The sequence below is a fragment of the Clytia hemisphaerica genome, unplaced genomic scaffold (assembly GCF_902728285.1).
Source record: "Clytia hemisphaerica strain Z4C2 unplaced genomic scaffold, Clytia hemisphaerica genome assembly, whole genome shotgun sequence".
Classification (NCBI taxonomy): Eukaryota; Metazoa; Cnidaria; class Hydrozoa; order Leptothecata; family Clytiidae; genus Clytia; species Clytia hemisphaerica.
This window is the reverse complement of record NW_027103622.1, coordinates 366,103-436,401: the sequence shown is the minus strand read 5'-3', so window position 1 is coordinate 436,401 and position 70,299 is coordinate 366,103. Positions and strand designations below refer to the sequence as shown.

The 70,299-nt window shown below is 35.2% G+C and overlaps 7 protein-coding genes and 1 long non-coding RNA gene across 10 annotated transcripts; 4 read left to right on the top strand and 4 right to left on the bottom strand.

The window, feature by feature from the left end:
* Positions 1-10,514: 10,514 nt before the first annotated feature.
* Positions 10,515-13,225, top strand: LOC136802449 (zinc finger protein 862-like). The gene is made up of 2 exons (XM_067059182.1): positions 10,515-10,888; positions 11,116-13,225. The coding sequence occupies exons 1-2, from the start codon at positions 10,544-10,546 to the stop codon at positions 13,156-13,158; spliced, it is 2,388 nt and encodes a 795-aa protein (XP_066915283.1). The 5' UTR covers positions 10,515-10,543; the 3' UTR covers positions 13,159-13,225.
* Positions 13,226-13,842: 617 nt separating this feature from the next.
* LOC136802448 (uncharacterized) lies at positions 13,843-14,754 on the bottom strand. The gene is made up of 3 exons (XR_010846003.1): positions 14,607-14,754; positions 14,320-14,417; positions 13,843-13,963 (listed from the first exon to the last, which is right to left on the bottom strand). It is a non-coding gene; the product is annotated as an uncharacterized lncRNA (long non-coding RNA).
* Positions 14,755-21,082: 6,328 nt separating this feature from the next.
* On the bottom strand, positions 21,083-21,445 carry LOC136802424 (uncharacterized). The gene has a single exon (XM_067059156.1). It carries the CDS (start codon positions 21,443-21,445, stop codon positions 21,083-21,085), a length of 363 nt encoding a protein of 120 aa, XP_066915257.1.
* Positions 21,446-24,225: 2,780 nt separating this feature from the next.
* Positions 24,226-30,446, top strand: LOC136802447 (platelet-activating factor acetylhydrolase IB subunit alpha1-like). The gene is made up of 5 exons (XM_067059181.1): positions 24,226-24,334; positions 25,191-25,280; positions 28,070-28,186; positions 28,501-28,623; positions 29,395-30,446. The coding sequence occupies exons 1-5, from the start codon at positions 24,272-24,274 to the stop codon at positions 29,692-29,694; spliced, it is 693 nt and encodes a 230-aa protein (XP_066915282.1). The 5' UTR covers positions 24,226-24,271; the 3' UTR covers positions 29,695-30,446.
* Positions 30,447-30,767: 321 nt separating this feature from the next.
* On the top strand, positions 30,768-31,692 carry LOC136802443 (serine/threonine-protein kinase fray2-like). The gene has a single exon (XM_067059174.1). It carries the CDS (start codon positions 30,831-30,833, stop codon positions 31,587-31,589), a length of 759 nt encoding a protein of 252 aa, XP_066915275.1. The 5' UTR covers positions 30,768-30,830; the 3' UTR covers positions 31,590-31,692.
* A 2,354-nt stretch (positions 31,693-34,046) lies between these two features.
* Positions 34,047-38,270, bottom strand: LOC136802446 (uncharacterized). Its single transcript, XM_067059180.1, has 6 exons — positions 38,165-38,270; positions 37,140-37,211; positions 35,538-35,674; positions 35,094-35,140; positions 34,663-34,816; positions 34,047-34,413 (listed from the first exon to the last, which is right to left on the bottom strand). Exons 2-6 carry the CDS (start codon positions 37,186-37,188, stop codon positions 34,219-34,221), a joined length of 582 nt encoding a protein of 193 aa, XP_066915281.1. The 5' UTR covers positions 37,189-37,211; positions 38,165-38,270; the 3' UTR covers positions 34,047-34,218.
* Positions 38,271-38,474: 204 nt separating this feature from the next.
* Positions 38,475-42,493, top strand: LOC136802445 (uncharacterized). Of its 3 annotated transcripts, none has more exons than XM_067059179.1 (4): positions 38,475-38,586; positions 40,545-40,828; positions 41,125-41,248; positions 41,842-42,312. In XM_067059179.1, exons 2-4 carry the CDS (start codon positions 40,576-40,578, stop codon positions 42,155-42,157), a joined length of 693 nt encoding a protein of 230 aa, XP_066915280.1. In that variant the 5' UTR covers positions 38,475-38,586; positions 40,545-40,575; the 3' UTR covers positions 42,158-42,312. The 3 variants fall into 3 exon arrangements, with proteins under 3 accessions (XP_066915280.1, XP_066915278.1, XP_066915279.1); XM_067059177.1 differs by having other exon boundaries at positions 38,481-38,586; positions 41,119-41,248; positions 41,842-42,309; XM_067059178.1 differs by lacking the exon at positions 38,475-38,586 and adding an exon at positions 39,987-40,096 and having other exon boundaries at positions 41,119-41,248; positions 41,842-42,493.
* A 7,393-nt stretch (positions 42,494-49,886) lies between these two features.
* Positions 49,887-62,873, bottom strand: LOC136802421 (serine/threonine-protein kinase MARK2-like). The gene is made up of 13 exons (XM_067059153.1): positions 62,689-62,873; positions 61,595-61,890; positions 60,177-60,235; positions 59,276-59,405; positions 58,564-58,608; positions 57,353-57,447; positions 57,015-57,169; positions 56,380-56,569; positions 55,422-55,686; positions 52,874-53,248; positions 51,760-51,911; positions 50,747-51,086; positions 49,887-50,124 (listed from the first exon to the last, which is right to left on the bottom strand). Exons 1-13 carry the CDS (start codon positions 62,803-62,805, stop codon positions 49,944-49,946), a joined length of 2,400 nt encoding a protein of 799 aa, XP_066915254.1. The 5' UTR covers positions 62,806-62,873; the 3' UTR covers positions 49,887-49,943.
* Positions 62,874-70,299: the final 7,426 nt, after the last annotated feature.

The following is a 70,299-nucleotide window of genomic DNA, read 5'->3' as shown; positions in this document are numbered from 1 at the left end:
AAAGCACGTGTTCTTATTTTCTTGTAGCCAGCCGACTTGCTTAGGTGAAAAGCCTTTGCGAAACATTTTTTCACATCCTTCTCTTTCAATACTACACGTCCTTCATATAGTAGTCTGCCGTTTTCGTCTAAGGTCAATTTATCTTTGTGACGCCAATATTTTATGTAGGCACTTTTTTGTTCCCGTGTCCTTTCAGTAACTGGGATATCACATCTACCTAGTCTCACGATATCACTTATAAATTGTTACTCCTCTTCTTTCATAGTACGTAAAAGCCCCGAAACAGAGACAATGATCAACAAGAAAATAGTGGCAATCATCATCGTGGAATTAACTTAAATTAATTAACCCAAAAAGCTCAGTTCAACAACACTCATAAATTAAATAAATCGGTTAAAAAGCGATAAATTCCGGTAAGTAGTTAATCCAAAACAGTCAGGTCCAGCAACAGTCAAAAATCGGTTAATGAAGCGATAAATTCCAGTAAGTAGTTAATCCAAAACAGTCAGGTCCAGCAACAGTTAAAAATCAGTTAATGAAGCGATAAATTCTGGTGAGTAGTTAATCCAAAAACACAGTCAGGTCCAGCAACAGTGAAAAATCGGTTTCAATTACAAAATAATTTTAACAAGAGATGCGATGCGAATGAAGGAAATAAATAAAATGATGAATAATCAAAATATTTTACAAACCACGTTGAAAAACTAGATAAGTGTAAAATGCAGAACGAAAAATGAAACAAAACAATTATGCTTCACAATTTTTCCGTAAATTATACAGCTTAACTCAAATTAGATGGTGTAAAAAAGAGGACAAAGTCGAAACAGAAAAATGCAGCTGTATCATTTCCAATCGATTTGCAGGTGTATATGTATCATTGAAATTATTGAAAATATTGGTCAGCGGTCAAACGATTCGATCCACACTCTCATTTTCCACTTTTTTTCAACACTCTTTGCGAAATCGAACTCGCTATCAAATCATAAATATAGAAAATCGCAATACCCAAACAAAATAGATTTAACTCGGTGACTTTAATAATTTTAAAAATAATTATTATTGTTTTCTTATCATTAACCAACCGCTGACAGGTAAAAGTTTACAGATATTATGAGATTACATATATGTGTGAAAAACAATGTTGTTATTGAAATTTAGCACAATATGTAATTACTTACAATAATTAACTTTGTTAAACATCGTGTTGTCTACAGTCATGTGTCTTTGTGGACACAAATAATTGGTCTTTTTCTAATTTTAATCCTATTATTCTCAGGTAAGTTATGACATGTCCTAAAATTACGCTAATCTTTAGATCGCATTAGCCGACAGAAAACGACCAAATAAATGACTGAACATGAAGGGTACTATGACTCAGTTTCTAACCTGATGTGTAACCTAATTGTTTTTTCGCTAATTTTCGCGAAAAACCGCAAAAACTGATAATGACGTCATAATCGATGACGTCATAAAAACTAAAAATTGAATTTCTCAAGAATGGTTTATTCAATTGTCTTCAAACTTTAACCAAAAATGTATGTCACTAAAGTCGATCATTTGAAAAAATAATGTTTTCAAAATTTTAATTACGTCAGCAAAAAATAGAATTTTTCGTTCTTTACGAATTTCCGCTGACGTCATCATCATTTCGAAAAAAATAGTTTTTAAAATGAAAGACTTTAGTGGGATACATCTTTGGCGAAAGTTTGAAGACGATTGCATTAACCATTCTTGAGATATTCAATGTTTAGTTTTTATGACGTCATTATCAGTTTTTGCGGTTTTTCGCGAAAATCAGCGAAAAAACAATTAGGTTACACATCAGGTTAGAAACTACATCATAGTACCTTTCATTTTCAGTCATTTGTTTGGTCATTTTCTGGCGACTAATGCGATCTAAAAATTATGGTAATTTTCAGTTTTGGAGACATGCCATAACTTACCCGAGTTATCAGGATTTTTTATGCTTCTTATTCTCAGGAGAGGGAATTCTACCATTCTTGATTATTTTTGATCTAGTAAAGCTTATGAAATTTAGCAGATATATTTCCTAACATGATACGAACTTGCTGAAAAATTTTCAATGTGGTGCAAAACACCCCCTCCTGATATTAGGGTTAAATCTCGTGGCCACCAAAAAATATAAATTCCTTCCCTAAAATGAAGTTGCAGATAAGAAATCATAGGCTTCTGAGGGGCTTCTGAAACGCTTATTGTTAAAAATAAGTGCAATTATGCTAAAAAATACTTATGTACACATCCTTTACAAATCTTTTGAAAGGTTACTAAAATCCTTTGATTATTATTTTGGCATAGCACGCTCCTTTTCGCAGACCCGGTGAGAACCCTGCCTTCCAACTGGAAAAATTACTGCGAAGTTTCTGCCTGCTTTAAGTATGATAGGGCCAGTATTTTTAATCAAATAAAAAGTATAAGAACATATAAGGCTTCGGGTGTAGAAAACCAGGAACTATTAGAGATTTAAAACGCAAATGTTCTTAGAAATTACAATAACCAGCGAAATTGGACCTATTTTTAGCCTTTTTTGGTCTAAATTTGAATTTAAAGCGCTTATTTCCAATAACTTAATAAGAATACCAAAAAACTTCCAAAAAGGTTTGTATTCTTACTAAGAACGTGTAATTGAGTCGTTTTTAAACACTTCTCGAATTCTGTCATCTTCTGCCTATTTCCTAGCTTGAAGAATAATTTAAAACCAGAAAAAGTAGTTAAAAGTTATGAGTCATTATAAAAAATATTTTACGTCATTTATTGTTCACTTTGTAAGAACCATTTACCGACAATCAATTTGCCCTAAAACGAGAGTTAAAGATTTGTTTCTTATAAAAAAATTCTTATTAGAAAAATAAATTTGCCCATTTTTTGCATCGTTACTTGTTTACTTTGTAAGAACCATATACCGACAGTAAATTTGCCCTAAAACGAGAGTTATAGATTTGTTTCTTATAAAATAAATTCTTATAAGAAAAATAAATTTGCCCATTTTTTGCATCATTACTTGTTTACTTTGTAAGAACCATATACCGACAGTAAATTTGCCCTAAAACGAGAGTTATAGATTTGTTTCCTATAAAAAAAATTCTTATAAGAAAAACAAATTTGCCAATCTTTTGCATCGTTACTTGTTTACTTTGTAAGAACCATAAACCGACAGCCAATTCACCCTAAAACGAGAGTTATAGATTTAATTCTTATAAAGAAATTCAAAGTCTTTTTGTTGAAGTTAATTTCTTCGAAGAATAGAATATGATATTTGAAAGGATAACGAATTCCAAATTACATTTTTGCGCAGACAAGTATTACATTTCTGCGCAGCTCGAGTATTACAAATTTGCGCAGGAAGTATTACATTTCTGCGCACAACAACCCCTTCTATTCAATAAATGGTTCCAAACATAACCAATGTGTGATAGTCTGTGAAGCACCCGATAGACAACATTCAAACAGACTCAGATCATCCAACCAATCCAATCAAATCCAACTCAACCAATTGTATATATCAACCAATCAACTAAACCGATAGAATCAAACTTCTGTATCACGCTGATCACAACTTCATCACAAATGTCAACAAGGAGATATCGTATAGACAACTCGAAAAAGATTTGCACTACAACAAAGAACACCTGAACATCAAACTCGACCAATTCCATGGGTATGATTCTTCAGTTGACTTCTATACATTCAAGGATAATTTTGAAAAACTCTACCTACAATCTACGCCAGCCAAGTTTCTGCCTGATCTTCTGAAGAACAACTTCTTAGCAGAGCCAGCACTAACGTTAGTGAGAACCTTCACCGACATCGATGAGATCTGGAGGAGATTGAAAGTTGCATATGGCGACACCAAGATCATGCTAATGAAGAAGATTCAAGTGTTGACGAAATCCGATCTATCAAAGATCAGGGATCCTGAGAAGTTATTTGTCGCAACCAACATGCTACAAGAAGTTATGTCGTCACAAGATCGAACCCAACCTCTACTACAGCGAGACACTTACAACAATATATGCTCACCTTGGAGATGCACGCCTCACACGTTTCCTGTCAAGTATCAATGACGATCAACCAGATGAAAAGGGAACTTGGGAACGTCTGCTCAAATTCCTTGAAAGAGAAGAAAATCTTCAACAGCAAAAATCAACCGTCAATAACTTCAAAGCTGATCGCAAAGATGCACCTCCACAACCAAAGACAAAACGACAGCCAAGAGATTCCTACTTTGGCGGGCCAACACGCTCACCCATCTGTCAAATCTGTGGCGAATCTGACCATGTTGCAACCTATGGACCTGACAACACAAAGGTGGTGCAGTATTTCGCATGCCAGAAATGTGTTGAGAAGACACCAGACGCAAGACTGAAGATCATTCGCGACAAGGGTTTGTGTCATCAATGCCTTCTTCCTGGAGCAAAGGCAAGTGAAGGCAAACATCGAGAAGGACGATGTCAGCGCAAGTACATATGTCCATATCCAAGCCATCAAAGATATCCTGTGAAGAATCATGTTCTCGTTTGTGAGATGCACAAAGATGATGATGCCAATCAAGAAGTTCTTGACAACTTCAAGGAGAGATGTATGAAGTCATCCAACCTACCAACATTCTCCAGAGAAACCCAGCTCTCCTTCCATGTTCAATCATCCCACGTGGCAACACCTTCTCCACGAGACTCCATCCAGAACATAGTTATCTATCTTTTACAATCAATTCAAGTCAATGGAAACCAACTCAATATCTTCTTCGACTCCGGATGTCGTTATCTCACCAAAAAGACCGTTGAAGCAGCAATGGGTCCAATCCCTCAATGCAGCATCACCATTGCACCGCCATTCTATGGCACGCAAGTTGATCTTTCAGGTCCTTACCTTGCCTACTCACCATTACATAAACGCACCACTGTAAAAATTTGGCTAGCTGTATTCTGCTGCTGCACAACATCAGCCACTTCTATCAAAACCATGGATGACTACTCAACTGAAGCATTCATTTTGTCATTTATCAGATTCTCCAACAATCATGGCTTCCCAAAGCGACTATTTTGCGACAGTAGCAGCCAAATTATCAAAGGATGTGACCAGATGCGCCTTGATTTTAACGATATTCAACACCAACTTCACAAGCGTGTATCCGTTGACTTCACTGTCCGCCCAGTTGGCGGACACAACATGAATGGCCAAAGAAATAGAAGTAGAGAGAAGGAAAAACAACAATCTTTTATCCTATTCATTTTGAGCCGTAGAGGGCTTTTTATAACAGCAGGTACCATAATTCAAAACGATTTGATTGACACGCGCTTGTCTTAAAAGTAATTGTTTAAAACAACAGCCGGATCTCTTTCTTCTTTTTGAAACTTTTTATTTGTGAGTTGTTTCGATATATATCTTTCAATAAATAAATTTCATAATTAGCATAATTAAAGTTGATTTTAATATTATGTTAACGATCTTGAACTCTCTTTCGAATAATTAAGAAAAAAGAGAAGCCGAGAGAAGACAAATGTGCAAATTCTTAATACGTTTTTACAAAATGTTTACAACCGAATAAGTCTGAACTGAATCCTGAATGCAAAACAAGATTCAAGATGGCGAGTAAAGAGTTGTGTGATATTTTATATGATTTTGACATTGATGAATCAATACCTATCGTTTTTGAAAACTATATCGGTGAGAACCAAAATGAGACTGAAGAAATCTTAATCCCAGACGACATCATTTCTGCTGACTTGGATAGCATTGATTTTGATAGCATCATAATGGAAAACACTCCTCCTCCTGTCGTTGTTGAAGAGGAAAACACACCAGAAAGTGTCACTTCTCCAGAAACTATATCTCCTGAAAGTCAGCCTTCTCCTCAAAATCCATCTCCCAAAAATCATTCTTCAGAAGATCAGTCTGACAACCCATCAAACATTGATACTCAAAACACAAGTGCAAGTGGAGTCGTCCAATACGCCTGCTCCTCATGTGGAAAGTTATATGTCAGAAGGTGGTATTGGCTCAAACATGAAGCTGAATGTACAGGGAATACGATTCCAGGAATTCCGAACAAGAGGAAGAAAGTAAACTCAACAGGAGGTAAAAGCTATTATATTCTCTGTGTTCTCTCATTTCTATTCAAATATACTTTTCCTTTGAGTTCAAAATTGAAACGTACTAAGACTTGGGTTTCGACCCTCTCATAGTCATGATTATAGAAAATTTGATCTGCTAGTCTTTAAATTAATAGACTTGAGTAGTGTCTCAGAAAACTTCTTCTACTGTTCTTCAAAATGCACACAGTCACTTATATAAGTTTACAAACCTCTGTACAGACACAAAATTGGATTTTCAACCTCAGGGTTGTTTTCAGCAGCATTGAAAGCAGCTTCTTTCTCCTCTTCTAAGGAAACCCAGATTTTCGATAAAGGTCCGAGGATGTTTCGAACTTTTTCCTGGATTTGGTAAAGACTGTCATCATTCTTGACCGAATACTTCTTTTTGCTTTCTTCTAAAAGGAGTCCAGTTTCTTAGATTTCGTAACGTTATTAGGGACTGGATTTTCTTCTAATACTTTATCTTTTGAAGTTTTTTCGGGAATGTATTCCGTAAGGGCTTCCCTCACATAATCAGCCAGTTCTTGTGGCATGTCCCATTTGCTATTGGCATCTTTTGATGCTTGAAATCTTGCCCTCTTTCTTGGGGGTTCTACAGGTGCGTCTCCACCTTGATCGCCTTCGTCCTCGACTGCCGGCAAACCATCCTCAATGGGATCTTCAACGTTATTTTCCATTTTGAAAGATCTAGAAAAATGTTTTGCAAACATTTTATATAAGAAAAATAGTAACCCACAGTAACAATCTACCACATAGTATCAACTTTTTGTTAAATAGTAATCATAATCAAGATTGATTGGTAAGATTTTAATGAGATCAAATTACTTACTTCGAAATTAGAAATTTTTGTTTTTGAGACGTCTTTCACTTCGCGAGAATGAACAAAAGAGGTAGATCTTGAACTGTGGACTTTAGATAAGCGAGATGGGCGGAACGCCAGTATTAGATCGGGCGGAGATTTTATGATATGAAATGTGCTACAGGCAACGGTGGTGATAAGCCAAATGGATGCCTGACGCAAAAACTGTAAAGTGACATTTTCTTGGTGTCTTTAAGGGGTAAAGTAAGATTACCAGTTGCATCGAGATAAATTATGTAGGTTTGATTCTTGAGATGATAGTAGTTAACAAGACCTTCTGTTGTTATGGTAATTCTAACTTCTTCGTCAACCATTACGTCATGTACGTAATCAAACATTTTTCTTTGATGTCGTAACTCTTTGACTCTTGCCTCGTCGGAAAGTTTAATTTTTTTCTCCAACGTCCCTTATCTGTCCATACAGGTATTGCTTCTTTGTGAGAGGGCTTCGCACCTCTGATTTGATTTTTTGCATAACTTTCACGGATCTGCCAGCCGATTCTCTGTTTCCAGAAGCAAAAACATCAGATACTATTCTTTTTAACTTCTCTCCGTAAACCTTGCTTGGGGGCAAATTGATGTTTTCTTTAAATCTCAGACGCTCATCTCCCTATATATTCCCTGTAAGTTGTTAGCAGTTGTTTTTCTGATATCATGGTTAATCTTTCCGAAGAATTCACCCTCCATTCGTTCACATGACTGTGTTGGAATTTTCACTTTGGTCTCAACAGAGCATTCATTTCTTTTGCACTTAAGTTTACAGGTCCAGAAAGAAGCAGCAGATTTCCTTGTTCCAAGTTTCTTTCCTCTTTGTGTCTTAACAATAAAGTTACAGTATGGATTGTGTTTTTTTAGTATCGGAAAAAGGTATTCTTTATAGGTACTTTCGAATATCTTGTATTCTCATTTGTCAAGCAGCTCAATTCTCGACCAATCATTCTCTAGAGTTTTATAAAAAGATCTGATTTTCATCTCCGACTTAAAAATCCCATTTGAAGGTATTTGTGACGAAGTAAGACGGTTTGTTATTTTCTGGTCAATGCCAGCTCGCGCCGGCGAGTTAGCTTTCGGCGAGGCAGCGAGTTAGCGAGTTGGTTCGAGTTTAGCGCGCGCAGGTTGTTCTGGCTTGTTATGGGTTGTTCTGGGTTGTTCCGACTTGTTATGGGTTGTTCTAGGTTGTTCTGGCGTATTCCGCGTTATACAAACGTCGCCTTGTGAGGCCTACCCCAGTGTAACTTTCAATCCAGCAACTACTTTTTTTCAAGATTTTCAAGCTCAACACCATTATTGTGTGTTTACATAATCGGGGAATCTCCCCTGTTTTTCGAATTCTACATACCATTTCGTGTATGTGTGTACCAAGCCCTAGTTTAGGCCCATTTCTATCCAGCCTGGTTTAGTGGTGGTCTCTGTTAGGAGTTTTTCTTTTTACTATTGTTGAAATATTATTATGCTAGAATATCGTTTTTTTTTTTTTTTTTTTTTTTTTTGTCAGGTTGATACGACATCAGTTGCTTGACATCTCTACGTACTTAGAATCTTACACTTCGAACTACGAACTGTGCGGTTTTTGTCTTGTTTTGTTTTGTTCTCTTTTAGTCCCTTTTCTAATATTCTCGGTTGTCAAGCGCTTTTTGGAGCAATTCCCCGAGCGTCTCAAATCAACGGGGATTCCTTTAGTGTGCTTCCTCTAGATTTTTTTTTATATATATATATTTTTTTTTTTTTTTTTTTTAGGCCGTTCGGCCTCATGGGGGCCACGTGGTAGTCCTGAAGGCAAGATTGCTGCAGTACCTTCCGGTAGGCCACGTTTGACGGCGCAATCTCTCCTTTAGACACCCGGTAATCCCACATGAGTGCCTTTTTAACATTTTTCTTTTCTATGAAAAACGAAAACTTATAGATAATCTATATGATATATCTAGAGAACAAATTTTTAACGCATATATTTATACCAATTCTTGGTGATAAAAGAGATTGAAATAAAAAAAATAAAAAACTACCGCGTACTGCAGGTTCTACGAATGCACTGGGATTGCTGTCGAATTTGATCACGTCATTTACTGTGCTGACAAGCGTGTTGGGTCAATCAAAATGTTGACAACCTTAAAACAAACTGCACAGTGCAACTGCATTTTCCGTTCTTGAGAAGCATCAAACTTACTCCTTAAAGTCACTAGAACAGGCAATATCATTGGTTACGAGCTGTGATGAAATGATTTCTACAAACATCGAATCTATTCGGTCTGTAGTCAACCATAAAAATAGCCTTAATGGTCCAGAAGGAAGTATTTCAGCAGCAACAACAGAGTCTATTAAGATCTTGCTGTGGGGATTGAAGAAATTGAAGGATAATGTTGAAACACACCAGTATCAAAGAACCAATCTATTAAGTTGTATGACATTGGCTGTTGAAAATTTGCATTCCACCGTCAACAAGAAACAAGGAACACAAACCATGGTACAATATGCACAATCATTTTCTTCGTCTATCAAAGAATCTATCAAGGCTATTTCAAACTGGAGCACTCACTATTTTACAAGCAGGGAAAGATGGTATCCTGTTTCCGAAACAGCAGTGAAATTGGAAGATTACATTTCCAAAACGAGGAAATAATACCAAAACAAAATTATCTCGAGATCAAAAGCAAGAAATGAGAGAGTGGGCATCAATTAATGGTGCAGTCGTAAGACAACGGAGTGGAAGGCAAGAAACAACGATGGCTCGAGCAGGCACTCTACCCGAGAATGCATATTACGAAGAACTCACTCCCAATTCTGAAACAGTTAAAAGAACTACTAAAAATACAAGAGATGATACAAACGAACAAGTACAACCCAGCCGGCAAAAAAACGTTTAAAAAACGTTTAAAAAACGTTTTTCACAACGTTGGAAACGTTTTTTTCAGGTTGTATTTGTCGCACTTTACAACGTTTTTTCACAACGTCAAAAAAACGTTTTTCAAACGTTTATAGATTACGTTTTTGCGAGGCGTTTAAAAAACGTTGTTTCTACGTTTTCTCCTAGCCACTTGAAAGACGTCTTTTTGGAACGAATTATGGACGTCTCTAGGACGTTTCTGAGACGTCTTACAGTGCTGCAAATAACGGCCGGTGACCGGTAATTACCGGTCATTTCGTAGTTTCTACCGGTCATTATGAAGCTTACTTTTTCACTTTGTCCGGTTAAAATTTATAGGCTTCTTTCGTAATTTTTAATCATTTTAATTACATTTCTTTAGTTCCTCATACTTACCAAACTATAATTATAAGAACTGCTCTAAAAAGTTGGTTCCTTCGTATTTACAACCTTGGCTATTTTCATAACAAAAAAGTTCTTTCTTATAAAAAGTTCTTAATACTCGATTGCGTCTGATATTTATGACGTCAATAAACACACTTTTTTGCACATCACTTTTGTATGAATCTGTTGTTAGTCTTTGACGCCTCTCGAAGAGATTTTCTTTTTATTTGTTTTCCCTCTCTTTCTCCCTCCTACATGCTCTTTAAATTCTTTTATATATATTTTTTTATATACGGTGGAGCGTTGTTAATGAGAATTTTTTACTCCTATGAACTCAAACAAACCTCTTGCGAAAGAAAGAGCCAAAATAGAAAGGAACATGGCATCTCAAAATTTTCCAAAAATAAAAACTCTTCAAAAATGGAAAAACGATTTTTCATGGTTAAATGTAAACCATTCTCAGGGAATGACATGTAAACTCTGTGTCAAATGGGAAAAGACAATAGAATCGAGCAAAAATTATTCGGAAGCATTTGTGAAAGGATCTAAGAATTACAGAAAATCTGCTGTAGCTGAACATGAAAAGACAACACAGCATGACAAGAGTAAAGAACTTGAAGAAGAGGAAAGATGCAAAGCATCAGGAGCAGTTTACAGAAAAACTGTAACTCAGGTAAAAATAGTTTTGTATCAATTACATTACCTTGGTAAAGTTCTACTATACTGAAATTCGACCTATCATTATTTTGGATTTTAACAGCCATTATAGCCCTGGTAAGAAATCAACCATTACCCCCAGTATCCAGCTGAGTGAGTTTTAAGATTTGCCCTGGTGAACTTGTCACCAACTAAGTGTTTCTTTTTCACGAGGTAGTCATGAATGGCCTTTTTTCTTTTTAGAACACTCCAGTGGGTGCACCAATTGTCAAAGGGTTAAAAAAGATGTCCAACACTGAAAAAGAAGGACTTTTAAAACTATTCCAAATCGCATATTTGAATGCATACAAAGGCAGACCTTACGTTGATTTTACAGATTGGGTAGAATGGGCTGAGTTAAATGGTATTAAATTCAACGTTACTGCCTATAAAAACCGTACACAATGCACAGAATTCGTAAATGTCATTAGTGAGACAATATTCGAGGAAGATGTCAAGAAAAAACTGAAAAATTCAAACTTCATTTCTGTATTTTGCGATGGAAGTACTGATTCTGCTGTCATTGAAAAGGAATGTGTGTACCTGATGTTTGTTGACCTCACTGAATTCGAGCCTACTCTTTCATTCATTGCTTTGAAAGATGTTCCCAGTCAGGACGCAGCAGGAATCAAAAGTGCTCTCACAAAGGCTTTTGATGACGTGGGAATGCCAGAACTAAAGGATAAAATCGTTTTTTTAGCCAGCGATGGTGCCAGTGTAAATAGTGGTATTAAAACAGGACTTGCAGCTAAATTTCGAGAGGATGGTCTTGAATGGCTTGTTTTTGTATGGTGTCTGTCACATAGACTTGAATTAGCATTAAAGGATAGTCTTGATGATGTTCTAGCTCCTGTTAAAAAAAGCTTGACAAATCTTTTCTACCTTTATCAGAAATCATCGAAAAAGTTAAGAGAATTACGTAAGCTACATAAAGTATTGAAAGAAATGTACGAGTTTGCTGATAATTGTGTCAAGCCAGCAAAGGCAACTGGAACACGTTGGATTGCCCATGTACTACGCAGCATGTCTGGATTGGTTGACAAATTCGGACTTTATTTGCAGCACTTTGAAAATGTAATTGCTGACACCTCAAAACAGACGGATAAAGCAACTTTAGAAGGAAAGAGGAGACTGTTAACTGAGGCAAATGTTTTACTCCGATGTGGTCTATTTATTGATCTGTTAAATCCAGCATTGAAATTTAGTCTTCAATCTCAAAAGGAAAATTTTGGAATCATTGAATTAGTTGATGAGTTAGATGACATGTTCCTGGCGTATTTCCTTATGAAAAGGCGATTCGAGAAAAATCCTGAAACTATTTTCAATCTACCAAACCTACAAAAAGTTTTTGCCAACATAAAGGAAGACCAAGATGAAAAAGGAAAAACAGTTTATAAATATCAAGACATCACTATTCAGTATTACAAAAGAGAGATCGACAGTATCAAACATAATACAACAAAGTATATCGACCTAATACTCGAAGCATTGAAAGAAAGGTTTGCAGCTTTATCTGACGAAAATGATGGTGACGATGTAACTGGTACTCCCATTGCTGGCGATGCTATTTTGTACGATGTTTGTCGCGTTGTAGATTCTCGCAAATGGATTTTGCCTGAAAAAATGACTATTACGATCGAATCAGTCGACTTCATGCTTAAGAACAATATCGAGAGCTTATCGAATATCTTTGGTCACTTCGAAAAGATACTTAAAAAGACATCACCCAACATCTCACTCGAAAAAGTTACTGACGAGTACATCAGCTTAGTCATGTACACAATGAAACATTTCAATCACCAAATACACACTCCCATCAAGGTATGGCAGTTCCTCAATCCTTACAAAGACGACCGTGGATGGAGCAATATTTTTTTGATTGCAGAGCTGTGTTTTTGCGCGCCATCTTCAAATGCCTCACTTGAAAGGTTTTTTAGTCAAATGAGAATTGTTAAAACTGATTGGCGAAATTCTTTGACAGAAAGTAATTTAACATCCCTGCTTCGGATTAAAGTGTCTGGGCCAACACTAAAAGTCTTTATTGATCGGTATTGTGAAAAAGCAGTGAGTAAATGGTACAATGACAAAGATCGTCGATTGAATCAAAAGCCTCGAAAAAAATACCGAAAACGTAAGTCCAATAAACCACCAAGGCAGGAGTTCCAGTTGCCATCCTTATTCGAAACAAGTAGTGAAAGCGAGGGAGAACAGGAAGAAGAAAATGATGAGGAAGTAACAATCTTGTGATTTATGAAATTAATTTTTTTTTAAAGAAAAATTATCAGGTGAAAATAGAATATTAACGAGTGCATCATTCATTTTATCTTTCCATATCTTCCTCTCTTCAAACTGAACATTTTTATTATACTATAGTATATGTATACTATATGATAGCTGACCTATCTAAATTTCTTCGTTACAAACACTTGTGTGCAGTAGCAGCATAAAAAAGTGCTTTACAACCCAACTAGATGCTTTAATACCGCTATAAAAGAGGAACAGATTTTAAACTAAAATAGGTGTTTAGCCAATGTAAGGGTCATTTCGGACTCCAAAATTTTCTAAGGGGCTCCGCCCCCTAGAACCCCCGCTGGGGGCTTAGAGCGCCCCCCAGACCCCCTGCTCAAAATTTACTCGCTACGCTCGTAAAAATTACCGGCCAACTTAGATTTCCTTATTTGCAGCACTGTCTTAATTTTATTAATTTCGGTATGGTACATTTCTGAGACGACTTAAAAACGTCTTTAAAAGTTATTTTAGATTAGTTTTAACACGTCTCTAAGACGTTCTTTGCCAAAATAATTCCTATTCATTGCACTATTATGAGAAAGACCGTACACACATTTTATTTTTCTTTGAATGCTCTTTTCTATATAATTTTCTGTGTATGAAAATCTACAATCAGTATATATTAAACGTAATGAAATCGTCCTTCCTTTCTGGCATCTTTGTGATAATCATTCCAAACGTTTCCAGTATGATTGCTATTCGAAGTGTTAAAAAACGATATCTTGATTGCGATTTCTTTGGTCTCCTTCACACATTTGCGATCCTGAAAAAATAAAAGACGAATAGTAAATTTGATGTTTAACAAGAGTTTTTAGCTGCGGTTGAGACGTTGAAAACTATCTTTTCTTTCCACGGGAAAAAGAATGCTCCAGAAGGATAAAGAAAAAACTTCTTAAATTTCATGGCCAAACTTTATGTTTCACGAAATGTATTCTACCAAGATACATTTATTCTACCAAGGACTTTGCTAAATTATTGTCGTTGAGACAGGGGTGTTTCCAAGTCAAATTTCAGTAGTTTAAAGTACTAAGCTCACTCAGTGATGCAGGCAGGGGTATTAACAAGAAATTAGCATAGTTTGGGAAAGATATTATTAAAGTCTTGTTACATTTCACCTACCTTTACTAGCATATTTTCGGTACTTTCTGCTGGCGACCACACAAAGTCAGCTGAGGATAGTCGCAATAAGGAAACCAATAATACACTCCAGCTTGAATCTGAGGGAAAAGAAGTTAAAATAAAAAGTTTTAACATGAAGTTTACTGAAGATTATGTAATCTTTCCAAGGTTTGCTCTCAAAAATAAATATCATCAGAAATTGAAACCTGAAATAAGCTACACCGATAAAGCCTCTAAGAATTAACTTGAATATCAAAAGCATTTTCAGTTTAATGTAAACTACTTACATTATCTAGTTGATTTTTGTAAAAGAACCAGCTTCTTCCAGTCTTCGTGCATGAAACATCCAACTTTTACAGAACCTTTACTTTATTTGATTTTTGTTTTGAACTACAAGTGATTTCGAATTCGAACGTTTGAACGTTCGAACGTTCGAAAGCTGTCCAAAAAAGAAGCCATTACATTGTTAATTTGGAGGACGATGGGGGGGGGTGCGTGGTTTGTAATTTGGAAAGGGCGTGACGGAGAGAATTTCACAATTTCTATTCTNAAGCCATTCCATTGTTAATTCGGCGTACGATGCATGGGGGCGGCGAGTGGGACGGGGAGCGGATGCGGGGGGGGGTTGTAATTTGGAAAGGGCGTGACGGAGAGAATCTACGGGTGGGCGATCTTACGAGGTATTCAAACAGAGAGTGGGCGTTTTATTAAAATATATTTATCACTTAAAGAGAAGTCAATAAAGTAAATGAGAAAAAGTTATATAGAATATCTCTCCTATATTTCAGAGCAGGTAGGTAAAGTCTCAGAAATTTATAGACGTTTAAAAAACGTTGATCAAAATCACGTTTAAATCAAGTTTAGAAAAAACGTTTATTAAACGTTGTTAGCAAAACCTTTAAAAAACGTTTGGATTATAACGTTTCAACAACGTTTTATAAACGTTATGAAATAACGCGTTTTATCTACAACGTTGAAAAAACGTTGAAAAAACGTTTTTTGGCAACGCGTTTTTTCACAACGTAATTTAAACCTAAAAAAAACGTTTTGAAAACGTTGTGTGCCGGCTGGGTTATCAAGCCACCCAAAATGAACTTTCATTCGTCCGCGTCATCAAATTGTTGTATACGTCACGATCTATTGTCAACCATTGTCCAATCCCGTAAGCGATTGAAGTGCCGTCAGTAATAATCTGAGAAGAGAACAATAACATTATGACATCACACAAATAATTACGCGGGAAACCCGCGAGGAAACATGCGGTCTAACATTTTCCCTCGCAGTTGGGGGGAAACGAAAGTACTCTATATTACGTAGGGGATGTAAGAAAGATTACAAAATAGAAAAGTTTCGTTTTGGGGTAAAGAATCAGTATTGTGAATTTAAGCGAGTTTCTATTTTGCAATTTTTCTACAGAGCCAAATAAAGATTTTTTCTATTGTTCTTGCTCAATTGTCTCTAACGATAAGTTCCGTAGTTATGAGGTTATCGAGACAAAATGTGATTAATTTGCGCAGAAACGAAATTTAACATTAGTCTAGGCTGAGAAAGAGAGATTTCTAGCCATATGTTCTTTTTATTTGAATCTTTATTTGATTTCTATTTACGTCATCAAATAACTCAAACAATACACATCGAGTTTTTTGAAAAATACAAGTCGCCAAAATTCTGCAAAATACATAGAGCTATTCAGTAATTTTCTCGGAAGCGATATCAGAGCCCGATTCGCATCCCCTATATAACAGGGGGGGGGGGGGTCAGTACTAAAATGTAAGACATACATGAGTACTAAAAGGATTTTCGCTAATTTTTGACATACCCCCACCTATTTTTCGAAAATGTTATTTTAGTACACATGTACTAAAAATTTTGAGCAATTTAACATAGATACCACCATTTTTTGCCCTTTTCGGCTTTAAATTTACCAAAATGGGTCATTGTTACAATCATCGAATTTAGTGCATCAATCTGGCAAATAATATAATTTATTATAAACTGTGCGAACTGTACATAAAAATATTTTTTAAAAAATATTTTAAAAAATTTGAAAAATTCTGAAATTTTTAAGATTTTTGGAAAATTCTGAAAAAAAAATCAAATTTTTTCCAAATTTTAAAAAAATGCTCCATTTTGGCTGATTAGAACAAATACTAAGATTTTTCAAAAATTTCTTTAAGGGACCACCCTTTTTGGTATTTTAGTACACATGGTACTAAAATTATTTTTGAGCTTTTTTGCAGTACCACCACGTCACTAAATGTCATGATGTCTGAGATTTTAGTACCGACCCCCCCCCCTGATATCAAAACTAATTTGGGGATGCATGCAGCCTACAATTATTGCCGAAAACAGCAATTTTTTCAATGACGAAATGCTGATTCAGCAAAATGCGTTGTCCTTTTAAGGGCAAAGATGTCAGAGGTGTTTGAAAATAGTAAAATTGCATCAAGAAAAAGGTTTTTCGGATTTTTAAAAGTGATTTTTTCAATTTTTCGTTGCACAGTAACATGAAAAGTTCTAAAATAATATGCTAAAAGATCCTGCATCGATGCCGAAACACAGCCAGAAAGAGATAACAAAACCCCCGTTGGAAATTTGTTTACATATGACTCGATTTTGCTATCTGCATTTCCAACAAAAACCAGTTTTCGGCAATAATTGTCGAAAAGAGCAATAATTGCAGTTTATATCTTAAACACCCGACTGATGAGCCAAGATTTATTCTTGTTATTTTTTTGATGATATCATACCGTGAGATCGGGTAACTTGCATCAGTGGAGGCAAACATGCATAGCCCTCAAATGAATGACCTGTCTGCTTGGGTAAATTAATGCGTGTCCAAATTTTTTTCAATTTCTCGGAGGCAATTCCACCCCTCCTAGCATAATAAATTATACCTTTAAAGAAGCGCATTACGATGTAGAACATGAAAATCGGTGTTATTTAAATTTAGGTTTTGCCAATTTTGCAAAAAATCACAAAAACCAAAAAATGCTGACGTCAGCAAAATTTGTTTTTTAAAATAACTCCAGCTTGGCTAATGGTATAAACATGAAATTTGGACCAAAGTTGTATATAAAGATTGAGGCTTCTCCTGAAAATATAGGCCCTGGAATGGTAGGAAAGGCCAGATGTCAGTCTCGCATTTTTTTACATATTATTTTACATTTATATTATTAAAAAATAAAGAAACAGTCATAAAATGTCATCTGTTGATGGAAATGACCTGAAATCTTTTACAGTTGTTCCCTTAATGCCAATGATTAGTTGGCTAGAGAAGATCAACCAATATTTTGACAAAAATTAACCTTTAGAGCCCTTAAGTGGGCCTGATTTAGCATTTAAGAGGGAAAAAACAACAAAGTTAAGCAAAATTTTCAATCGACATATCTTTAAGAGACTTAAAAACCCCGGAGATTTTTTTGAGGCTATAACTAGACCTACTAAGGAAGCCTTGCTGAAAGTTTCAAAAAATTGTTGTTGCCGCAAAAAAGAATGCCATCTTGAATTTTGCTCCAGATCTGCCAAATAGCAATTTTCGGGCCATTTTTGACAGTTTACGCAAATGGAAATCCTGAAAATGTTGTTTTTGTGCCAAAACCTACCAGTAAAACCACTCCAGGTCAAAGTTTGCTTAAAAAAGTCTCAAGGACTATCAAGCCAGCTAAACGTGCTCCAAACCCAGATTACGCCAGTCTGAAGCCCTCTACAGGAGGTGCTAAAGATTCCGGGGAAAATTTTGGAGATCAATTTGATTTTTCTGATACCCTAAAAAGTTCTTGAAATCCCGTATATAAATCAGCTTTCTAATGTCTTGAATAAAAATTCATTGGCTTCAAAATCTGCTCCTCACCAAGTTCATGAAATTTAGGTGTCAATTTTCGCTTAGTGCCTATCTTGAGACGCGTATCTTCAAAACTAAGTGAGATATCAGGTGAAATTTTGGGTCTTATTTTCTTTGTGTGATAGTTCATTTGGTCAAAATTTCATCACAATCCAAGAGGATGAGGTACCACACCCTGAAACTCTTAAAAAATGCCTCTTAATATCATCGCAGGCAGTGAAAATTATGAATTTCTTTTGCATATAGAGGACTATCCTCTAATGTTTTGATCAGTCTATGACACACTGTCCAGAATGGACTGTCAATCATTAAACCAGTTTTGAGCCTTCCAGTACATGGAGTCCTGTTAAAGCCTTGTTGTAGGCGTTGAGGGAATTTTTCGGAAAATATAGGTCATCTTGAAATTGATTTATTGAGCCAAAATATTCTCCACGACAGATTTTTGATATGGTAGTTAAAGGATTGATCTTTCAGGATCTGAAAAAGAAATTCAATTTGGAATCTTGGGCCGGGAATAACTGAGAATCAAATCCAACCGGTATTTTCAAGCAGTTCAAAACTTTGGCTTCAAATATCCGCCATTTTGGAAAAAAAATTTTAATCTTTGTTTTTGTTTTTAGAAAATGTTTATGGTCTTGTGTATCTGTGCAAAATTTCATGTCATTTGGACTTACCAATAAGGAGTTATAGCAATTTGGAATTCTGGTCTGTAAATTACCAGTCCGTATTTTAGACATTTTTGAAACTTCAAAATGCAATATCTCGGGAACGGCTTGAGCTCTGAGGCTCAAATTTTAGAATTTTGTTCCACCCATGAACCCCCACAACATATCTAAAAAAGAAAAAAATCCAAGACATCAATGATCCCACTTTAGATGATTCAGGGATTTTCTTAGGTGCAATTGCTCTTAAAAGAGTGTCTTTTCATCCAGCCAGGACTTCCTTGGTCTTTTTTATATAAGTTTGCATAGAATAAAAACCTACCTGATTAACACAGCTGCATAGTTTGCATGCCCCCTTTTTAATATGTAGATGGAAAATTTGTAGGAGAACTTTGTATAGGGGGTAGAGATTTGGTAAACTTTATCATATACAAATGGTCACAGTCTGTTTTATCCCGAGGATATCCATACCCCTCTGCAAACTATGCAGCTAAACTCTCTGTCAACAACATTGGCTATACTCGTAGGTTTTAAAACATAAATGTTTTACAAATAATGAACCTCTTATGACTTCTCTCAAATAAATCAATCAAAAGCCTTCTGTTAGGTTTCATTCCATATATTTTTATCCACATGGTGTACTGATGGTTTCCCTAATTTCCTCAATAATTAAAAATTGGAACTTTCCTGTGGGTGGGTGCGATTGGGCGTAACACCAATGCAGTTTGATATTGATATTGACATATTTAATGATGTCATATTCAATGCTGTTTATATTTTTGTCAGCGCCGTGCATTAAAGTTTTTGGATATTCAAAACCCCCCGCAAACATTTTGTTCCATAAGTACTCTCTCTCAGAGAGAGTAGAGTAGTGAATGCTCTCTAAGTACTGAATAGAGAAGTCCTTCTTTTCATTCCCAATGCTGTATGATTCAGAATGCTCTGAAATCACAGATGTCCTAGGTTTTTGGAATACACAAGATAAGGAAACATAAATCTATTGCCTGCGACTACTGCTTAGATAAATGCACCTTTCTTATTATCTTGCACGTGGGTAAAGGCCACATTTTTGGTACACTGTCCTTTCCGTTACGTTTTTAAACTTATTCCGGTCATAACTAAGAAATCAAGCCAAAGTACTAAAAACTTTTAACTTTTTTTTGTTCTATGATAAGATACCCCTTTAAAAAATATAATGTGACTATCTATAAATAATTTCTGCACCTTTGAGGTCCCTTTGAAGTCCAAATATCTCAATTTTTCTTTAAAAAATAATAAAAAATTGAACTTGATCTTAATTTTTTTTTCTCTAGGGCATAAAACCTACTCAAAAAGTTAACTTCATTCGCATTCACAAAAGAGGAGACTTTTGCATCAGATTTAATCATGATATCGTGTATCTATTGCCCAGCAAGCAAATTTTTCTAAAATGTACAGTTTGGTACCCTGATTTTGTCCCTTCCGTTACGCTAGTTACTTTTAGTCAAAATTACCTAGTCAAGTTTACTTTTTGGGCCTCTTCTTGTCAGTTTATCATTGGGATGTTCCCAGATTCCATTTTCATGCTCTCATCTAATTTCTAAGCTCAGTTTTTTCAAAAATTGTTCCTGACATGGGAGATGGTCACCAAATTTGTCCCTTCCGTTACGCATGTGTGATTTGGAATATTTAGTCAACTGATTCGCAAGAATCATTTTCCTTTGGTGTAGTTTCTATACCCATTGGACTACTTATTTTCATAAAAGTATTTCTGATTTAGAATTTGTCTCATGGAGATGCTGTGAAGTGAATCTTGTTGTCCCTTCCGTAACGAATGTCCCTTCCGTTACGGAAATTTTTTATAAATGCTAATATGATAAAAATTCTGAGACTTTTTTGTTTTTTCTGTTCAAAACTAAGGTATTTGAAGACATTGCAATGTGTTTCAAGCTGAAAAGGTTTGAAACACTTCAATGACATTTGATGCAGTTTGATGAAAAATAAGCAGAAAAGTGTCCCTTCCGTTACTTACCTTATCGGATCGGGCGGGTTGCCCGGGCCAATGAAACTCGATCCTTCTAGCCGTCTCTATCCATCATAGCTGTCTTGAGGTTTTCTGGGGGCAAGTCAGTGTCGCGGGAGATAACGTCCAGATACGTGATTTTTGGACTTCCAACAGAACGACGACCATGTCTTGGGCTCCAAAGAATCAGCTCGCTGACCAGCTCATCTTTGCTTCGGAAACAGTGGCCTGCAAAACGCAAGCGTCTTTCACAGATTAATGTGGAATTGTAGGTATATTCCCGTATAGCTGTTCTTTTCTCGGGTGTTGTTGCCATGAGATGTTTAGAACTGCACGCAGCATCCGTGTGTACGTTCCATCTAGCATCTTTTCGTGTGCTTTGGTGAGCGTCCATGCGGCTGAGCCATATAGTAAGATAGACTCTATAACAGCTCTGAAGAAATTGCGTTTTAGGTCTTTACAGAGGTTTGACTTCCATATAACTTGCATCTTATTGAGTGCAGACCATGCTTTGGCGATTCTGATCTTGATATCTTTCTCCGTGGAGGAAATCTCACTTCCAAGGTATACGAAACTGTCAACGTTCTTTAACGGGTTTCCGTTTGCTGCCTTAATCATAATGTTGTTAGCTTGATTAAAATTCATTGCTTCAGTTTTCTTCTTCGTTTGGCTTTCACTCCTTCTAGCAGCCTCCTGACTGTTAGAATCTGTCCTTGTGTATATCTATTAGGTCTAAAGCCATTTTGATTTCGTCGGAGCACTTTCTCTAGTTCTGGAAGGATTCTGTCACGAAGAAGGGAATTGTAAATTTTTGAAGCAATGCAGGTTAACGTGATTCCTCTATAGTTGTTAGGGAGAGATAATTCGCCTTTTTGGGGAAAGGTAGGATGCAACCTTTCGTCCAGTCCGATATTTTGTTTTGTTGCAGAAGATAATCATTAAAACGACTGGTCTTCCACAATTCTGGTGGTATTCCATCAAGACCAGCAGCTTTGTTGTTTTACAACTTTTTAATAACTTTTTCTAGTTCATCCATACTAAAAAGTCCTTTTTCAATAGGAAGTTCATGATCAATCACGTTTTTTATCTCCTCATTGACAACATTAGGACTTTTCCCCAGTAAATTAGAAAAATGTTCTCTCCACTTGTCGAGTCTTTCATTTTGACTTTCTCCTTTGAGTTTTGCTTGCGGTGTACCCTTTCGACCGCTAATGTCGTTCACGATTTTCCAGGCTGTCGCAGATTGCTGTTTGTCAGTTGCAGTCTTAATCGCGTCAATCTGTTTCTGTATGTATTTTGTTTGCTCGGAATGGTATGTATTCTCAAGTTCTTTCCTGGCTTTTACGTAATTTCTTATATTGCGCGTAGATGGATTTCTGTTTTTAATTACGTTACGCTTTACGTTACGTTACGCTTTTATCACTTAGTTGGTATTTTATGATAGTACCGGGTGACCCACGAAAAAGTTCGGACAGTTTTCGGCGTCTCGAGGCCGAACAAATGTCTCAAAGTGCTTGAAATTTTAATATGTAGAAATAAGATATTCTAACTTAAAGTTTGAGCTATTACTTTTTAAAATTGACCCACAAGTTCCCTACTTATGAGCTTTTAAAGTCAAAATTCACTTTTCGGAAAGAGCGAAATTACGTCAAAAAAGAGGTATCAAATTGTTTTATTATCAATCAATCAAGCAAGGTCGTTAAATCGTTAGAAAAGAGCATGTTAGATATTTTTATTCAATTTTAAAAAATTTTTTAGATTCTTTACTTTCACAGAATTTATTAACAATAAGTTATTCGTTCAGAAAAGAACCACCACCATACACTTTCTAGCATATTCCAGGCAAACCCACATTCTCTGTTCTTTCATAAGACGCGACATTTTCATAAAGAAGGCAAATTTTGCCTATTTGCAAAATATTTTTGATAAAAATATTTACAATAAATTTATATAAATCTACTTCGTTGTTAATTTATTATTTTACAAACTTTAATTAACTACAACACTAATCAACGAGGTCGCACACTCGAAAAACACAATGTTAAAGATAAAAAAACAATTATAATTTGATACCTCATTTTTGACGTGTTTTTGCACTCTCCGATAATTGAATTTTGACTTTAAAAGCTCATAAATGAAGAACCACTGAACCAAATTTAAAAAGTAATAGCTCAAAGTTTAAGTTAGAGCATCCTCTATCATTAAAAAAAAAAGATTAAGTTTATATTACCTTTATTTCAGACCCTAGCCAACGAAAACTGTCCGAACTTTTTCGTGGATCACCCGGTATTTATCATAGTTTTGGTAGATTTGTTAGACCCTTTAATTAGCTTCCTTCTATTATACCCAAAAAAGATGTTCCATTGTTAAAAATAAGTTAAATATTTTAAAAAAATGACATATTACAAAATGATTTACACATCAACTGATAATTTGTCCCTTCCGTTACACAAAATACACTCTACCGTCAACTTGAAAAATATTTATTCAAATTTTATCAGTGGGATTGATTCAACAACTCTGAAGAAGCATTTTTCAATAAATGTCTTTCTTTAAATTGCAATATATAAGGAGAAAAACCTAATCTCCATTGGTTTATTGATAAGGGTTAAAAACTTGACCGGGTGGCAATTAGAGCTACAAACCTTTTATAAAACAATGTTATTGAGGGACACGCAATTGATTATCATGATAGAACCATTACTTAATATAAATAAATAAGTTTAGAAGCTTTTTGAGGATAAATATTTTCTAGTGTAACGGAAGGGACAGGTGTACCAAAAATGTGGCCTTTACCCACGTGCAATCATTAGGTTTGAAATTGTCAACTAACCTCAATTCTTTATTGTTTAGTTGCAAACAGCAGTGTAGCTGTAAACCTTCATATTTACAGGAAAGGGTGTTTCAACCCAATGCAACACGTAATTTACGTTTCATCTAGTCCGATAAAGGCATTAAAAAATCATTTTTTTGAAGTTTGCAAAAAACCGCCATATATTAAAAAAATGATTGACAAATTGAAGTTTTTCCTCCTGTAAGTGTTTAGAGTTGCACTGTACAGATTTGTAATATAATCTAAAATGCTTGCAAAATCCAAAGCATTTTGGTCAGTGATTGTTTCATTCTAAAAATTGAATTGGCTTTTGGCTGAAGTTAATTTTCAAGGTTTAAAATCATAATTTTGCTTAAAATAGAGCTAGGTCATTCCTTTGCTTTAGGATTTTCAATTAACATAGCCTCAAAGCCAGCAGAACTTGATGCAGCTATTGAGATATTTTCGTGTTCAGCCTCAGCTAGTCCGAAACGCAGGTCATGATAGTTTTAATTCTTTGAAAAGGTAGTATTTTGAGAAAATTTTTACATTGAAGAGAGCTTTTTCCTGACATAAACACTATTTATTTTGATTTCACCAATCCATAGAAAAAGCATATATATGAAAGAACGATGTCAGCCTCTGAACCAGCCCCCGTAGAAGATGTTCAAGGTGATGGACGGTGGTCCAGTATGGTGAGTTGCTTTATTTTTTTAAGAAACCAATATTTTATTTTAGTTTGAACGTTTCTCTTTTTGATGAACCCAATGTTTTAAGTCATGGTCCTCTTCAAACACTCACTTTATTTCCTAAGGGGCTGCGAAGCCCAAGAATTGTAGTGATGATTTTTTTTACCAAAAATTCAATTTTGATCTATTTGAGAGCCGTTGATTCGATAGCGTTTTTATAAAGCACTTTATATTGTTTTGCATTCTATTCATTGGGTCGGGATTGATTCATTTTCAATAAAACTCAAATAGAAGAAAACTTGAGATTGACGAAAAATAACAAAGAAGTTTTTATATATAGTAGGGGGCCAAGCCTGGGGTTCCGTGACATCTTTTCTATGACCTAGCCATTTTTGGTCTATTCCAAAGAACAGTATATTACAAAATATTTTTGAGAGGGAGACGCGGATTAGGCCCGGGAAAATTTTTTATGACCAAAATAGTGACGCCATATGCAAAACTGCAAGGGAAAATAAGGGGTAGAGAAATAGCTTATTTTTTAAAGTCAAAATAAACGAAAATTATTTGTACCATCTGATAGAGCATGAAACTCCGAGCAAAAAATTATATTACAACAACTCTCTGACTAAAACACACAATGGCGTATGGCGTCACTATTTTTGTCATGAAAAGTTTCCCGGGCCTTTATTTGCGTCCTCCCTCTCAAAAATATCTTGTAATATACTGTTCTTTTGAATAGACTAAAAATGGCTAGGTCATAGAAAAGATGTCACGGAACCCAAGGCTTGGCCCCCTACTAATAAACATTTAAAAAAAATGGTTGTTTGAGGCATATTAACATGTTTCATCTTTAAATTTTTAGCATCAAAGGCAAGTGGAAAGCTGCAGACTGCAAAAGCCAAATGTCCTGTTTGTTGGAGACTCACTTATTCAACGTCTAGAAGATACTGAGGTTTCCTTTGTCTGCCCAATACTGTATTGTTATTACCATAGTGTCCTCCAGGGTTTGTTCCCCCCACTAAATTCTTGATTTTTTTAAATCTCCCTCCTCTTTTTTTTTGCCCCTACAGTATATGGCCCCCAAAACGGCGATCAAATTTGAAATTTCTCTCAAATCTAGAGGAAAAGAGATTTTACAAAAATTTTTGCTGTATAAAAACCTTTAACATCTCTACTTTATTTCCTGGAAGTTCTTTTTCAAAATTTTCAATTTCAACAATATTTTTCAATCGCTTTAAGATAGGTAGCTTTTTTCTAATGGCCCCCAAAACGGAGGTTTGAAATTTTAGCGATTTCTCGAGTTATCTTTAAGATATGAATACAGAATTTTGACCATAGTTTTGAAATATGATTTAGAGGGTTTTGGGCATAAATTTATTTGATAAAATTTTTACAGTATACCCCTGGTTGTCAAAATGCAGGTTTGGGGCCCCCAAAACGGAGGGGTAGTTAAAATCAAATTATTAAGGCCAGTGGTAATAGGGGGAAAAACGATGAACATATTTGTGTTTTCCCTTAAATTGACGACTCGATGGATGTAAAATTTATGATTTTAATGAAATATTTGAAGATTTTCGATATTGCAAAGTCCAAACTGAAAATTTAGAAATTTTCAAAATGACAATTTTGATTTAACAACGTCTCAATCAAGTTTTTGAAAACAAATCTCTTTCGAAAATAGTTCCATTCATGTATGGAATAAGCTGTGAAAATTTTAGAAAAAAAGCTCAACTGAAACTGAAAATATTAAGCTTTAAAGATATTTTTCTCCTATATTTTGCAAAAAATTGACAGAATTTGCTGTTTTTGCTGATTCAGCGAAAAATTTTTATATAATGTTAATTTTTTGTTATAAACTATTAACTCAAGGAATAGGAGGAATTCCAAGCTCTTTTCTTTTTCTCATATTTAAATTTTCGGTTTTGTCAACCACGCATGCTGGAAAAACTGGAAAACCTGGAAAAACTGGAAAAATGGCCTTTTTCTGAAAACTAGCTGGAAAAACTGGAATAGGTACATTTCCAAACAGGAAAGCTGGAAAAACTGGAAAAGCTTTTTTGAAATTTCAATTTCAACTTTATGTCCAGAATGTTAGACTTTTATGTGATTATACATATATATTTTCATAAGATGTCTAGTTGAGTTTTAGCCATTTCAGTTTTTGTTCATCAGACATTCTTTTGTCAAAGCATAGATCTCTATGACCGATTGAAAAATGTCTTTGAAAAATCTAGGTACCAGTGGATACCCCTTAAACCTACAAAGCTGAAGGGCTCTCTAGCCACCAAATTCAATTCATTTGTTTAGTTCACTATTTTACAACCTCTTATAAATGTACTTTCATAAAATACCTAATTTCGAGAATTTCAATTATCGCAAAGTGTTATAAAATTCAAAGTTATCTAAATTTTATCAAGAATCACATCAAAAAATAAGTGGCCCCCCACTTTTTGGTAGACCATGTCATACGTTTTTAAGAGTTACTATTTTAAGCTGGTTTGAGACCAAATCAAACCACATAAACTATTATTCTTCCCAATTAGATATCGTTTTAAGGTGTTTTGAGGGTGTAAAATGTGAAAAATCTTCTTCGTCGCCCAACCATGGTGGGCGACATTCTTTTTCCAAAATGTTGGCTCCCTCACTCAAAATGGCTCGCCGGGGCCCATACGATGGCTAGCCACGATGGCTAAAAAGATCTATAGAATATCTACAAGATCTATAAGAATATGAAAATATAATTCTTCTAAGCCATTTACTTAATCGTGGTTAAAGATTGCAATGCATTGTTATCTTTTTTCTCATTTCTTTCATAAAATGAAATACCACAGACAGCGTACTTTCAACACATAAAGTTTCAGCCTAAAATTCCACCTACGTTTTCTGATAGAGGGTACCTTTATTTTTTTGTAGGTTTTGAGGGGTATCCGCTGGTAATGATTTTGCACTCGCTTATAGCTGGAAAAAAGTACAGATTTTTGGGTTAAGGCTGGAAAAAGGTACATTTTCCAGCTGAAAATACCTGGAAAAAAGGATGTTTTTGACCCAAAAAGCTGGATTTTTCATCTAAAATAAGTGTGGCCACCCTGTTCTAGGGCTCCAAAATACTGGTTGACCTTCAAGATGCTATATCTTTTACCCAGCCTCTAAAGTCACAAATGTATTTGCATTTTCTGAACGGCATTAGGTGTAGAAAGTTTCCTATACCCCGTTTTCATAACTTATTTTCAATATCCAAGGAGTTAGAGTGAGTTATATGCAATTTTTATCTAATTTTGGTGTTAAAATATTTCCTTTAGACGCAAATATGTTATTTTGAATCCGTCTCAAACCAGCAAAAACATGCTCATTCTTAAGTATAACCATCATTCTTTCAAAATAAACAAAAATCGTTTAATTCTGATAAATCTGCAAGTCAGAATCTTTATTTTAATAAAAACCTCCGTCTTGGGGGCCGTCTCCGTTTTGGGGGCCATATACTGTATGACTTTTCAGTTTTTTAGTTTCCCCCCTCTTTTGCTTTACCCCCAGAAAATTCTGAAAATATCAGTTCCCCCCATATACCCATATAAACTTCTCAAATTTCAACCTGACACAAACGGAACGAAAATGGGTTCCTACTGTAGATGCTAAATGCAACATATTCAATAAACAGAAAAACTATAGGAACAATAGGAATTTTCAAATCAGTTCTTAGCAGAATATTTTTATCAGAAAATAACAATTTCTTTGTTTATTCAGACGTGGGAAGATACAATTAAACCATTGAATGCTGTGAACGCCGGGATAGGTGGCGACCGGACTGAACATGTTTTATGGCGACTACAAAATGGCCTTCTTCAACATTGTAAACCTAAAGTATTTTTATTATGGTTTTTCAACAATATTCACGACTCTCTGATTGACTTTATTACACTTATGTATGTTTTATTGACAAAATTTCTTACTCCTAAAAACTATTACTTTTATTCTTTTATCCTTTTTATAATCATTTGTCACAAAAAGTTATTGCAGCGAATTTTATAGCCTCTAGAAGGAAGCTCGTTGGGGTCGGAAACTTTTTTCCACCTCAGCGCACCGTGTTCTAGAGGCTATGACTTTTGACACAATAGTTTTAAGTAAAAAAAAATATATAAATTTAATCTTGTCACGTTATATTTTGTTTTCTCCAGGTCGTTGTTATTTTGTGTGGTACAAATAATCACCAGCATTCATCTGATGAAATTGTGGATGCTCTTGAAGCAATCTGTTGGAGTGTGGCAGATGTACTGAAAGACACTAAGATCGTTCTTATCGTAAGAATCATAACGTTCTCCTTTAAAATACTGAAATTATTATCTTAACTGTATATTCGAACTTGGTAATTTGAATCTCTTTGTAATTCGAACAAACAAGATTCCCTGTTCGAATTCGAATCCACGAAAGTCGACTTTAAAAGACTAACCCTTTGACGGAAATCCCTCACAATCCCATGTTGCTCTATTTTTAAGTCTGCCAGTGGCTTTGACGGATATGGCTCAGATAATTGCACTGAGTCGTAAAAATTTATGATTTGTTGGTCCAGGATACAATAGATATGATGAAACTTTCACCGCGCTGAATCTAAAAATAGATTTTATTTTTGACATAATCATTACTCTCGATGTGTTTGTACGAGTTCCAATCCCATCAACCTTTGCGTTAATCTCTTTTGTACGTTAATTACATAATTTGACAAAGGATATTTAACAACTTGCACGTATCTTTGATTGAGCCGCATTGAATTGTGGGATTGCAACTCGTACAAATGTCTAAAAAAGTGAAAAGTAATAATTATGACGTATATGTTGCGGAGCGCTATTATAATACACCTTTTCGACCGTAGCCGCCAATTACCGCGCGGGCATTTTTTTGTCCGCTTCATCCCACCAAAACCGTCCCAGTCCTTTTTTCGCACCTATAGACAATAGAAAAATGTGTCAAAAAAGGGTTGGATCGAGTTTAAGGGGATAATTAAATAATTAAGTGGCACGCGCCTGACCGCGCGACTACGGTCGAAAACGATAATTGATATATCTTTTCTGAAGGCTTTGCTACCACGTGGAGAAAAAGACAATCCATTGCGTAATAAAATCTATCAAATCAATTACGGTATCGAACAGATTATATCAACCATTCCGAACACTCATTTAATCAATGCTGACCCTGGGTTTGTTCGTTCAGATGGTGTCATCTTTCCTGAAGACATGGCTGACTATTTACATTTAACACGCCGCGGGTATAAGAAGTTTTGTGTCCCCATCATGTCGTGTGTGAAGAAGTTTCTGCAAGAAGATGCGAAAAAGGAAAAAGCTTTTAATAATAGTATTTATACTTTCCATGAGTGAAGATTTGTTGAACAGCTACTTCGATAAATTTTTTTTAAGCATGTATAAAATCGTAATTAGGTTTTTAACAGTGGCTCTATCTCTAAAGATCTAATCTTTAAGCATTACAGAGTCTGGCAAGGGAAAGACACTTTAAAAAAACTGTATTTGGACTATGCAGCACTGCAATGTCTTCCACGGACCCAATAGCTGATTGGTTGAAAGTGACGTAAAATCAATCAATACTTCACTTGTAACCAATCAGCTGTTGGGTCCGTGGAAGACATTGCAATGGTGCATATCATGAAGACGGACCAAGCTGCAAATGAGGTATTTTCGAGATTACTTCGACGAAATTTAGTAAACACTTTAATTGATACTTTGATGTCCTCGATTTCAGCGTTTGCATTTTGTTGACCTCTAACAATCAAATCGATTTGGTATTTGATTTTGCAATTTGTTCTGTTTGTTGGGAGCAGATGTATTTAATTCTGGTAGTCAAATTGTTTTGGCATTTTTATATTAATCAAAACGAATTTTCTTGAATTTATTAGATAAATTTTCATTTTACTAAATAACTAAAAATGACAATATAATTTTTTGTAACTCTTCGTTAATCATTTTTTATTTTTACATGCAGTACATTAGAATATTTCTTTAAAGTCTATTTATATCATCGATAATTCATCCATGAATTTTTAGTATATCTTTTTAATTTTACGTTATAAATTTCCTTCTAGAAGATGAACATTCAATAAATAGTTTGATAACATCCATTCCTCGAATTCCATTGCTCGAATTATTTAATGTTTTCTTTATAGTTTACATTACAGTTCCATTCTAAATTATAATTAATTTTGAGGTTGGTTTCGGGTAAGGTTTTTCCAACTCATAACTGTCGAAACTTTTATTTTTAGGGTTAAATTGGGCTAACTGAAATTTCTAAACCCTCTTTTATTTTTTATACAGGAGTGTGTAATTCCTTTGATCTAAGTTTACATTTTATTGTGGAATAGCTCAGCTAAGAAATGTTTTTGCATTGTTAATCATATCCACGTATTCTCAAACACCTTACTTTTTACACTTTCAGCAAAAAAAAAAAAACAAAAAAAACAAACAAACAAGAAGACAAAAAACAACAATAAAGAGTATACAACATGGGAAGTTATAGTTCGGATGAAGATTCAAGTCGGAGTAGCCGTAAATCAAAGAAACACCGACGGCGATCACGATCAAGAAGCCGATCCCGTAGTTCGTCATACGATCGCAAGCATAAGAAACACTCACGTAAGCGTTCTCGCGACAGATCTCGTGACCGCTCGTACGATAGACGTCGTGGAAGATCGCGTGATCGCTCTTATGACAGATCAAGGGGACGTTCGAGGTCACGTGATCGTTCGAAATCATATGATAGATCACGTGATAGGTCTAGGGATAAATCACGCGATCGATCGAGAAGCCGAGGACGTGCGAGTAAAGGTAGCAACCAATTAGATTTGAAAGAGAAAATCCGTTTACTGACAACATCTGATACAGCCCTGACAGTGAAACAACCAAAAGATGAATTAATTGCCAATAAACCTTCTGCAGATGATATACGGAAAATTGAGGAAGACGGTTTTGTTCAGGAAAGTTTTTATAAGAGTTTGAGTGGAGCCACAACACAACCGACCGCTGGTAAAGGAAAGAAGAAGAAAAAGAAGAATAAACAGAACCAGCAATCGAATGCGAATAAAGCAAGTGATATGTATCAATCGATGGATATGTCAGCTTTTCAACAAAAAGAAGCATTATTGTTGAAACAGGATACCAGTCATGAACCATTATTTGGCGCTCTTTTCAGTGAAACTCCTGAAGTGCGAAAAGAACGTTGGATTGAAAAGTTACAGAGCATGCGTAAACGAATCGCGCAGTAGTATTTTGTTTGTTTTATTTGTGTATCATATTACTCGTACGCAATGGTGTGAAAGGCGTTTTTTTAATTGTCTTGGTAATATATTTCATTGTTGACCAAAGTAACCTCTGAACTCGCTGCTCCTCGATGCCGCGGCCCTCATTTTTTTATTTATTGCTTTTATCTTTATATATTACTTTTCTGTAGTACTAGTAATGATGGTCGACAGTGATTATAATATTTCGTGGACAAATATCCATTTCTGAAACAAAGTAACTCCATTGCTCTTTCCAGGATTTAGAAAGAGCTTAAATAACTTCAACGGGAACAGATTTTTTCGATAAGAGGGGAACTTATTTGCACGCTTGATCTATCTGAGCCACTTTCCTCAGGGTTTTTCATGCCTCGAGTAAGTTATAACATGTCTCAAAAACGAAAATAGATACTATAATTTTTAGATTGCATTAGCCGTCAGAAACTGAACAAACGATATGAAGGGTAATAAGATGTAGTTTCCAACCTTGGGTGTAACCACGTACCGCCAGTATTTCAAAATTGAGGTATAAAAAATCCGACAATATTCCGTCGCGATTTTATTTCTTTGAATTACTTAGGTAAAAGGATTGATAGAGATTGAACATTACTCGTAATTCACGAAAGAATTAACCTCTATTTTTTTCATAAGTTTGTAATATATACTTCCTCAACATTTCTCAACACTGAAATGCAGAATTTCAACTGTGTGTACCTTAAGTGTACAGTATGTGGCCCCCAAAACGTCTATCGAAATTGAGATCTATCTAGTGATTTCAGAAAATAAGGAATGTTAAAAATTTTTCTTGTGAATTAAGCTTCAACATGTCTAGTTTCTTTCTCAAAAGATAATTTTCTTAGAATAAAGATTTTTGTATGATTTTTTTTCAGTCAAAGTCGAGTCACATTAAGTCAAAATTTACTCTTGCTTCTCTTTATCTTCATACAAAAACCCATCACTTAAACATTTCTCGAATTAATGACACGATGAAATAGTTAGTTTTTGATAATTTTGCAAAAATAAATCATAACAAAACAATAAGTGTTTCAGGCCTGGCTGAGTGCAAAATCCCGTGCAAAATACTAGCAGTCTCTAATGTTAATTTTATCGTGAAATATTTCGAATTTTCTGAAAAACTTTGAATTACTGAGGTTGGTATGTTGGTATGCGTTTATACTTTCCAGAGTTACCCAGTTTTTAGGGGTTAATTTCCAATCTTGTTTGACTTTTGACGGTTTCAGTCCAAAAAAGGGATTTTCGAAACTAATTTTTGAAGAGAAAAAAAGGAAGAAAATCATTTTTGTATTTTTCTTTTTTCGGACTGAAGAGAATTGTGTTAGGATTGAATCTTAAGCTTTCCCAGGTTTAAAAGTACAAACATGGCTCATTAAGGCAAAACCTCCGTTTTGGGGGCCATATACTGTATATATTTTCGCGAGTACTAAATTTCGCGACCGCCACTCTGGAAATTTTCGCCTGTGTTAAACTTCGTAATTTACTTACCGTAAGTGGATTAATTTTGGCGGGGATTAAAATTGGCGAATTTGGACAAAATTCGCCAAATTAAATCCTCGCCAAAATTTCAAAAATCGGCCATTCGCCAAATTAAATCCTCGCCAAATTTAACAAAAAGAGTATTATGCGAAAGATCACACCTTTTAAGTATATTTTGTAGTAATTTTCATCCATTTAAGCGTCTCCAAATTCCCAATTCGACAAATTAAATCCCCGCCAAATTTTACAAAATTGATCAATCGCCAAATTAAATCCTCGCCAAAAATCGCATTTTGCCCGATCGCCAAATTAAATCCACGCCAAAATTAATCCACTTAAGGTAATTGGATATCTTTCAAGATAAGGGTTATAAAAGAAAAGGTCTAATTTTGCCGTAAAACTCGCGAAATTTAGTACCCGCGAAAATATATACACTTAGGTATATTTTGAATCACTTTTGTCACTCCAATAATATTTTCTTTGACTTGAATAAAATAGTATGCCACCCTTTTTGCACGAAAGAGACTAATGCCTAAATTTCCCTGGATGAGAGCAACTATACAGTACGAAAGCTTTTAGAAAACCGACCGCTATAGAAAGTTTTCAGAGAAAAAATCGAACAGTCATAGAAATATTCGTACCACTTTTTGGAGAAAAACATGCCGTTCTAAATTTCGAACGTCATGTTCGGAGGTCTTTGTGTTTCTACCTTGTTTCATGAATTTTAAGTTTTCTTTTAATGCAAAGTCAACGATTTGTAATTCGCGAAACCAAGTTTTCCGGTAGAAAAAGTTTTTGGTTTTGTAGAAATTGCTGTGTCGTTAAAATAAATTCACACTTTTTTTATTATTTATGATTAATGCACTGCGCCAAAATAGCCCTCCCAAAAATTAGTTCTCTAAGGATATAGGGATGTTTATTGGGTACCTGAAAATAATTTATACGAAGCCATTTTTGTTTTAAATTCTGATTCTAATTTTATCTTTCTAATTTTTAATTTATCATTCCAATTATGATTTATGAAAAAAATTTACAAACAGAAACTGAAACTAAAAATTCTAAAAAAACCTTCACCATTTTCCTTTTTTATTTAAAGGCTTAAATCATACAGCGACCCATCTGATTAACTGTCTCGATTCATTTTGATTTGTTTTATCTGTTCAGCAGTCTTTTTGGCGATTTCAACATGTTTGCCACACTTTTCTCGAATCTCGCTGAATCGTGCGTTTCGTTTTTCTTCAGCTTCAGTCAAATTTTGTCGAATTTTTTCATCAAGTTCCGCGATTTTTTGTTGGTTAGAATTACGAACATATTCAACCTGTGTAGAGAAAAAGAATTTAAAAATTTTATGAATCGCATCATTTAAATTGCTGTATATTTTCAGACTAAAATTGGACCACAAAGTACACTTGAAAATCAGTTATAGATTCAAATTTTTCTCATTCAGAACCGATTAGAAGTAGATGTAGTGTTTGCTTTGACACGTTTATTTGCATTTTTAGCCATAGTCTTTTAATACTTGAAGTTGAAGCAATTTTTGAAACACGGTGATTAGTTGAAAAAATACCTTCTCTAAGCAATATTTCGCTTTTTCGAGGACGGCTTTTTGATTAGCTTTTCGGATTTCTTCGGCCTTTTCTAGTTGTTGTGAGAGCTTCATTTCTGCCAGCTTCTTTCGACTTTCGTTAAGTTCTTCTTGTTGACGTTTGGCTTTCAAAGCTCTATGTAGAAATTTATAGTTATAAGTCTACCGGTAGTTATATTTTGAGAATCCCAATATTTTAAGTATTTGTGATTTTCACGATTCTTGGCTCATTTTAGCGTTTTGACTGAAATTTTTAAACATAGCGAATTCGCGAAAGTATTTTACAAGATAATAAAGATTCGGCCAAGTGACGGCAATTTATGAGTTAAGTTGGACGAAACGATGAAAAGAGATGGTTGCTCTGTTGACAGAGCTACATTCAAATCACTGTTGTGAAAAACACTCAAACTTACTTTTGGATTCTTGCTTCTTCTTCTTTCTCTTTCATCTTTTGAAGCATCTGTAGAAAAATAATTTACTTTCACTAAGTAAGGGTACAATAGAGTGTTCAGACCACATCCGAAATTAACTATACGAGATGATCAGGATTCGAGATTTAAGTAATTACTGGGCAAATGGGAGTGGAAGAGGGTCATATTCCACACCTAAAAAATCTCTTTACCAAAAAACGATCTACTCTTTAAATGGATCCAAAGGCAGCTACGATGACCAAAAAAGTTGGATAAGGGCGTGATTTCTAAATTAATTGAAAATGTCTCGTAGGGGTGTAAAGAGTTACCAAAATTTTGCGTTGACTTTCACATGTTAAAATGAAAATTTCAAGGCTTTGCATTGGCTTTAGGGAGGATTTTCTAGGATTTGGTTCGTTTGGGAGTTAATTTAGGGTCTTTTCTTACAGTTCTGTTCTGAATAACAGTTTGCATCTTTTCGTCACAGGTTTTCTTCGTGCTCGGCGAATAAACTAATACTTTCTTGACCTTTTGAGCTGGTTTGATGCAAACATTGAAAGCAACTCCATTTGGTGAACTTTTAACTAAAAGAAAAAAGGATGAAAATTTTCAACCTTTTGACTTTTGAGACTTCATTCCTGAATACTCACGTAAATATCTAATAAACATTGATTGTTCGTTTTTCGACTTTTTCCAAAAACCTCAGACCTATCATTTCAGATTCTTGACAATATTGTGCTATTTAAAGACAGCGGAAGTGGTCAGTGATAAATGTATGAAAACTTTTACATCTTTTCCCAAATTTTCAAGTAAAATTTGGTATTTTGATATTGATTGTTGAATTGTTGCAAGGTTAGGGTCATTGGTATCAAAAAGTTACATTTTTCTATTAGAAACATTAAATTTTTATGGCTCGGCTCTATACTTCAAAGCCTATAAAATAGTTCTTAACCTGTTCTAGTTTTTTAAGTTGGAATCATGTCTCAAACTTCATTCCGCACTTACTAAATTTCATCCATTTAAGGCTCAAGTCATTACCAAAGAACAAATTAGGGATACAAGAGCAGTCGCCAGCATATTTTTTGAAATATCTGATCTTTTTTTCCAGGAAAGTAAATTTTATGGATAAATCTAGGAGAAACTTTCCTCAAAACACCCAGGTAAAATCCAGGGGTCGCCTTAAAAACATCTGTTTTTAAAATCCAAAAGCACTTTTTAAGGAAAAACACACCTACTGTACAATCTTCCAGCGGACAATCCGTTCAAAAAATCCAGGAGCTAAATTTTGAAAAACAGCCGATGCCAGATTTTTTTCCAGGGAGCTTCATATTTTTCTTAAAAGGTCTCATTTTCTAGGAGCATTTTAACTTTCTTAGAGAATAGCTGTTATATTTTTCCAGGAGCATAATATTTCTTTGAGAACCAGGAATCCCATTTTTTACCAAAACAGATGGATATAATCCACAATCAAGGTCATAATATTTGAGAAAAAAGGGAAATCCACCGGGAAGTTTTTGAACCACAATCGATTTGTAAGTGCTCTAAAGTAGGTTGGAAGGGTAGAGTTTTAACTCTGAGTTTTAACATGAGACTTAAGACTTAGGACCTTAGGATCTCAGGATCCAAAAGTTCAAAAATAGTCCAATAAGACTCAGAATATAGCCTGGAAGTCTGCCAACCCCTCCCAAATTGAAATATTCGATTAAATTAAAAAGATAGCCAAAAATCGACTTTCTCGCCAGAACTTTAAATCTTGAAAAACGTTAAAATAGCCAAAATTCTCAATATATTATGACCTTGATTGCAGGAGAGCCCAGGATACAGAACAGATAGTTTTTTTCCAGGAGAAAGGGACCTCAAAAACAGATATTTCATACCCTAGCCCGTTGCTGCTCTTGGGGATAACCTGTCCATCAGATTTAAGAAATAGCCGAGTATAAATAGAGCAGGCATCAATATTATATTTAAAAATAACGCTTTAAGCCTCAACCAAAATTTACTGGCAGAACTAAAAATGACGTAGTTTGATTAAATATGGTTATTATATACCTCCATCATCTGGTCCAAGTTCATGTTTCAATTCCAAAACGCTTGACATCTTTATGTTATTCTTTGAAAAAACTGAAATAAAAATAGGTGAATATTTGTTAAAATACACGCTTTTTTTTATAAGAATGGTGTAAATCCATTTCATCATGGATATTCTTAACTTTTTTGGGAAAAATCATATTCTTACAGCATTCTTAGGTTAGGATCCTAATTGACGATTTATAATTTAAAATGGTCTAAAAGTGGCATTCTTACCTTGAGTAGCAAAATTCTATGATGGTGATATTCTTAGCATATTCTTAATTTTATGGTTATTTCATCATGGACATTCTTATAAAGTGTATTCTTATAAAAAAGAAGACGTGTATACCTCATGCCATTGTACTACATGTTTTTTTATAAGCATACAAAAATCCGAAAACAGGCTCAGAGAGGCTCAGAGATGCTTAGGTCGAAAGCTTAATAAGGCTGAAAAATGCTTGAGGGGATGCTTAAATCTAAAGCATAAATTTAGGGAAATACTGAAAATCCGTAAAATTCCAGCCAAAAAAAGCCAAAATCAGGAAAAAAATATTTTTCGTAGGCTCAAGTAATGCTTGTCATATGCTTAATTTTTCCCCATATCTGAGCCTACATATACTTATAGATGCAATGCTTATAAAAAAAAACATGTAATGATCGATCTGCACTTTCGTTACGAAAAGATTCACCAATATCAAAACGGATTTCCCTATATTTCTAATGAAATCTGGTGCATTTTTTTTGCCGAAACTTTTCTAATTTCTCGAGATAAAAAACAATTTTCTCATGCGTTTCTTATCTGGACGTTGAGATTATATGGTTTTTAGTAAATCGAAAATTCGAACCCTTAATAACACTGCTGGAAGTTAGACAAAAAGGGGGGCAAAAAGTATGTACCAATTCATCTTATCTCCATTCAATTCTAAAACTTTGAACTTTTTTTCTTTCTGTTGCAGGAAAACTCAAAAGCTGAAAAATTTATAAAAAAAATCAAACAAACTTACCGTAATGTGATTCAACAAGAACTTTGCACTCCCACTGCCAGTTATTGAAGAATGATATCAACAAATTCAAGTCTGCTACAAATTCGTAACGAAAATTACTCGACCGTGGCCAGGCTGGGTTGTAAAATCTTCTTTGTTATTTTCAACGTTCGATTGTATTTTTACAATGGAAGTCATTGCAGTGTCTCTTGGGAGACATTCGATTGTTTATATTTGGAAAAAGAAGTCGTTCCATTGTGCAACATTCCATAACAAAAATAAACCGAGGAATAAAAAGCCGTCACGTGTGGAACTGAAAGTTGGTCTCTCGTGGGCGATAGTGTTGTGAGTTTACACTCGTTTTAATTCTGTTAATTAACCATAAAAGTTTTGCAATGTCTCTGGAAATGAAAGAACTCTTTTATCGTGGTTACAATCAAATCGTAAGTTTTGTGTACTGCATTTATACTGAAAACAAGTTCTGACCACTGACTTATAAAAAAACATTTTAATTCGATTTTTTGATAAATTTTTGGTTTTAGGCATGGCGTTCTAAAGTTAAAGGGAATTCTTTTTATGATATTTTGAGATTTTTGCCTTCTTGATTAAAGGCATTAGATTTGTTTTGGGAGTTTTTTTTATGTTTGGGATTTTTGGAGAGCCCTATATTGTACTATATTTTTAATCGATCCTGCTCGGTTGTTGATTACGCCATCAATCCAGAAGCAGCCACCGACCTAAAATTTGCAAATATCTGTTCTGATTTGCCAGCTGGAAGGATTTCCACGAAATTAAGAACAGTTCCTTGTTTTCCAGGCGAGAAATTTTTACTTCAGAACAGTTATATTTTTTCAGCTAGGAGGTAAAAAAACTTTCAGAACAGATACGAGATTACCAGGCGATTGATTTTACGCGAGTTAACTGTTCTTATCTACCAGGGCTGACAAAATCTTATAAGAACAGATCGCCAAATTCCAGCTTGACATTGAAGGACTTTTATGAACAGAAACTTAATTTCCAGCTAACAGTTCGAACAGATCCACAATTTCCAGATGTTTTGTAGAACAGATGGAGAATTTTCAGCTGCCACTCCAGGCAACCACATTCAGGACTTTTTTTAAATTCCCTCAGAACAGATAGGAAATTCTTAGACACGTTATTTATAAATATAAGATATCAGACTATTTTTTCATAAGAACAGATCATATTTTTCCAGCTGGTCCCAATCTTCAGTAGAACAGATCATATTTTTCCAGCTGGTCCCAATCTTCAGTAGAGCAGACCACTTTTTTCCAGCAGACTTTTTTCTTTAGTTCTGTAAGAACAGACCGCCATATCCAGCTGGAACGTGCCTTCAGAACAGATATTTTGAAGTCCTCCTTCGGTGGATGCTTTCGTCAATCGAACGTAATTGAACGTGATCGAACACAATCGAGGAATTGACCAAGCCATGAATTGACTCTTCGATTGCGATTCGATTACGTTTCATTATTTTCACTAGTCGTAATTTTATTGCTCCATTAAGGTGCAATTTCGATTTTGAAAAACTTTTGAAATGTTTATCCCAATTGATTTAAATTTTGCAAGTGTGCACCAAATATAAATTGGCATCTTTGGTGAAAATTTTGGCATCATGGATGAAGTCATCACCACATGATGAAAATACCGAAAATCAAGAGATTTTTTACTTAATTTTTTTTGCTCAATTTTTGTGACACAACTCCACATGACATGTATTTTTGGGGCATTTTTTGGCACTTTGACTGACACTTTTTGCTTCAACCAGTCCTAGGATACTGTATCTAGTGACTGAAAAATACTTTTGACAAGTGTTAGTTAGGTATTGATAATACATTCTTGCAGTTAGAATTTCAGCAACATCAGACGAGTGGTTATGCTGAAAATGAGCATTTTGTGTCAAATACGGACCGGTCTGTAAAATATCAACCTCAGGTGAATTTGAAAAATTGGCGGGAGAAGTAATCTCATAACAGATCATCTCCATTCTGCGCACACCATACACACTTTGCTCTGCTCTAAAGTGATACGGCGAATGTGACGATCTGACCTGGTTGTTCAGCCAAAACAATCACAAGCGCTTTTGTTTGAAAACGAAAGTGAAAGCGATTGGGTTCTTGGCTTGTTTTCGTGCGATTGTTTTGCTTTAGTCAATCACCGCGCTCAAAAGCTCATTTAATATTCACCCTAAATCTGGCCAACCTGAGCAGATTTTCTTACGGAGCCATGGCCTTTAGAGTGAATACGTGCTAGCGCGGAGTAAACATAATTTGCTGCGGAAGAAGTAGTTTCAGTGAATTGAATTCTGTTTATTCGAATAACACACCCCATTGAAACTTTGAATAACTTTGAAAATGCTTTACTTTACTTGTTACTTTTCAAGGTGAGTTTCCTGGTCATCATTTCACTTAATCATGGCTCGTACGAAACAAACACAACAACGGCGTCGAAAAGTAGCATCACCAAAATCAACTTCAACACCTGCTGACAGAGTTTCTTCTCCCCAATCATCACACGCATCACCCTCAAGTATCGATTCTAACTCGGCCACACAAACACTGAATATGGGATCATCTATGGAAGGTACTAATGGTACGGAGCAAGACAACACATCCTTGATTGAAGAAATTCTTGGAAATAATTCTGTGCAGAATGACACTGAGGAAGGTTAATAATAAAGCTTATTTTGACCTGTTTTGACACCTCGGTTTCTGTGACCCGGTGAGAATTAGTCTGAATCGCAGACCTCTACAAAACCTCAGGTAGTATAGGGAGAATAAATCCGTTAGTGGATACTAGCAGGATATTTCAGCCGATAGACATTGTCGATAGTCAGAAAATTGATTTTAGTCCTGTTTTAGAAATAGGAATATCAAAACGTAGGCAAAACTAATTATACCATCTCAAACAGTCAATTTAGATAAAATTTTAAAGCAGTTTTTTATTTATACTTATAGCATCAGAGAATTCGAATGTAAATGAAGGAAACTCAAGCATTGCTGTTAAACTATTCGAAGAAAACCATAGTGACTCTGACGTATCAAAAAGTCAGAAAATTCCGGTAGAAGCTCCGAAGAAAAATGAAAGGTAATCCAATGTCTTATTTTTTTTCGGTTTATCTGGCCATGGACAGGGTCAAGGCTATAATACCTTGGTAGCGACTGGTGGATTTAAGACAGTAGAGCAACTACGTCGGAAACATGCGAAGGAGTGCAACGCTCGTCAAAAGAAAATGAAATTACATTTACAAATCTCTTCCTCTGATAAGTGCGACATGGTCTAAAACCGCCTATGCCTTGTAGGGGGAATATTGTATAAATATTTCAGGCTTGCCTACGTTCTTATTTTAGTTTGGCATGTTGAGGGTTAAATTATTATAATCTAGTTATTCTTTCAAGGATAAAGAAGTATTGAAGAGGACCTTGAAAAACTTTGTACCGTTTATTAAGCCTTTCCAAGCTCAACATTGTTCTAGAATGTTTTTTATTTTCTGGCATTTCTGAATCTGAGCCTCAATGTTCTTATAAAATTGTTATTATAAAAAAAACGATTGTGTGAAGAAATTACTTAACCGAGACCAGTAGTTTCATCTCTGATTTCTGGCAGCTAATTTTAAATTTGATGCCGACTGGCTACTCGTTCGAACTATTTTCTACCGCTCGTATGTCCTCGTGTTTCAGAAAATTATCACAAAGGTCAAAAATTCTGAAAGAGATACGTTTCTTCCGACGTACAAACCACAAATTGGTTCCTAAGTTGGCGTTCTGTCGGCTGGTCAAAGAAATCGTGTCCAGAATTCCAGGGATTGATGAGACCCTTCGTATACAAACATTGGCTTTGGAAGCACTCCATGAAGCAGCGGAGAGCTTTTTGGTTCGATTTTTTGAGGAATCTAATTTATGTGCTTTTCATAGCCGACGAGTTACTGTTATGCGGAAAGATATGAAGTTTTTGAAAGTACTCAAATATAGGACTGGTTATCCTAAGCTTATTTGAGGGATTGTGTCGGTTGTTTTCTTTGTCTTTTGATAAAGTTGTTGGAAATATATTTGTAAGTGGATTTGTCGTGTTTTTATCTTTGCTTAGTTTTTTCCGTGGTTTGTTGAAAGAATTCGATATTTGGGAATCAATTAATTTCAAACCTTCTTTAAGGTCAAATTTATTTTGTACTTTTCGTTTTTGTATTAAACTTTTACAAAATAGTTTTATATATTTCGCATTTTTTTCAAAATAATATTATCACGATTAAAAACGAAAATTGATCTTCGGGTCTTCCATCAATTTTTACACTCTTTGTAAGGCGAGACCAATTTGATTAGTTGTTTTACAGGCCCGACCGACTCTGAAATTCCGAAAATCAAAATCAACGAGACCAATTTGATTAGTTGTTTTACAGGCCCGACCGACTCTGAAATTCCGAAAATCAAAATCAAAAAATAAAATTCAATTTGATTGTACATTTATATCTTCATTACAGACTCCCAAATTTTCAAAATATTAGTAGTTTTTCCAGGATTTTGAAAATTGTATGTTCAATTTTTCATTTTATCAATGAATTCGACCTTTTCGTGCCTTTTTATTTTCTATTTCGCATTTTTGTCAAGATGTAGTAGTTTTTGTTGCCTTTTTCGGATATTTTGTAGGTAAAATTGTACTTTTATTTTTATTTTCTTGCCGACCCACTGACCCTTTATTTTGGTAGCTTGGCCCGTAAAACAACAAATTAAATTGGCCTCGCCTAAGTGATAAATTTAAAGATATCAAAATTTAACAAAATCCTAGTTTTTTTTGAGAACTTTTCGTGAGCAATAAGTGCACCCCAAAAGAACTTTTATTTCAACACCAAAAAAAGAGACTCTAAGATAACCTAAGCTTTGACCCTTTACGTAACTTTTCCTAAGTCAAAGAAGCAGATATTGCTAAAGTCTGAGCTTTATTTATTACTCAGTCCAGTCTTCTTGACAAAAAGACTCTTAAAAGGTTTGGTAATAAAGGGTTCCAAAAAGAATTCCAAGACAAAATTTCAATCTTTTGTGTTACATTTTATAAACATCATAAACTTAAACTTCCACTATGAAAATTTCCCCATGCATGTCCTTGTATAATAGTCTTGAATAAGATTCAGTTTTCTTTTCGATCGTTTGTCTTGATTTACAAAATGGTCAGTCTTTAAATGCCGCGTCGTAAATGAATGTGGCAATAAACTCCGACCACAGTTACGAGTTAGACTATGTTCAGGCGTTACGGTTTCGTATTTGTCACGGATAGGAAGTGTTCATACTGATTTCGGAGCGTTTCAAAGTAATCTGTTCCGATGAAAATAGTGGAACGAAACCGTTTCGATCTGTTTTCTTTGTAACGTCTTCTTTTTGGACGTATCGAATTTCGACCTTCAGACAGTGTTTTGGAACCATTTCGTTTCGGAGCGATACTGAACCGTAACGTCTGAAGACGATCTTATACTCTGATACTTATACTCTCATTGATTCCTTTATCTTGAAAATTGTTCAAAAAGTTGCTCTGCCAATCAAAAGCATACTACATATTCCACACGTTGCTTATCAAAGCTGCTCTGTGCGGAAAAAAAAACGTATTCTTCCTTTATTTCATTTTCACAAAGCGATATTTCAACGTCAAGGTATTTGAACGTCAGTATTATCGGCTATGCCACGCCAGAAAGTACTTTATAGATAATGTTAAAAATCAAGACCATCCATACGGAAAATAAAATTAACATTTAGGTATAGTTGAGTCGTCTCCACGAAGTGAAAACGGTGATCGTTCAAGTTCTGGTAGATGAAATTTATAAAGACAATTTGCCTAAGTTTCCTCAAGGGACGAAAAACCGTTTGAATTTGAGTCCATTGCGATTTTTTATCAAGATCACCATGTTCAAAAAGCCGTTTCTTTCTTCATGCCGTTTCCACGTAGAGATCTTCTCTGGTTATCACATGATGATGATTGACCTCTGCTTGAATATCGTGCACTCTGTGAAAAACGACGCCTTCTCCGCAGAACCAATTTAAGGTGGAGCCAAATACGTCGCTGGGTTACCATGAATGCTAACGGACTTAAAATGGTAGCTGCGAAACTGAGGGTGGTAGTTGTGGAGAATAACGGGAATGCTTTATTTTGGGTCCAACTCAACTGACTGAAGTAATACCAAAAGAAGAAGTAGTTACTCGGTACCATGCCTATTATATGAGAGGCCAATAACAGGGTGAGTAGTGTCAGAGCATTTTTGTGTCTTTTAACGGCCATACGGTAGCAACGTAACTGCTGATGGTTGCTAGGGTAACTGGGTGAGGAACTTGAGTCTGATACATCGCTGAAAGTGACAGTACGTCTGTTTTGGTTGATCACGAATCTTTCGGTACGTTCTCGTTGTGTCTCCGCTAATTCAAACGTGACGTCACATTGGACTGTTTGATTTGCAGGTTGGATGGCTTCGGTGAGGTACTTTGAACGTAACAAGGTGGCAACTGTCGAGTTTCTTTCATCACTAGTAATATTCGCATAAGTTTTTGACAGCAATTTGAAAACTGATCGCCAACAAAGAGTGACATAGATCAGTGTTGTTATAATGATATTTAGCTGGAAATACAGAATGCCGATCCAGAATGAAACTCTCATATCTGTGATCTCAGTCATAGCTTCTTTGTAACATTCCTGATCGACTTGTGTAAGATCAGTAACAAAAACTTGCGGTGAAAATAGAAAAAGACACGATATCCAACCGACTACTAGAAGTACATTGACTGTTTTTCCTGATATGTTGTCTTCGAAATTAGAGCATGTATTGTACAAGAAAAATGCAAACGCTGCTAGAGTCGTCAAGTTAGGGTTGTTAACTGTGACACTAAAGATTGGATAGACAAGTTGGCAATCATCACTGATCATAAATAATTGTTGGATATGTTTATAGCTGACAAGATCGTATGTACCAGCGAATATTAGCTGTATAAAGTTACATAAGATAATATGTTGCATGAGTTTATTGACGTTCCATGGGAGTTGTTTCCAGAAGAAGACAAAATACCCAACAAATGAGTTCAACACAAAAGCGACTGTCAAGATTGTGCGTAATCCGATCGGGATATCGGATGCAGGTCGAATGTTCTGGATCGGATTTAAGGTTTGGTTGGTTCTGTTATTGTGGTTGAAATCCATCTTATATTGTGATTGTTTGGTTGGATGCTACAAATCGAGATGATGAAAAGATTAAATAAGAGTTTCTCCTTAAGAAGCCATTACTCTCGGCTGGTCTCGAAATTGGTCGGAAAAACTTAAAAATAAAATTCATTTCAATAAGGTCAAGCAAAGTCATTTCATTGGTCATCAGTTATCAGTCATATAATCAGTAGCGTGGTGGGTCGACTAAAATTCGGGCAAACTCGGGAAGCAGCTTCAAAAAGATTTTGATTTTGGCGCCCTCTATGACTTTGTAAGAATAACGTGAGCGAAAGGAGCGCGAAAATTTTGGGGTATTTTCTTTGTCTTTGGCCGAATACTAAGGTGTAAAACACCAGAAAGTCCTAAAAAGTCTATTGACTTGAGATTGGTGTTGAAGAGATCCCCCTGTTTAAAGCTTAGCGTGTCGAAATATTAGGTCAGGGCATCGAGACAGGAGAAGATTTGATAACCCAACAGTGCAGAACAGTGGAGCTTACCTGTGTGTAGGATTCTCCTCTAAAGTTAACTAATGATTTTTTTCTTACTTCTTTACTCTTAGGAGGTTCTCTACAAAGAAAAGAAAAAACAAAAAGTCTCCTTTTATACCACACTGAAACTGTAACATATTTTGCGTGGTGTAAAAAACATCCTCTCGGAAGACGAAGACGTCAATTAGACTTAAAATAATATGATGTTTTTCGATATCTTCTCTTTGTTGTTTTTTTTCTCTCTTTAAACCCCCATCCCCTTTTTTCACCATTGATGACAAAAACATTTATTTTTCACCAGTCTTTTCAATAATCTACCTCAATCTTGATGACGATATGCTTTTACACCACTGACCTTTATATATCCCTAGACCAAGCTATATCCACCCTCTTTGATCAAAGTTTTTTTTTGAATTGGTACCCGTAAAGAAGCCATTGCAGTGTTTTTAAGAAATACCTTGTCGTAAATTTAGAAACCAGTACCGTATTTGCTACAATATAAAACTATACTTCACCTTTATCAATTTTAGCCCAATTTTATTCACACCTTGTTTTTCAACTAAGGAGTAAAATTATTGCGTCTTCTCTATACTGTATCAACTTTCTGCCCACAATTATGATTTTTATCTTCATTCCTTTATCCCTTCATAATAGTATGATGTTGTTTTTGATGTACTCCCCTTCTAGCTTTAAAAGGCTCTATCTACACGGGTCATATTCTTTTCTTTCGTACCGATTTCCCTTTCTTTCTTTCTTACTCTTTCGTGACACACTGTAATCAAATTATTGTTTAGATCTTAAAACCCTATTCAACCTAGGCTTTTAGGGGCGGTTCAGAACTAGGGGGGGGGGGCTTTTCCTGTACCACCCTTTAACTTTTGATCTAGTTGGTCTTTTTGGATAAAATTTGGCACACAAGATCCTTGTCACGTAAGGTAACTTTTGACAAAAAATTTTTTTGATGACGTCACTCATCATGCCCAAAGTGAGCAAAAACCGAAAATTTCCTTTGTTCTTATAAATAGCTATTGTATTCTAACAAAGGCTTTAGAAAAAAGTTGCCAGAGTTTAAAATACTTATTTTATCCTAAATATTCAATAAATTACGGTTTAAACTATATATTTGACATTAAAAATAAATTTGTATTGGAAAAGTGTCAATTTTTGTGACACCTTACTGTCAGAAATGTCATCATGCTCAAGCTATTACCAATAGTTTGGCCTCCGAACAGAAAGAGCCCCCCCCCTAGTCCGAATAGGGTTAATCTCATAACCGATCTTTCATTCTACCAGCACTGCACTCTACTCTATAGGGATGCAGTGAATCTAATTGTATCAGTGGCGTATCAATCGGAGGGTTGGGCAGGGTGGGCGGTTGTCCCCCAAACATAAGAATTGACCAAAAAGGTCAAAGTTTTCTCAAAAGAATGTAAAGGGATATGTAGTTTTTGTGACCTTTTTAAGGCCTCCTTTAAAACTATTTGACATTTCTTAGAACCAGAATTTTCGCCTGCGGGCCTGCGGTGCCAAGATTACAAAGAGAACTCTGCAATATGAAATTTTATTTTTTTTGCACTTTTTTTGTGATCTTATTCTGGCTAAATTTGACTTTTCAATGCCTCTTTTTTAAGCTATTTGAGATTGCTTAGAGCAACAATTTACGCCTGCAGCGCATAAGTTAGGAGAAAAATTTTCTCAAAATGGTACTTGATACCTCTCTGCTTGATGCTCAGTAATTAAGAGAAGGATCAATGGTAAGTGGAGAAATCCAGGAAAAGGAGTGGTGCCCTCCGCGTCCCCCTACCTTCCGGTCGCGCTCGACTGCAGGCGAAAACTTACTTACTACAATTGTTGTGCGTGATAGGCAGAATCTGCCCGGATATTACCGTTCCCTGTGTCTTCCATTATTGGTCGGCTTGCATGAGAGAAGAAGTCTCGCAGTACTGGAGTTATGTACCATAGACATATTTATGTACATAGGACGTTTGAATACCTAATCGATCTAAGTTTAATCTTCCACAGTCCCGAAGAAAAGCCTGCTTAAAAAACCACAAATACCGCCCTATTATTCCCTATAGGAAATATGTATAGAAGTTTTTCACATAATTACATAATCTCGTCAAATCGAATGTTTTGGTTCAACATAATATTGGCTAATTTACATAATCTAGTGTCAAAAATTTTTCCGAAAGGCTAGTTTTCAATATCATCACTCGGTTTTATATGGTGGGGGTTGTATTTTTACGGTGTGAAGGAATTGGAAAAAAGTGACGGAAAAACGGTATTTTAAAATCAGACGGTGACGGTATTTAGCCTTATTTTATGTCCTTATGCCGGTATTTTAACCTCTACAAACCGGTGTGATGGTGTTATTACAAGACATTGTGCCGATAGTCATGGATAATATCATTCTTTGGATAACTAAAGTGGGATTTGCAGTTGATGCATAATTTACCGTTAAATTTTTTTTCACCATATTGACGAAAAGCTTGAGAAAAACAACATCATTTTTCGTTGTTCTCTAAAAAATAAGGAAAAAACAGTATCTTTTTTTTTCTTACTTCCATATACGCACACCAGATGTGAAAGATTAAAGATGTTTTTCCTTTTTTCGTCTTCCCTTACTCAGAAGTTTGAAAAACAACTTTAAAGTATGGTTTACACCATAAAAAAATAATTCTCAACTTATGATATATATAACATGAATCTATAATCTAACAATCTCGGATTAATCTGACCATCATGACCATTAACATTAGTTCAAATCTTTTAGACAGAAGCTCAATAATCGTATACAGTATATGGCCCCCAAAACGGAGACGGCCTCTAAAACGTAGGTCGTCATTAAAATGAGGAGTCTGATCGCTAGATTATCAGAATTAGATGATTTTTGTCTATTTTGCAATGATAATTAGTATATGTAATCACATGATAACGAGTGCAATTTGAGAATAATTGCACGAGTGATTTTTTTGTTATTAATTTTCTGAGTCCGAAAGGGCGAGGAAAATTTGAAACAAAAAAATTACGAGTGCAATTTTCGAATTGTACGAGTTATTATGTGATTACGAGCTAATCGCACAATTTTTTCACTACTTTTTCCCCGTCAGGAAAGTAAATTACACTGAAAGTTTTACATTTTTCTCTTCTCTTTATGTTTTTCTTTTATTGTTTGTTTAAAGATTTTCTTTCTCAAAAAATGAATTCGAATTCAATTAAAACCTTCGATAAAAAAATGTAAGAAAAAACATTAAAATCAATTTTGTAAACATCGGCGCGTCATTGAAAAGTGTGATTAACAATTAATTGTTCTCTACAGGATGCAATTAACGATTAATTGCTCTCTTTGAAGGCGCGCCAAAGAAGAAAAAATAACTCATCGTGCGATTATACTTAAACATGAGTAGGTTTTTGATGGTTTGAGACAGATTCAAAATGTCATATTTGCGTCTTGATGAAATGTTACAACACTAAAATTAGATAAAAAAATTGTATAAAGCTAATTCTAAGCCCCCTGGATAAATAAGTTATGAATATGGGATATTCCTTTCAGAAAACAATTTTCGCTGAATAAGCAAGAAAGGGCAAATTCTGTCAATACGAGTCTGAAAAACCAATTTAGAAAAGCCTCGAATTTCGGATGACCCTAGTGCCATTTTTAGTCTTCAGCAGGTATAAGTAACATATCGATCACATCGTAAAATCATTCAATTATTATTGTCAACAATATGAATAACTCGTGCAAAGCGACTATCTAATTTTATGATGTTTAGAATTCAGAATTCAAAGGGTTATTAAAAACAAGGTACAAGGAATTCACTTTTTTTATAAACTCAAATGGGATCACACGGGAAAATCTTCACAACCAAATCCATATATCTATATCATAATACGCTTAATTCCGAACTCTTCCATTCTCGCATCAAGCTTTTTCGCTAGCGATTTTTACGTAGACTGCAATTCTTTTTTGCGCCTTTTCTAGGAAAGTCAAGTGGGATAGATTACACAGAAAATCTTCACAACGAAATCCTTATAATAAGCAAGAAAAAGTGTATTTTCTGGGTTCGAATTGTTATTTTCAAGAATTTAAGAATTCCCAATTAATACAAATAATAAGAACATCAGATGCTAAAAGAGACTCTTCTTGGTGGTTTCATTCTGCCATCTTTGTTTATTTTGATATCTCCTTGACGATGGTCTTGTTTATTCTTGATACTCTCAAGTGCTAGAATTTGGCGTGCTTTTTGCATGGAACATCGAGATAAAGGTTTTTTGCTAAACGGCTGTTGCTGTTGCTGCATCCTGAAATAACAATACAATCAATTGATTACTTTCAGATGGACTTCTAAAGTGTGATGACGGGATCGACCCTTTTTAAGTACGGTATTACGGGATTTGACGAAGAAAAAGAAAACCAGACGGTGATGGTATTTACCCTTATTTTTTGTCAATATACCGGTATCTTTAACCTGTACAAAACGGTGTAACGATGTTATTATTGTTTTCAATTTTCGGGATTCCGGGATTCAGTAAAAATTTTGACGTGAAAACGGTATGCTTTATAGACAGGGGTCGGGTTTACAATGATTTACCAATAGTTCAGGGTCTGATCTATACACGTTAATATTTTATATTGGATATTCTTAACTTTTTGGGAAAGTCATCCAAAAATATTCTTACGGTATTCTTAGGTATTCTTATCCAGATTCAACCTAAATTTGGCATGTTATACGTATCTGAAGCATAAAAATTGCATTTTTGTGATAGTATTGATTATTATTTTTTGAGCATTACTGGAGGGATAGTTTGCAAAATCCATGATGGTTATATTCTTATCATATTCTTAAAATTTTGGCTGATTTCATCATGAGTGTTTTAAGTGTATTCTTATGAAAAAAGCGTGTATAAATAATTCAATACTTGCCTTAAAAAAGAGTCAGGAGTTGAGATTATATTCGTCGGTGGAATATATTCTTCCCGCTCACTAGCCATGTATTTAGCCTGTGCACGCTTGTAAGCTTCGTTTTCATGTGCGCGTGAAAATCCTTTCACAGGTTCTTTCCGTTGTTTTTGTGTGAAATATTTTGATAAAGGTGAAGTGACGGGTTGCTGAGTAATGACAACTGGTTTGTGCCGTGTTCGGGGTCTCATCGATGTGCTTTTAAGAGGGAACGTATGGCGGTGAAGCATCTGTCGAGCTTGGTACGGACTCAAACATTGCAAACAAGGCTTGTCTTCGGAGGTCTTGCTGCTCCTTTTCTCTCCTGAAATAACCGAGTCGTTTATTATTAAATGAGAAGCCACATGTACAAATGTAGAAACTTGAAACAAGACCTTTTAGCTACATGCACGAAATTTATCTTACTCATTTCCGTATTATAATGGTACAGAAGATCGTGAAACAGCTTGAAACAAGACCTTTTAGCTACATGCACGAAATTTCTCTTACTCATTTCCGTATTATAATGGTACAGAAGATCGTAAAATAACTTGAAACAAAACCTTTTAGCTACATGCACGAAATTTCTCTTACTCATTTCCGTATTATAATGGTACAGAAGATCGTAAAATAACTTGAAACAAAACCTTTTAGTTTTGGATCCTAATCTGATCCTCGTCAAGCCTAGACGATCTTCCACTTCTCTGATGAAATTTTGAACATTCTAAATTTCTTTAGAGCATGAGTCTTATACGGATGCCTATAGTTTCTTCCCAATTTAACATAGAGAAGTGAGGAGAAAGCTATAATCATTAGTTGGGAAGCGAGATATTTGCTTTTCATCACCTTCGGTTGGGACTAATTTTCCTCAAACTGATTATGGGTTAGCCAAATATTTCAATGCCTAAAGCTAAACGCAATTGTCCCAGTCTACTCTGCTTCCCCCTACCAAGTTGTATCATTTTGAAGTTAAAAGATATATTTTCAGAATATTTTACCTTGGCTTTGTTTTTGAAGTGTAGATCTTCCACTCGATTCATGTGTGATTTTGAATGTTCCTTTCGCCAGTTTATTCCCCGATATTGTAACCCGAATTTGATCGGATTCGATCAGAAATCTTCTGTTACTCGACCCTTCTGTTTCTTCGTCACTATAAAAAGAATCAAGTACAAGGAGTTATTCTAGTCCAGTATCCCTAGCCTATGTTTAATGAAACAGGATAGCATTTACTATCTTAGTATGGTGAAAGATTACAAAACTCTTGTACGTACGCAACATGGATAGCTGATAGACCTTTTCATAAATTACGTCACGAACATTCCTTGCCTCGTATTCAAACAATTTCCATGGTGATTATGTCCCTTGAGACATTTAATGGTTATTTTATGAATATAAAGTAGTTTTGATAAAATCCGCTGGGAATTAATCACCATGGCAATAATTTCAAAACGAGGCAAGTGATGTTCGTAACGTAATTTATGAAAAGGTCTTTTGTCCATAGCAGTGACATAAACCTGATGACGTCAGAGAAACATTGTACATCCGACGGTCGAACCTGACAATTTCAAACCCCGTTCAAGAATTAACGTTAAATACCGTTAAACAAACTTTCTCCATCATTTTCATCGTGGTCATATGTACGGATAATAGGTCCTAGGACCTTTTAGTACGAAATATATAGATAAAATAGATAGTCTATGTGACCATGGAGAAGAATTAGCCACGAGTGCAACCATAGAAGTGAAGAGGTCGATAATGAATTTGCAGAAAAGATTACCATAGTCCGTATAAAAAAAACCCGGTCTGGTAACCTTTTGTTTCCTTCCATTGATTCTCATTTGAACTTGCGTTAATAAATCAGTTTGTTTTACTTATTTTTTTTGATCATGTGATTAAATCATAAACCAATCCCAAGAGGAGTAATTGGTAACGTGATCAAAAACTGAGCAAATCGATTTTTATCTTTTGATATATTTAATAAAGGAAAAAGCTAACAAAAAGTTAAAACAATAAGCCAGGGTTTTTTATACGGACTATAATTTTACTATATGACAGGCTTTCCGTTCTTCTCAACCAAAAGCACCAACCGAAAGTAATATGAATAATGCTTACCTCGAATTCTCTGATTTGTTCAAATCGAAAGCACCTTCTAAAGTACTTTTGACCGTCTTTGATCCTCTTTTAGTCGACTTCTTTGTACTATAAGACTTCTCTTTAGTTCTTGAGTTTTGTTGTCCGGTAAAAGAGGTTTTACCACTATCCAGTCGAAATGGTGTCTGTCTTAATTCCTCATCAGGGGATGGGCTCCGAGTTGAACAAGGTGAAGTTTTAAATTGTTTATCTTTGAAAGTACCACATGATTTTTTACTGACTTTCAGACATGAGTTTACTGGATGTGGGTCATTGTATAAGAATTGAGACTCGAGATCGAAGTCGGAGAGATTGACGTCAACTTCTGCATCGTAATCATAATCGAGAAGTTTCAACCTGAGAAAGAAAATGGAAAGTCATTGGTGAGAGATTTCACACACAAAGAGGTAATTCCTTTGATAGTTTTTTTGGCCCAGCGCGCAGCGCAATGGGCCTTTAAGGGGACAGAAAAGTACTGACGAAATTTGTAAACAAACCGTATGCAGCGGAATACAAAATCAAAAAAAATGTCACATGTCAAAATAAAAAATAAAAACAAATATGGCTGATTTTGATTGTTTCGATTGTTTTACAAGTTTTTTTTGAACACATGATTTTGATTGTTCTCTTTAATGACACGTGGTTTGCGCAATGTTTACATTTTCCTACTTTTATGTCCCTTTAAAACACAGCTGGTCGAAAATGTTTGACTTTGTCGTGGCCTATGTGCGCAATTAACAATTGACGAGTCCAGCCTAAAAATTGAATTATTCGACTAACTATTGTGCGCATGCGTGAGAAAAAACCACATATAATCAGATGTAATTAATACCTCCGAGTGATATTTTCAAATCTTTCTTATTTTAACAGCGAGAGATACTTCTCCCAAAAAAATTAGTAATTAATTCTTTGTTGCTCGCCCGTCTCGAGTTACTCTATATATCGAAAAATTCACTCCTGTAAATTAAGTTGTATGGCGACTCTGCAACGGAAAAATATATTGACACTGCCAACACTACTGGGCTTTAACGTCGCTTAGGCTTTCTTGTATCTTCTAAATTTAGGGGGTCTACGATTTTGAAAAAAGTCTTTCTTAAATCCTTCAATTTTTAAGGGGGTTCGCTGCAGAGTCTTAAGTTGAGTGTACTGTAATTGTATTTGATTGCCATCGACTCAGAAGACGTCCAAACGTTACGGTACCGAATGGTACTTCAAAATGAACCGAAATTATTGACCGATTCTAGGACTTAGACCATGTTCACACTTTACGGTTCCGTTTCGCTCCGGTATAATTTTCGTTACAGATCGATCTGTAACGTCTTTATTTTTTGACATTTCGAATTTTGACGTTCACACTTGTTTCGGAACTATTTCGTTTCGGAACGATACGTAACGTTTGAAAATGGGCTTATTATATGTCATTTCCAACCAATAGAATTTTGATATTCCAAGAGGTTTTCGTTTCAATTGACGAATTTGTTTCGGACTTTTGCGTCTTTTGCCCTCGTTACAAACACCATCAAACCTTAGAGCGATGAAGAGATGAAGAGATTTTAGGCAGGATGCCGTCTAGGCTTTTAACGCTTGAGATTTTGTGTACTGTTAAAGAAAAACTTTTGTACTCATGGTCGTTTTGCTCTATTCTGGGATCTTTTTACCACTTACGTGTGGGAATTTCAAAATCTGTTTTTCGATTCATTATAAAACATTTGCTTCAGAGAGGAATGGAAAATAAACTCCCTTTTCTTTTAAAAGATCATAATATTGGCAATAGTCCATAGCGTCAAATACTAAACATTTTCATGAGAAATATATTTTCCATCCTCATTGTCATTTAAGTCCTTCGTTTCATCTCACTTAGGAAAACAAAAGCGAATTGGAATAATTCGCTTTTTTTGCCCCGTCAAATCAAGGACGGTAAAACCGTCTCCGTCGCAGAAAAACACTCATACATAAACTCACCAGAATACTGAGGCAGGGGTCAGTATAAACCATAACAATGAGGTCAATATGTGATAGGACTTTTCAACCAAAATATATTGCACATTAAATTAGTTCAAAATTAAAATCCCACAACTATAAATGTGTGCGTTGATGTATTACCTTATCGGCCCTTTTTACGCCGGCCCTAATTTAACGCCGGCTCCTTTTACGCCGGCCCTTATTACGCCACAGCCTGATTTTGGGCTTACGCCAATTAGGGCCGTAAATAACGCCAAAATATGTTAGAATGGCTATTTATGCTTCAATTTACATTAAAATATCATTTTCACTAGTAAACTGTTGAAAATTCTATTGAAAATCACTGATTTTTGCGAAGTTTTAGATATGGAGTAAAGCAAAGGATAATTTTTGTCTTCGAATCATATCTAAAATCCTTTAAATTGAGAAATAATGATAAAAAATTAATGCCACTTTTAAGTAAAATTTGCAAAGTTTTGACCCTTTTTACACCGGCCCTTTTTACGCCAAGAGCCTAAAAATAACGCCAATAAAGGGTCGGCATAAAAAGGGCCGATAAGGTACTTACTCTTCAGAGCTCAAAAACCGATCATCATTTCCCGCACTACTTGCTCTGGTGCCTGTCCTCTTATCTAGACTAGGTACCCGGTATTCAGATTTCTTGGGTGAATTATTGGGTGGTCTGACATCCTTATGATGACTTTTCATCATTTTGTATTTTGATATTCGGACTATGTTCATATTTTGTGGGCGGTCTTCAAGGGCGTTCTGCTCTTGGGGCAGGAGTGGCGTGGATCTGGCGGATGACCTTGTAGATGTAGCTGATGTTTTACCTGAAAAGATAAGAAAGTTTTTTATACTGTGAGTAAAAGTCAAATTTCTTCTTATTTATACTGTGAGTACGATATTTTAGACTTCAAGCGTACCCAGCTGGCACACAACGTTGTTTCAACGTTTTTCTAATGTTAACAACGTCCATATAACGTCAGATGAACGTTGAAACAACGTTGTGTGCCAGCTGGGTAACCTGGGAGTGCTAAACAGTATTTTATTCGAACACGATAGTATTGTTAAGGTATTGTGTCGTTACAGCGTTAAGGCTTTTGCTTGTGATCTTTTTTTCCGATTGTTATTGACAATTTTTTTTCACTTGAAAAACACCGGGTTTACTTTCACAGTAATTATCCTATATAATAACCTAGCTTTTTAGTTCTGTACTTGAAAGTCATTTCACCCCTTAATATCATAGGTAGGGGCAACAACAACAAACAGCCTAAAACAACAGCAGATTGTTCACATTTCAACATTTGCATGAAAGAAGTTGCCGATAAAAATCGTGCGTAGACCCTATTACAACACTTATCAACGCTTTATAACATCGAGGATACAGGGTCAAAATTTACCATTGTCAATTTTTTTGTAATTGTAATTGCATTGGTTTAAGTACATACAAGTACACTTGGTTGTTAAACTTTAGTGCAGGAAAAGGACACTAAAAGAGGGAGAAATACCCAAAAGAAATGTACCCCTGTTTCGTTTCTGGTCCTTTAATTTTGCTGTATTGTTACTATGGTTACTGGTTGAGCGTTGGTACCACAGACTTTTATGGAGTAGGATTTCGAATGTTGCATGCATGACGTCTTGGTGTTCCACTTGCAATGTTTTGATTGTATCAGGTACTGGTCGACAATACAATTCAGCGACACGTTCAATAATCTGACAATGAAAATATATAAGCTTTTAAGTTTCAAGGGACCTTTCAATGCATGATATGCACCACTGCAATGACTTCGCGAAATTATGCAACTTTTCTGTTTTTGCTCCACCCAATACGTCACTTTTTCTATTGTTTAAGTGACGTATTGGGCGGAAAATTTTAAAAGTTCTCAGAAGACTCTCCAGTGGTGCATATCATGAATTACTAGAAAACAGATATTGTAGCATTAGAGACATTTGCATCAAAGTTCAAGGCAATACCAAAATTTACCTTAAACTTGTGAGACTGAGGGTTGTTTTCCTGTTTCCAAAACAGCTCTTTGATCCTCCCCTCCCCCTCCTGAGCAATAAAAGTTAATCCTCGGATTTCATTGGATTTTCAACTAAAATTGGCCGAGATATCTGTACAGTAAGGATTCAGTACAAATGTTTTTTCAAACTTTACCTTTTGTCGTATTTCATGTGGAATAACTTCAGCTGGAAGTGGTAATAAAGGACTTCGACTTCGATCTGTCACCCACAAATCAGATATTATACCTTCTAATGGAAGGCGTTTAGCAACGTCTGGTTCCAAGACTTGTACAAGCAAGCGTTTGAGATCTGAAACAAAAAGAAGTTTATTTGTTAGCTCTCAAAGAAGAACTTCTTAAAAATCTTCTCATCAAAAGTTTGTACGTTCGAAGCCACGCGTAAATCGATATTGTAGCGAGGTTTTTCATCAGAGGAGTGAGAAACTTTCTTAAAAATCATAGGAAGGGAGTAAAGATTTACAAAATACCTTACCTGGAGAAATACGCTTGAGAATATGTTCATGTTCAATGCTCATTCCTTTGCGTAACCGCGCGACAAAATTATCACGCGTATCGTTTGCTTGGTACCTAGAATAGAAATAAAGATTTGTTTATTAGTGCTTAAGCATCTATATATTAATACGCTTAAACGTGTGTGTTTACAACGTTTTGTAAAAGGTTTTCCAAAATCTAACAAAGCTCTACAAAGCCTCCACTTCGTGGCGTTGAACCATAATCTTTTTGCACCTTAAGCAGATTTCCTACCACTAGACTAACTTTGAGACCCTAAGATACTATTTTCTATTCACCAAGTCTTTGGAGCTTGATGGGTTGAAATCAACCATCTTCCCAATTTTTTTTTCTCATTTTAAAGAATTCTTATTCTTAAAACTTTCTGTTTACAATAGCGGCTCCCTATCACTTTCAAAACTTTTCAAAGTTTTTCAAAGTCACCCTCGAATGTCCAACCACGATGGCTAAAAAGATCTAAAATATACTTTTGCTAAGCCATTATTTAATTGTGGTTAAAAATTACAATGCAATGTTATCTTCTTTCTCCTTTATTTCTTAAAATCAAAATCAAATCATCAATCGGCGGCTATCTTTTAGATGTGTAGTGATTCACTGGAATGGGACACGCAGCGTCTGCGCATACGGCTAGTATATAGTTAATATACTAAAAATGAATATGAAGTTCTAACTATTCCAACACTTAAAGTTTCTCGTCGTTTCCGACAGTCTTCCGTTACGACGAATATCTTTTATAGTGAGAACAGTATTTTATCAAGAGGGATGAGAAAGTTCTTCCGATGTACAGAGCAGGCCCTATCCAGAACATCATTCACTATCCTAGGATAGGGAAATCACTGCGCTTACCTGAGTCTGACAACTCGTACTCGCGACACTACGAGCAGCTGGTATAAAGTAACTATACTCGCACGACTCGAGAGAACAGTGCATCATCGCATGGTCGAACCTGACAAGTATCAGCAACCATACCACAGAGTCAGACATATCCCCACACTCTTGTATCAGAGCATGGTACTCAATTCCCCTGGCCTAGATACATTCACTTGCCAAGTGAATCACAGTACCGAGTGGGAATTGAACCCCGACCTCTTGCACGGAAGCCAAGACTGATAATAACTACACTACAACATTATTGATAGTCAAAAATAAAGTGTTTTCGTCTTTTTCACTTACCAGAATGGCATTTCTCCAGTGGTCATCACAAACAAAATGACGCCCCTGTATAAGAGAAACAAAAATTGATTCTATGAGAGATTACACCTATCTATAAACTAGTAGAACGATAGTTGTGTTCAAGTTAAGCAGGCATCTAATATTTTATTTTCTTCAGTTTCCAATGACCCAAATTCATCATATAAACTTTTAGACAGTCTAGCTGGTAGCTAATATGATGCATTTGTTTTGTATTTACTACGCTGATAGCATCCGCTTCAAATAAATCTTATTTTATATATTTTCTTCTCATGTATTTATCACACTAAGATCCAGAGAATCTGACCTTTTCTATGTGTCACAGACCCGCTGGGAGCCCAGCCCCACTGGGAAGACTGGCAAAAATTTCGCCCCCGGTGGGAAAATACCCTGGAATTTCAGCCCCACTTGGAAATTAACTTTTATTTCATCCCCACTCGAAATTTAATGTTTAAAAATTGCACTTCAAACCATTGCCACTGGATTTTTTAACCTTGGAACAAAGGAATTTCTATCCCCATTGGGATTTCAATAGGAATTTTTATCCCCACTGAGAAAAAAAGTTTTACCGGGGCTGTGAGGCAGGGATATATTTCTTTACTGAGGATGGCATAATAAAACAGTATCCAATAAAAAACATAGTATAAAACAGATAGAATATGGATTTAGTATAAGCAGTACGATTTCGACTTACAAGCTCCATATTTCAACGGAAGGGCCGTACGATACTTCTTTCTCGAAGAACTCTGGTGCAGCGTACAGTGCGGATCCGCATCTGGTCTTTAATAAATCGTGTTTGCCGCAATAATTACTCAAACCGAAATCTAAAATAAACCAATCCTCGTCCTCAGTTATTGTCTCCTTGTTTGGAAAAGTAATATAAGAGATACTTTAATGGGATTAATTTTCGCGAGGATTAAATTTGGCGGTTGAGCTTATCCGCGAAATTTTATTTTTCACTATTGGGTGACAATATTTTCACGATTTTGTGCCTATTACTGTCAAATCATGCATCTTGATTGTTGAAATACGCATTATCAGCGCCTCTGTGACGCCAGTAAACATTCAAAAAGTATTTATTTGACACTTTTTGAGTTTAGTTTAGAAAAATTTCGCGGATGAGGCCTTTCCAAATTTCCATTGGGACTTACAAACAAATCCGCGAAATCCGCAAAATTTAATCCCCGTGAAAATTTATCCCATTGAAGGAGTCTCGGCTCAGGGAAATGATGGAACAGAAACGATACTCAGGTCAATAGTCATTGTTTTCTTGCTCTACTGAAACAGGCTTTATCCTGCTTTGTCAGCGGAAATTCAAAAGGAAACTTAAATGAGAAATGTTCTCATTCAGGCTTCATGGCCATGGTTTGCTATGATCCATCCCGATATCTTTCATTAATGCTGTGGAAACTGTGGTTGACTTTTAAGGAAAATGGGCCAATATAATTATGAGCAAGTTCATTTTTATACCTCAAATAGAGTTTAATCAAAATATTTTTCTAAATGGTCTTTAGACCGTTGGGTTAAAAGCGATTCTTTTAAATGGAAAAATAGAGTTGGTTGGATTTTTGTGATATTTAACTTCCTTAACTTACCTACTATCTTTATGGTTTTCAAAGTCTTTGTCAGCAAAATATTTTGGAGCTTTAAATCCCTATAAGGTAGCAGAAAATTTATTCAAGATTGAACGGCTAGCAAATTCTTGTGTTTTTTTGAAATGCTCTAGTTTCAGACTCGTCACATCACTGTCAAATAAAAAAAGCATTTATATTCGAGGAAATGTCTGTTCGGGGAAAAGTTGACCAGATTCGTCAAGATGAGTACCTGTTATTGAGTATAATTGCGACTAAGCTAATACACGCTTTTTTATGGACAAGCTGGAGTTTTTACAAGCTCTTATTTGATTTGGTTGGTCGTTAAGATGTAATAAAAGAATCTTATTACTTTTTCTAAAGAACGCGTCATCTCTATCACTTTAAATGACCAATTAGTGAAGTATCTTGTAAAAACTCCAAGGCATCTCTTTTTTTAATAAGAATAGTGTACTTTGGCTGAGGGTGAGCATTATTCTTATTTTTCTATTGTTCTAAACAATAGGCCTATTGTTCTAACTATGAAATCTCACCCTGATATTCTTATAGAAGTTATTCTTATAAAAAAACATGTATTGTTCAAAAATTTGACGTCAACATATCTTGAGGGTTCTAACCGAGGTTCTAACCCAAGGGATGTTCTGGAGTTTTTATAAGATACTTCAGTAATTGGTCATTTGAAGCAATGAAAATGACGCATTCTTTACAAAAAGCAATAAAATTGTTGTATTACTGGTTAACGACCGACCAAATCAAGAAAGAGCTTGTAAAAACTCCAGCTTGTCCCTAACCCAAGCCTCGTCATGCTTTGATATAAGGGTTGATTGGTGTACTCATTCTGAAAGTGAACGAATCGTCCTTTATCTCTAATCTACTTAGTTTGAATCGCAGACCTCTACAAAACCGCAGGTAGCACTTCTCTATAATGAAGCACGAATTCGTCATTCAAGCAGACTATAATCTACTCTAATCTATCTACCGGGTGGTCTAAAAAAATTATGTCCAAAATTCTTTTTATAATTGTGCCAAAAATTTGACCGCTAGGGTCAGGAAAATTTGTATAGTTACCAAGGTGATATTTCTAAAACTCATAAAAGAAGTGTTAGCAAAAAAATTATTTAGAACTTAGATAAGATTTATGTTAAATAAAAAATAAAAAAAAATTGCAGTTTTTTCCATGTTTACTTTTCGAGATAATTAGGTTTTAAATTTCGACATGTTATTTCTGGACCACCCGGTATATCTCTAATCTACTCTTCTAATCTAGAGAGATATATCTCTAATCTACTTGATGGTGACTTATTAGATTACTACTTTAACAGCAGACACTAAAGAATTAGAAATTCCAAAAAATACTCGAAAGAAAATCGAGATAATTGAAAAACAATTTTTTACACTGCTCCAACAAACCTGTTACTGACCTATGAATTATGCCTTTACTGTGTAGATATTGAACGGCGTGCAGGAGTTGCACGAAATATAATCTAGATTGCTTTTCGGAGAATTTTTTGTCTCTTTGGCGCTGCATATACGTATATAAATCTCCTCCTTCCAAATACTCTGTAACAAAGCAATAAGTTTGATGATGCGCTAAAGCTTCATAAAGTCTGACGATATTTGGATGCCGAAGTGACTTTAAAATGGATGATTCACGAAGAAGGTTTTTCTTGATGTATTCCTCCGATATGTCGTTGAAGTCGATGATCTTTAGTGCGACCTATGAAAGAAAAATTGATATGAGAAGATTGAATTTCCGAGAAATTTCCATTTTCATTCTGTTTCAGTGCATTTTTAACTGGAAAATGAGAATGAAAAAAACTTCGAGAAACGCTTCTGTTCTTAACCTTTCCAAGCCGCTAACTTTTTTGAAAAAGGCCAAAAAGTTCATAATTTCTTTCTGGAAATTTATTCTTTCAAAGGCCATTTCTTGACCAGGACAAATTATTCAGGTATCAACTTTGGTATCGTTGGAAAGCTCTTTCTCTCAGCTACAATTTCAGCTACAAATAATAGCAGATTTTTTTTCTCTGAATCTCAAGTGGTCAGGAGTTATGACCAAAAGACTGTACGTATATTTACGTATATATACGCCTTTCGCCTTCTAAGGGTTAAACTTTACATTGAAAATATTCAGGAGGATCAATCAATTTAATGAGAATGAAAGAATTTCTTTAATTAAATGAAATTAATTTTGATGTTCATTATCTATTTGGTACTTGTGGCCAATTCATCCGCGAAATTACATACCAATGAAACTAAAGAATTTGGCGAATGGTTTCAACCCCAGCATTTAAATTCCGCAAAACTTTATTCAAATTGGAGGAGCTCCAATTCGACGTTATACTATTCGATACGCTCTATTATTCGATAACATTGAATATCACCGTCAACAAGAAACTCTCATAAACGGCGCTTTACTGTTCGATACGCTCTCTTATTCGATGAAAATCCAATTCCCCTTGAAAATCAAATTAGACAGCGATAACTTTCTGTGATTCAAAAATCTTTCTTTTACCTTGGTGTTGGTAATACAATGAATGGCTAATTCCACTCGCCCGAACGATCCTTTCCCTAATGTTTTCCCACATAGCATATATCCACCAATTTTTTGTAATAGAAATTCTTTAGTCATTTTGATGCTGTTTGATGGTGTTTTTTTTCCAATTTTAGTAGTTTTTATCGGGAGGTCGACACTGTTTGAAGTCGATTTGATTACTGAGTTTAATCGGTGTCATTTTTCAAAAACAAAAATATTTGACGTCAATTTTATTAAATATTTTTAATTTCAGTAGTTTTTATCCGGAGGTTGCCAATGTTTGAAGTCTATTTGATTTCTGTGCTTAACTGATGTTACTTTTAAAGAGAAAAATATTTGACGTCAATTTTATTTGTTGTGTTTTGATGTCTTTAAATGGTCTTAGACCAAACTAAATCTGTTGAATGGGAAATGATGCCACTAAGTAACTATTTTTCAGTATCATTTTTGTGGTGTACATTTTGAAAAATCTTTAGGTTTTTTTTTCATGCAAAAGATTGAAGATTCACTTCTTTGAGGGACCTATATTCAATAATGTATTCAAATGAGCCCCGTTTCTCATTTCTCATATATGCGTCAATACACAGAAAGGATTTCAAGGTTCTTAATTTCAGATAGATTTTGATCCTTAATTTGAATCAAGTCATTGTACTACCCTGACTATGCGAGATTTGTAGCCCAGGACTAAGCCATTCAACCTCTCTGATCAAAGATTAAAAGTATGATCAAAATATTTTGGGATTTTACTCAGTTCATTGTACTTAAAAACTAAAAAATAAAAAAAATCTAAGTCTCAAACTATCGGACCTGCCCCGCTCTTAAATTTGTCAAAAAGTGATTTTTTTTGATTTCTTGACACTTCACCATGAGCACCTTCAAAACGTCAAAAGGAACAAATGTTCTAAAAGCAGAAGAGCGTGGTAGAACGCTATGAAAGAAACCCGTGTGACCTTAGTTGTAACGTAATATTTTCTCATCAAACTGTCATCAAACTTTTACACTTTGGAAAAAAAAACCCGTCAAAACCAGCCCACAAGCCGCCATTATGGATTTTTAGGACCCATTATCTTGGGGTCTTAAGGCCGGTCTGCACTGACGCGCGCTGCAATCGCACCGTTTGGCTTCAATCCTTTTTGCTTGGGAAAAAGACTACGTCATAAAAATGTAGCGCGCGCTCGAAAAGAAAGTTGAATACATTTCTCTAATTACAGGGCGATTCAATTAATTCAGTCTTCTGAAAAAGTGGGATAGAAATTCAAAACGCGATTTCTTAAACACTGAAATAAGATTGATAACAATTTTTTTCAAATGCAGTATTATAATTTTTGATCCGTGAATATAAAAATAATCTATTTATAATCATAATCAATTTCAGTCTGGTTTTTCAATATTTTCTCGATGACATCAAAAGATTTCACACTTTGGAAGTGGTTATGATTCCTGTTAAAGGACCACCGCTTGTCATCGGTAAAACACTATCAATCTTCCATCCAGATGCTTCAAAGATAGCTCTCCATTGATCTTGGTTACGCTCTTTACCACCGAATATCGCCATCAACATATCCAAATTTTTTTGACTTTTCGCAATTGGATTCGTTACACCTGGCTTAGGAAGGATTGCATCGCAAATCACAACTTTGCCATCCGAAGGGAGAGCTTTGTGTAAAGATTTCATGATCTTGATGCAATCCTCATCATACCAATCGTGAAGAATGTGTTTCATGAAAACAACATTGCATGATGGGATCGTCGAAGAGTCGAACATATCTCCAGCAACCATTTGAACGCCTGGGATCGACTCAGCTTTCTCAATTACCTCTGGAAGATCAAAATTTATGGTGGTAATGTCAGGGAATTTCTCTTTGACCGCTTTCATAACAACCCCATAGCAACCAGCGATGTCGCAAACTATTTTCCCATTGAAAACCGACCAATCAAAATCATTTAAGATGCCTCTCAATTCACTATACGAAAAGAAGGACATGAATTTGTTGAAATGTTCTGCAGACTCAGGGTGTTCTTTATAATAGTGGTCGACACCTTGTCCGTTAGCCCTTTCGAATGGAACTTCACCTTTGGCTTGACCTGAGGTGATTTCTGGCAACGGCGCCCAGGCTTTCCATGCAGGTTGTTCCGACAAATGATGAACACCACAAGCCATACTAGGTTGGCCTTCAACCCCCGTCTGCAGTAACTTCCCTTGTAATGCAAGACTATAACAATATTGGTTTTCCCCATCTTCGCTTGCTGTTTCAACGAAAATTCCAACTTCAGCTAAAAGTCTCATTTGACGAAACAGCAAATCTTGTTCAACGTTCTCTCCAAGGCGTTGGCAAATCTCTTTCATGGATAAAGTTTCAGCTCCAATGACATCGGGAATCCTCAATTTGACCATGGTGTAAAGACATTGTTGCGTGAAAAATGCCATATTAAGATCAAGAATTTGCGGTATTCCTGATTTGATTTCATCTTCTGTTAACATTGCTTTTTTCATTGAAAACATCTTTGATAAGTTTCCTCAGAATCGGAAACAACCAATTTTTTCTTCGCTTCAAGGTCTGTGAATTCAATAAACCTTTGGCAAACACTTTTTCTAAATCTAAATGATCAAATAGATTTATAAAAAATGAAAATCATGAGAGCTACAGTATCTGGCCCCCAAAACGTCGATCAAATCTAAAAATTTTCTCAAATCTAGAAGAAAATAGGTTTTACAAAAATCTTTGCTGCATGCAAAACTTTAACATCTACTTTATTTCCCGAAAGCTCTTTTTCGAAATTTCCAATTTTAACAGTATTTTTCAATCACTTAAAAGATAGGTAGCTAGCAAAAACGTAGGTCTGCAATTTCAGCGATCTCTCGAGATCTCTTTAAGATACGAATACAAAATTTTGACCATAAATTTGTTTGATAAAATCTTTACATCCCTTGTTGTTAAAACGCAGGTTTAGGGCCCCCAAAACGTAGGGGTAGTTACAATCAAATTATTAAGCCCAGTGGCAATAGGGGGAGAAACTATGAACACATTTTTGTTTTCCCTTAAATTTACGACCCGATGCTCGATGAATGTAAAATTTACGATTTTTATAGAATATTTCAAGATTTTCGACGATGCAAGTCCAAACTGAAAGTTTAAAAATTTTCAAAATGACAATTTTGATTTAACGACTTCTTAATTAAGTTTCTGCAAACCAATTTCTTTTGAAAATGGTTCCATTCATGTATGGAATATGTTGTCAAAATTTTAGAAAAACAGCTGAACTGAAACTGAAAATACTAAGCTTTCGAAAGTTATTTTTTTCCTATACTTTGCAAAATTATGACAGAATTAGCCTTTTTTTTGCTGATTCAGCGAAAATCTTAATATATGATATTAGTTTTTTGTTATAAACTATCAAGTCAAGCTGGTAGGATCGGAATTTCAAGATTTTTGCTGCTACTCATATTTAGAATTTTCGGTTTTGTCAATGCTGATTTTAGGGCCCCAAAATACTGGTGGGCCTTTAAGATACTCTAGCTTTTACCCATCCTCTAAAGTCACAGATGTATTTGCGTTTTCTGAAATGCATTAGGTGTAGAAAGTTTCTTATATCCCATTTTCATTCTGTTTCATTATCCAAGGAGCTAGAGTGAGTTATATGCAATTTGTATCTAATTTTGGTGTTTTAATATTTCCAAACCATCAAAAACATAGTCTTTTTTAAGTATAACTATCATTGCATCAAAATAAACAAAAATCGTCTAATTCTGACAAACCTACAGGTCAGAATCCTCATTTTAATGACGACCTACGTTTTGGGGGCCATATATACTGCATAATCAAACTTTTACAATCTTTAAAGACTTTTTTTATTAGACAAATTTAATAATATATTTTTAAGAGTTTCTGCAAAAAAATTAATTCTATTAAGGTTGGTTTGGTTTTCGGTAGCAATAAGAGTAATAAGTAAAATTCATCCAAGAAAAATAAATTCACCACAACTACACGATTTTTTTTATAAGAATACCTTTTATAAGAATGTTCATGATGAAAATGGCCAAAAAATTAAGAATATGGTAATTCACCATCATGGAATTTAGCAACTGAACCTAAGAATGCCATTTTTAATGCATTTTAACCTGTAGATTGCCAATTTCTTAACCTGAGAATACCGTAAGAATAATTTTGGATGATTTTCGCCAAAAAGTTAATCGAATATCCATGATGAATTGAAAAAACACCATTCTTATAAAAAAAAAGCATGTATGAGGGTTGGTCTAAAAAGCAGGGTAGCCAATTGGCAATTTTGCCTAAATATTCGAAGCCTCGTACTTTAATTTGTGAAAATAAACGCTTTTTTTATAAGAATGGTGTAAATCCATTTCATCATGAGTGAAACATAAAAGACATAAAAAGCCTTGCGATGTGTAACCAATTCAAAATAAAACATAACACATTTTTTTTTCTTTCACGATATTTCGACCACTTTACGTGTCTTTTTCAAGTTACGTACTATGTACAGACTTTGATTCTACATTTATTGAAAAAATATTCTCCGTACTAAAAAGGTATTTTTAACAAAGAATTCTCGTGCCTAGGGAATAAAATAGGTCGAACAAATCATTAGAAAAAGTTGAAAAATGAGGTTAAACAAAAAATTTTTTACATATAATAGAGGCCCCCCCCCCAGCGGATCCAAATTTCACGAAATTCACGCAAACCCAATTTTTTGGGAAATCGGGGAAATTTTCGGAAAAAATCGGGGAAAATGTCAAAAATAGAGGTCTTGCACATTTCGCTAAGTTACGTAATTTATGTAATTCCCGCCATTATGGAGTAAAACGTTCGATTTGCATAAAAAAGTATGACAAGGCTGTACTCGAGATATTATTCGACCGGATTTGGTCATGCACTTGAGAAAAACTTAACTCAGTAGTGATTTTTTCCTGTAGACCTGACTATAAAACACCGTGTTTTTGGTAGCGTCATAAGAAGCCCCCAAATAGAAAGCGTTACGTAATTTTTCAACTTTAATTACATGCCATCACGCAAAATATTTGATTCTTCTAACTTGTCATGATCGTTTGGAAAAGGTGAAGCTTCTGCAGTTAACGTATCGCGATAGTAAGTGAAAAGATATGCGCCGCAGGCAAATTTTTGTACATAAAATAGCTTAAACATTATCAAAAATAGGTCAAACAAACTCGAGGATGACACCATGATGCTTAGCTCAGGGGTAAGGAGGCGCAACCATGGTTTACGCAGAGAGGAAATTTTTGCATTTTTGTCACTCGCGTCTGGCTAAAAATGCTCTCTTTAACACCATTGAAAAAGAATGTAGTCTAAATTCGTTAGAGGCAAGGTACGATCGCTTGATAGCTTGTAAAATAAGGTAAAAGAATGAACATTTGTTGTGAGCAAAGCGATCAAAAAAATCTAAAAAGAAAGGTATTAATCAGGGCTCGCGAATTAATTTCCTAACGTGGAGGGGCCGAAAACATAGTGACTATGGAGGCGCAACCATGTTTTGCGCCGACAGGAGAAAATTCATATTTTAACCCTCTGATGTGCTTAAATACGACTCCATTTCAGACTAATTTTGCCAAGAAATCAGGTTAAACGAAAGTCTACATCATGGGTAAAAATTTCTTTGAAATAAGTTTCTTTTTATTTGCAAAAACGTGGTGAAGTCATGGCCGCCTCCTGCCCCCAGTGGCTCTAGCCCTGGCTGGCCCTGGCCCTGGCCCTGGATCACTCATCATGCATAACCATGGTTTTATCTTAAACAAACACTTTCAAGGGGGCAAATTAGAGTTATTTAAGATTCGAGGTTCGAAAAATCTGGAAATTTAAGGTGTCTAGATTGCTAGAAAGCGCATCTAAATCATGAATCGTTATATAAAATAGAGAATTTGAAAGTTGCTGATTTTTTTGTGCACCTTCACCTGGCATCCCTTGAATTCGGGATAGGTGCGCACCTTGGGGTTTTCTACAAACTGTGAAAAGGAAAAATTCACGCGTTCACGCAAAAAACAGGGCAGATTCACGCATTCAAGCAATAGAAATATGGATTTTCACGTTCACGCAAGTTTTTTCAATTCACGCATTCACGCAATTTTTTTTCGATTTTCACGCATTCACGCAACCAAAAAAGCCCATTCACGCATTCACGCAAACCGCTGGGGGGGGGGCCATAATAATAAAAGATTTTCAAAACAAATTGTAGAGAGAAAAATGGTTCTATACAATAAATAATTAGGTAGTAAAATTTAAAAAAGGGGTATTTATACGTTAAAATACTAATAAAAGTTTTGACAAAGAAAAAGTGTTAAGTTGAAACGAAAATGCTAAAAAATACAATTATTCCTATCCTATATCAAGGGGTCGATGAAAAACATTGGGTAATACTAAAATACGCAACCAGCCACAACCAGCCACATCAATCAATAAACTTTGAAGCCATTCTACTTTTTCAAAGAATGAAACAGGGATGTGAGACTAATGAGCCTTCATTTATAGCTTGATATTTCAGCGAAATTCCGTCATGTATCAATAAACTTGAAGTCATTTTACTATTTAATCGCATGAAACAGGGATATAAGACTAATGAACCTTCATTTAAATATCAAGCTATAAACAAAGGTTCATTATAGTAAAGCAGTTAAAGCAGTGACAACTGGTGCTGATGCTTAATACCCTGACGATCAATCGATCCATAAGAATTAAAGCTATAAAATCACAGTTAACACGTGAAAATTACTTGGACTTTTCACAAAATTTCAGATCAAACTCAAAAGTTAACTGGGTCGCTTCAGCAAATTTCAGCTCTGGAAACTGAGCTTCTCTCAATAAAAACTGTGAAAGAGTTAAGCTAGGAAAAGTGAATTGAGTATTGTTTTTTGATAAACTCGACAGAGAAGCTGTACGTAGCCTCATAGCTATTACCCCGATTTTTTCAGAAATTTTGCTAGATTGTTTCAGCCATTTCTAGCTATGTCTCTCGGCTTCATATTATCTCTAAATGAAAGGCGGCCAGAAATAAAAGCAGTCACTCAAGGTCATTACACGTGAATTTTTAGAGTTAAGTTGAGATCGGTATGATTCCGATTTGCTAGGGTGAAAGAGGTCAAAAGGGTTTTGCTAAGTCACTCAAGCGGAGCGATATGGGTCGGGCGGTATTAGATAGGTTTTCGGATTATCAAAATAAAAACCTCTAAATAGCGAAAGGTTCACTCACAAAACATTAGGGAGGTAAAACTGCGGAGATAAAATTTCAATCTAAGTTTTAACTGCCGCACGCATAAAATTGATAAAGTTGATACAAGACATGGCATCCGAAGGGGACTGTGTATCACTAAAAGGAATAAAAAAGCCTGTTTCACAATTTTTCATATTTTTCAATTTCTCGGAACTTTGTCACTTGACCTACTTGACCTACCCTAAATACGCCTCTGTTGCATCATACACCCTATTTATAAAGAAGTTTATCTAACCGCTCGCAACCAACTAATAGATAACTGACTTATTATCACTTATTTTTTACTTTATCGTTAAAAAGAACAATAGATTCTATTTTTTGTTACTGTGTATGGCCCCTGAAATGTTTGGA

Excerpts from the sequence above, each read along its gene's own strand:
- LOC136802449 (XM_067059182.1), top strand. The coding sequence starts at position 10,544 with ATGAACTCAAACAAACCTCTTGCGAAAGAAAGAGCCAAAATAGAAAGG. Across the intron at positions 10,889-11,115 it reads ACAGAAAAACTGTAACTCAG|AACACTCCAGTGGGTGCACC; the intron begins GTAAAAATAGTT and ends TTTTCTTTTTAG.
- LOC136802424 (XM_067059156.1), bottom strand. The coding sequence starts at position 21,445 with ATGATTAAGGCAGCAAACGGAAACCCGTTAAAGAACGTTGACAGTTTC.
- LOC136802447 (XM_067059181.1), top strand. The coding sequence starts at position 24,272 with ATGTCAGCCTCTGAACCAGCCCCCGTAGAAGATGTTCAAGGTGATGGA. Across the intron at positions 25,281-28,069 it reads AACGTCTAGAAGATACTGAG|ACGTGGGAAGATACAATTAA; the intron begins GTTTCCTTTGTC and ends TTGTTTATTCAG. Across the intron at positions 28,187-28,500 it reads TTCAACATTGTAAACCTAAA|GTCGTTGTTATTTTGTGTGG; the intron begins GTATTTTTATTA and ends TGTTTTCTCCAG.
- LOC136802443 (XM_067059174.1), top strand. The coding sequence starts at position 30,831 with ATGGGAAGTTATAGTTCGGATGAAGATTCAAGTCGGAGTAGCCGTAAA.
- LOC136802446 (XM_067059180.1), bottom strand. The coding sequence starts at position 37,188 with ATGTCAAGCGTTTTGGAATTGAAACATGAACTTGGACCAGATGATGGA. Across the intron at positions 35,141-35,537 it reads CTGTTATTCAGAACAGAACT|ATGCTTCAAAAGATGAAAGA; the intron begins GTAAGAAAAGAC and ends ATTTTTCTACAG. Across the intron at positions 34,817-35,093 it reads GAAGAAGCAAGAATCCAAAA|AGCTTTGAAAGCCAAACGTC; the intron begins GTAAGTTTGAGT and ends ATTTCTACATAG.
- LOC136802445 (XM_067059178.1), top strand. The coding sequence starts at position 40,576 with ATGGCTCGTACGAAACAAACACAACAACGGCGTCGAAAAGTAGCATCA. Across the intron at positions 40,829-41,118 it reads GCAGAATGACACTGAGGAAG|CATCAGAGAATTCGAATGTA; the intron begins GTTAATAATAAA and ends TTATACTTATAG. Across the intron at positions 41,249-41,841 it reads GCTCCGAAGAAAAATGAAAG|AAAATTATCACAAAGGTCAA; the intron begins GTAATCCAATGT and ends CTCGTGTTTCAG.
- LOC136802421 (XM_067059153.1), bottom strand. The coding sequence starts at position 62,805 with ATGACTAAAGAATTTCTATTACAAAAAATTGGTGGATATATGCTATGT. Across the intron at positions 51,912-52,873 it reads AACAAATCAGAGAATTCGAG|TGACGAAGAAACAGAAGGGT; the intron begins GTAAGCATTATT and ends TTCTTTTTATAG. Across the intron at positions 50,125-50,746 it reads ACTCCTGACTCTTTTTTAAG|GATGCAGCAACAGCAACAGC; the intron begins GCAAGTATTGAA and ends TTGTTATTTCAG.